Source organism: Amblyomma maculatum, unplaced genomic scaffold (assembly GCF_055883805.1).
Source record: "Amblyomma maculatum isolate TAMU_Amacu unplaced genomic scaffold, ASM5588380v1 scaffold_13, whole genome shotgun sequence".
Taxonomy (NCBI): Eukaryota; Metazoa; Arthropoda; class Arachnida; order Ixodida; family Ixodidae; genus Amblyomma; species Amblyomma maculatum.
In genome coordinates, this window is record NW_028146738.1 from 2558202 (window position 1) to 2630290 (window position 72089).

Here is a 72089-nt window from a genome sequence, read left to right on the forward strand (position 1 = left end):
TAATCGTGAACTAGAGCAGTCATGACAGCATCATTGTTAGCTCTGTTAAATAATAGGACACGTTTTTCAGTACAATATGGACGAAAAAGGTTAGCCATGGGCAATTTATACGGAAGTAATGCGTGGTCTGATATTCCTTACGGCGTTTGCTATGTTACTGCGTAGACAGTTTCCCTAACAAAGATAAGGTCTAAAATTGAACTCCTTTGTGAGCTCGAGTCGGCACATCAACAATCTGCGTAAGACTGAACGTAAACAAGTAGTCAGTTATCAGGTTTTTGTTGTTCCGGGTTTAAGAGATCTCCAGTTAACATCATGCAGATTAAAGTTCCCACCCATAATAATCGTCTCGCTAGAGATATACCTAAGCAAGTAGTCGAACAACAGGTCTTGGTACGAGGCATCGGCATTTGGAGGCTTTTAAATAACACAAACGAGCATACGGCCATCATTTAAATGGATCTTGCACCGTGCAGCCCCAACACCGGTCACTTGCGGCATGATGGAGTACGCTATTTCTTTTTTAAGGAGAGTTGCCACGGCGCCACTCCTAAATTGTCTATCCCGACGAACCATTGCATAGGCGGGTGGGACAATTTCGCAATCTGAGATCCCAGAATTCAACCACGTCTCAGTGACGGTAACGATGTCAGGCTCAAGAGCTAGAAATGTAGCCTCAAGTTCTGGCACTTTATTGACTAAACTACGGGCAATGAAGTTGCGAAATGTTAACGATTTTTGTCCTTGTGGTTCGGGGCTCAATGTCGCGGCGTTTAGGTTCTGTGTCTATTTTGAAAACGTTGTTTTGGTCATTATCCCAGATAAAGAGCTGTCCGTCGATCTGCACTTTATCGTAGGTTAGGAATTTGCGATTTCTTTACGGTCGCGATTTTAATTTGTTCGGTCCCAGAAGTTTTCTTCACATCGAGAGCAATACTTGAAAAAGCTTTACTGATACGAAAACCAAAAAGTTTCAGTTCGGAATATTGCTTAAAGATGCTGATCTTATCGCGGTAATCGATATGTTTCATGATTACAGGCCTGTATTTCGTGGGATCATAATTGTTTGGCTTTGAAAGTCGGTGCATCTTATCGATACACAGAATGTTAAGCCTTAGCAAACCCTCAAGTACGTTCTCTTTATTAGACTGGACGCAGCACACAATGATGCTGGATCGGTGGCTCTGTTTTCGAGCTCATCGATTTTATATTGTCATAGCTGCAAGGTTTTTCTCGAGCTAAGCTACTCTCTTTGTGCAAGCAAGCACTTTTGCAGGTTCTTATAAATTGCACTCAGTTTCGAATTAGTGAAACATTTCTCCGCCTTGATTTATTGTCATCCGATATAACCCTCAACTGATCAGCAAGCACCAGGTACAAATGGCTGGGGTTTGATTCGACATCGCCTATCGGTAACAGAAGAAATCGCAGTGAAAAGCGAATGTTTGGTTTGATTTATGTAGTTTAGCGTCCCAAAGCGACTTAGCGTCCCCGTAGTGGACGACTCCAAAAGTTTTGATCTACTGGGGATCTTTAACATGCACTGATATCGCACAGCACACGGGCTTCTTGCTTTTCGTCTCCGGCTAGAATTCGATACCGCATCCTTGGGTACAGTAGTCGAGCACTCCAACCATGCACACATGCACAGCACCACCACCGCGGGTGAAAAGTGAATGTGTAAATCTACATCCTTCAATGGTTGCAGGAACAGCAGCAATGTGAAACAAATATTGTTACTGTGAAATGATTTACCGTAGTTTTTCCTCACCTGTACGAGGAACCAGAAAACATTGGCGAAGATTGGCCCACAGCCGCGAAGATGGTAGGAGCCTCCATTTACACGGCCAAATGACGTTGTCCCTGGCGATCTGATTGCTGCTTCCGAGAGAGTACCGCCGACGGCCACAACACCGTAATAGCTCTGATCCAACCAACCTAGATGTGGTATCGTACTTTCGTTGATGCCCACATGCAGTTGAAGCCATTCCACCAGCCAATCAAGAACCAGTGTCAGGGGTGTGTTTTCCGACATAAACCCAATTGATTCCTGGGCGATTAACCAGAAAGGATTGGTGAAGAGCGTTTTGAGGCAGCTTCTCTGCTCAGTGCTGCGAAGATGGTCAGAGCGTTGATTTATACGATCAAATGTCGTTGTCCCTGTTGAACTGAGTGGTGCTGGTTCCGAGAGAGTACCGCCGACGGCCACAACACCGTAATAGCGCTGATCCAACCAACCTACATGTGGTATCGTACTTTCGTTGATGCCCACACGCAGTTGAAGCCATTCCACCAGCCAATCAAGAACCAGTGTCAGGGGTGTGTTTTCCGGCATAAACCCAATTGATTCCTGGGCGATTAACCAGAAAGGATTGGTGAAGTGCGTTTTGAGGCAGCTTCTCTGCTCAGTGCTGCGAAGATGGTCAGAGCGTTGATTTATACGATCAAATGTCGTTGTCCCTGTTGAACTGAGTGGTGCTGGTTCCGAGAGAGTACCGCCGACGGCCACAACACCGTAATAGCGCTGATCCAACCAACCTAGATGTGGTATCGCACTTTCGTTGATGCCCACACGCAGTTGAAGCCATTCCACCAGCCAATCAAGGACCAGTGTCAGGGGTGTGTTTTCCGGCATAAACCCAATTGATTCCTGGGAGATTAACCAGAAAGGATTGGTGAAGAGCGTTTTGAGGCAGCTTCTCTGCTCAGTGCTGCGAAGATGGTCAGAGCGTTGATTTATACGATCAAATGTCGTTGTCCCTGTTGAACTGAGTGGTGCTGGTTCCGAGAGAGTACCGCCGACGGCCACAACACCGTAATAGCGCTGATCCAACCAACCTAGATGTGGTATCGCACTTTCGTTGATACCCACACGCAGTTGAAGCCATTCCACCAGCCAATCAAGGACCAGTGTCAGGGGTGTGTTTTCCGGCATAAACCCAATTGATTCCTGGGAGATTAACCAGAAAGGATTGGTGAAGAGCGTTTTGAGGCAGCTTCTCTGCTCAGTGCTGCGAAGATGGTCAGAGCGTTGATTTATACGATCAAATGTCGTTGTCCCTGTTGAACTGAGTGGTGCTGGTTCCGAGAGAGTACCGCCGACGGCCACAACACCGTAATAGCGCTGATCCAACCAACCTAGATGTGGTATCGCACGTTCGTTGATGCCCACACGCAGTTGAAGCCATTCCACCAGCCAATCAAGGACCAGTGTCAGGGGTGTGTTTTCCGGCATAAACCCAATTGATTCCTGGGAGATTAACCAGAAAGGATTGGTGAAGTGCGTTTTGAGGCAGCTTCTCTGCTCAGTGCTGCAAAGATGGTCAGAGCGTTGATTTATACGATCAAATGTCGTTGTCCCTGTTGAACTGAGTGGTGCTGGTTCCGAGAGAGTACCGCCGACGGCCACAACACCGTAATAGCGCTGATCCAACCAACCTAGATGTGGTATCGCACTTTCGTTGATGCCCACATGCAGTTGAAGCCATTCCACCAGCCAATCAAGAACCAGTGTCAGGGGTGTGTTTTCCGGCATAAACCCAATTGATTCCTGGACGATTAACCAGAAAGGATTGGTGAAGTGCGTTTTGAGGCAGCTACCGTGTCCACTGCCTAGAAGACGGTCGCAGACTTCTTTTATGGTGCCAAATGTCGTTGTCTCTGGCGGCCTGGTTCTTGCTTCCGAGAGAGTGCCGCCGACGGCCACAACGCCGCAGTAGCGCTGATCCAAAAAAGCGAGATGTGTTGTCAGATTTACATTGACGCCCTCACGCAGCTGAAGCCAGTCTATCTGCTCACTGTGAACCAGTGTCGGCCTTGTCACTCTCACCAGCAACCCAATCGATCCCAGGACAAGGACCCAGAAACGGTTGGTGAAGAGCATCGTAGAGTAGTTGCCGTGTGCGCTGCCACGAAGACGTTCGGAGCCTTTATTTAGATGGCAAAATGTCGGTGTCGCTGGCGATCTGGTTCCTGGTTTTGAGGGAGTGCCGCCGACGGCCATACCATGAATAGTACGTAACGTTTTTCGCAAACTTGCAATAAAGCATACTACAGATATTCATGTATATTGTTTTCGGCCAGATACTGAAGAAGGCCTTTCAAATCTCTGAATGGTAGGGCCGGGAGCTTAGAGAAGATGAAGAAGTCAGGGCCCTGTCGGGCCGTGCCCACCGGCTTCTGCGACATGTCTGGCTTTTTTTTAAATTCTGTGTATATATATATATATATATATATATATATATATATATATATATATATATATATATATATATATATATATATATATATATATGAAGGAAAGAAGCCAACAGTCGGCGAGGCCAAGGAAAGCGTTGGGGATGGTAGTTTATGTCTTTTTTTTTTAATGTTTACTTGGATAATCACAGAAATTAGTAATGTAATCTGTTTAGGTGAAAGATAATTAGATACAAAGTAGAAGAAAAAACAACGTGCCGATGGTGGGATCCGAACCCACGACCTCCGAATAACGCGTCCGGTGCTCTTCCAACTGAGCTACATCGGCCGCTGTCCCCCCTGCTACTTTCTTAGGTATTTATGTTGTCTGTATACGAACCTTGAGAGTGTTCACCAGCGCCACCCTCAGCCATAGCGGCGGACGTGGGACGTCCTTTGTTACCGCCAGCGTCACGTTGAACGTGATCAAGAGCGAGGGCGAAAGCTGTGCTAGAACCGTCTTACGCTACCTATGGCTTCAAGACTGCCAGAACCGAGACCCCCGTAAGCTACACACAGATCAATCAAGGGAGGGTGCTCGTTATAATACATCAAGGGGAAATGAGGGTGCTCGTTATAATACATCAAGGGGAAATGAGGGTGCTCGTTATAATACATACAAGGGGAAATGAGGGTGCTCGTTATAATACATACATATATATATAAATATATACTCTGGTGGGGGTTTATTTATAGAAGAACTGAAGCATTCGTAGCAGCAGTCCCAGATCAGGAAGACCAGCCAGGCGTGCGCACAGGCGAAAGCCGCGCGGCTCGAGCACAAGCTGATCTTCTTTACAATGGCCTGCGGCTACAAGAGGAGCCAACCTGGCGACCTAAGGGGCGGAGGATACTACGAGGTCATAGTAAGGCTTGAGGGGCTGGACGAGGGCTGTCTCACGGCGTGGCGACGGAGGTCAAGAGATGGCGTGAGGGGCTGAATAACGTAATTAACAGGTGATATCCGCTTCAAGACGCGATATGAATCATGATTGTTTGCCAGAAGTTTTCTGGAGAGGCCCGGTGTACTGAGAGGTATCTATAACCAGACGAGAGAGCCAGGCGGGAAAGGTGGGACAGGTGGATCTTCTGCGCTGCGAGCTTGTTGGAGGCAATGGCTAACCGTCGTGAGGGAGCGTGTGATCTGGCGGCAATCTTCGGTGTATGTGGCACTTTGCGAAACGGTGGTACACTCAGATGTGTCAGGGTGGTACGGCAAGAAAGTATCGATTTGAAAGAAGTAATGGCGACCATATAGAAAGAAGAAAGGAGGGAATCCTGTAGTAGATTGTGTGGCAGTATATTACGCGAATATATTATAGGGAAGGGCGAGGTCCCAGTTCATGTGGTTCGAGCTGACGTACATAGACAGCATGTCACCCTGAGTGCGGTTAAAACGCTCAGTAAGCCCATTCGTTTGAGGGTGGTACACATTGCAAGTCCGATGAATTACATTGCATTCTCGGAGCAGAGCTTGAATGATGTCGGACAATAAGACGCGGCCTCGGCCCGCTGAGCAGCTCACGAGGGGCGCCATGTCTAAAGATGAACCTCTGCAGAAGAAAGGATGCCACATCCTGGGCCGTCGCAGCATGGAGAACGGTGGTTTCAGCATACGGGTTATGGTGATTTATGGCAACAATAATCCATCGTTTGCCAAATGCCATGTACGTGAGGGGCCTGTATAAATCAATGCCAACGCCGTCGAAAGGGTAAGGGGCACAAGGAAGTGACTGCAAATCTCCAGAAGTACGGTGGGTGGGCGTCTTGTGGCGTTGGAAGTCGAGTCACGAGCGCACGTACTTCAAAACGAAGTTGTAATTGCCACTACAGTAATATCAGAGGCGCAGGCACGTGTACGTCTTGAAAAAGCCTGCGTGACCGTATTACTTGTCAGTGAGCAAACATGAGAAATTGTAGGCCCGTAGGCGTCGTGGAATGATGAGGAGCCATTGCGGCCATCAGAATGGTAATTTCTGCGGTAGAGTAGGTTTTCAGGGATGTCAGAATGTGAAGCTTGACGTCGCAGTGCGCGTGATTGTGTAACTGCGGAGGGGTCGGAGAGAAAGTTGAGAAGGAGCCCTAATCCAAGGATCCTTGCGCTGCTCAGAGGGAATGTCCCTAATGGCGAGAGACGATGCAGGAGTTTCGACGTCGCAGAGGCTGGCTAGTTCTGCTGGTAGCCTCTGCTGGTAGCGGAAAGCGGGACAAGGCATGGGTGTCATGATGCTTACGGCCCGACCGGTTAAGGACGTGGATTTCAGATTCCTGGAGCCGCAGTGCCCCTCGTGCAAAGCGACCGGAAGGATCCTTTAGTGAAGAGAGCCAACAGAGAGCATAAAGGACGGCCATACACATAAAGGCGAAATTTGCTGACGGCCCACACTATGGCGAGGCATTCTTTTTCTGTTACGGAGTAGTTCTTCTCGGCATTGGTAAGTGTGCGGCTGGCATACTCAACGACATATTCGTCGAATCCAGCTTCGCGCTGGGCGAGCACTGCTCCGAGACCAGTACTAATGGCATCGTGCGCCCTTCCGTTGGAGCCGCGGGGTCGAAATTCCGCAAAATGGGAGAGGCCGTTAGCAGACGACACAAGGTGTTGTAAGCGTCATAACACGCAGGAAACCAAGCCGAGAAGGCGGTATCACTGCCAAGCAGCTGAGTGAAAGGGGCAGCAATGGATACAAAATTTGCGAATGAAGCTTCTAAAATAAGAGCAAAGCCCTAAGACACTACGTACTTCCTTGTTGGAGGAGGGCTTCTGATCCGCTGTCACGGCACGAAGTTTGGCTGGATCAGGGCGCACACCATTTTTCGAAACGACATGGCCTAAAATTGCGAGTTCACGGCCAGCAAAAGTGCATTTTTTAAAGTTCAGCTGCAGACCGGCGTTCGTGAGGCATATCAAAACGTGTTTTAGGCGACACAGATGCGTTTCGAAATCGGGTGAAAAGGTTACGATATCGCCCAAATAGCACAGGAATGTTTTCCACCTGAGGCCCCTTAAAACTGCGTTCATCATTCGCTCGAATGTGGCAGGAGCGTTGCATAGGCCGAAAGGCCTGACGGTGAACTCATAAAGGCCGCCTGGGGCCACAAATATGGTTCTGGCTCTATCTTCAGCTGCCATGGGGATCTCCCAATAACCAGAGCGCAAGTTGAGTGACGAAAAGAGCTCTGCACCTTGAAGGCAGTCCAGAACGTCGTCGTTGTAGGGCAGAGGGTAGACGTCTTTTCTCGTGATCTTGTTAATACGGCGGTAATCGACGCAAAACCTAACGAAGCCATCTTTCTTCTTCACAAGTACTACTGGGGATGTCCAGGGGCTATTGGAGGGCTGAATCACTTCATTTTGAAGCATTGTGTCCACCGTTCCTCAATAACTTGGCGTTCGGTGGCGGAAACGCGATATGGACGCAGAGGTGCATGGGCACCGGTGTCAATGTGGTGTTCGACAGTTGACGTGCGTGCCAAAACCGGTTGGTGGCAATCGAAAGAGGCACGTAACTGTTCAAGGAGCGCAAGAAGCTGTTTTCGCTGAGGTGAAGGGAGTGAGGGGTCGATAGAGCGAAGAAAGAGGTCTGGCGACAACGTAGCTGGCGCAGGAGCAGGTGGGCTGAGTGCGATTATTTCGAACGGAGGTGACTCTTCGGTGCTGTAGGTGTTGAAAACAGAACTGAAGAGCTGCACGATACCAATGCATTCACCGCGACGCAAAGAAAAAGGGCTTGAAAACGGTTTCAAGATACATAATGAGGTGAGGCCGGCGGATATGGTGAGCAGGGCATAAGGCAGAAGCGGAGAGTGGCGGCGAAGAAAAATATCAGATGGTGTTAAGACGACACTTGCATCGGGAACGAAGTCACAGGAGAGCGACACAATCACAGATGAGCACGCAGGAACTTCAGTACTGTCGGCGACAAGAAATTTGGCAGAAACAGAGGCATCGAAAAGCCGAGCGTCCGGCACGGGATCAGGCAGCACAGAGAGCGCTCGTTGAGCCCGGACACAATCTATGACAGCGTCGTGAAGAAATAGGAAGTCCCAAACCAAGGTAATCGCATGGGGACATGACGGCAAAACGATGAACTTGATTTTATACAAATTATCTTGGATTAGTACCCGAGCAGTGCACGCAGCTGACGGCTGAATGAGGTGGGCACTCGCAGTTCGAAACGACATGTCAGAAAAGGGCGTTTTCAAGTTTTTAAAGAGGGGCAAAGCGCTGCATCCTTCGCAGAGAGCGCGCACCGGTGCCCACAAGTGCCATCACAGAAACACCCTCTATAAAAACTTCAAATAATTAGCTGCAGATATTCGAGGCTTTTGAAGTTTCGACAACAGCGCAGTTCTCGCCTCAGGAACTACAGCACCTGGTTTTTCTCTTGGATTGCCTCGGAACGACGTCGCATCAGAGAAATGGAACGCCGACGCGGCGAAGGTGAACGGCGATCAAAGGCAAATTGCTCAGTAGACAGTGGATGGCTTTGGGGTGGCTCAACAGGAGAAGAGTACTGGCGTTGGTTCCAGAAGCTGGAATCGTCGGAAGGCGGGCGAGGGATGCTCATGTGCATGCGGCGACGGCAGTTCAAGAACCACATGACTTGGGAAGCCACAGAAGTAGCAGATCGGACGATAGTCAGTCGTGCGCCAGGGGTTTGTCGGCCGAGCAGGCGGTCGAATAAACGGCACAGGTTCTCGAGCAGGACCAGGAGGCGGCTGAACCTAGGCAGGTTCACTGTTTCGGCGTTCGAAAACACAGCGCTAATTCATAGCGCCACAGAATTTTATTTCTTTATTGCACGGGAGTACTTCAAGCCCGATTTAACCGCATCGCATATCATATACACTCTATCCAGAAGACAGATGAGAAAAGTTCTGATTGAGACGGTTATTTCCTGTACCGACATATTGGTGGCCATCCCTCCGCTTTCTAGACATTATTGTATTAAAGCGGGTGCAAATGATGTATATGCAATCAGACGCAATGACTTTTTTTTAATCTTCACACGTCAACCTTACCTGCCAAAACATGGCTTCGTGCAAAAGGGACTTTTGTGCCATTGTCAGTGTACTGTCGCCTTTGTCAGCAGCCACAAAATATAGATAATTGCTTTGTGTACTGTCGTGAAGCCGTGTTTTGCTTGGGGAAAGTCTTCAGCGGACTCTCAAAAAGGACATTGATATTACGGCCTATACTATGAAGGGTCATGCCCACAATAGAAGCTTCTGAGGGTCCATGTGATCTTTTTGTGCTCATGGGACTGTTTAGCCTGTGGAAGAGCCGCATGACCGCCACGCAGAGCCACTACGTTAATCTAAGTCTCTGTTAAGAGAGAGAGAGAATAGTGTGCTACGGTGTGGGGGGTATATGCTGCGCAAGATCGACTTCCTGCCTGGTTACCTTTACTTGATGTATGTATATTTCTACCAGAACTTCTACGTGTAGGCAGATTGACAGCTCGATGCTGGTGCGACTGTGTATGACAGGTTGCGGGATGTGCCAGAGCGCCCCAGACGTGATTTAAAGTACAGGCTTTAATTGCGCTCTTCTTCGTTTTAAAAATACTTCTACCCTTTGTAGCTAGGTGACGCTGCTCAGAGGATCCGACCACTGTGAAAACGGAATTACGCGACCGTAGGAGCACTAATCCGTCGAAGCTAGATGTGGTATCAAATTTTCATTGACGCCGTCGCTCAGTTGTAGTCAGTTTTACGGCGCATCACGAACCAGTGTCAGCCTTGTCTCCGCCGGCACCAACCCAAGTAGAACCTGCACGAGGAACAAAAAAGGGTTGGTGAACTGCACCTTGAAAGGAGCCGCCGAGTCCATTCTTGTCTGCAGTGTCGGCATACTCATTGTCTCTGCTTTAAATATGTAGGTGCGTGTGTGCATTTTGAACGCGATAGAGGTAAACGACTCGTTCTGCAGAAGAATCCGACGCCGGCGTTGTAGTCGGAGTTAGCGTTCTGAACGAAAAACCGCCAGAATTTTTCTGATAGATGACGATTGGCAGATAACTTGACCAGGCAATAATTGGTCTGTGAGTTGGGTGACGTGACGAGACCACAAAACGTGAGTGAGTTGGCAGGAGCATAGTCCTTCAATACAGCTTTGTGATCATGAAGCTTCTCCGTAACTCTGTGAGAGAGCTTGGTACCCTGCCAGAGCGGACGCACGGCGGCGCTGGCGTCGATCGAGGAGCATGTTTTCCGGACGGCGGAGCGGGCGGCCGTCTGCGTGGAAAGCGATGTGTTACCTGGTACGCTGCATGAGTTCTTGCTTAGCGACGGTTTTATTGGCGCACTGTCGAAGTGTGTGAATATGCTATTTTCGTAAAGCTATGACGTTCTGCGAACGGTCCTGCCAGAGTGTTGTATGATGGGCTAGCGCTATGGCTCTTGGAGCAACGACGATACGGTGTCGCTTCCTTATTTCATGCATGGCATGTAACTACGACAGATGTCAGTACGCTTCATCGGCCAAAAAGAAAGTTGAGAACCCTGATTTGACTTCCCAAACGTGTGTGTTTCTGAGAAATATTTAGCCACCATAGGCATCATGCGCCACGATATATTCGCAGCGAATGGCAAACATGTTTCTTTGAAACGCTGACACAACTTATGCCTGTAGCTGTTCTGAAAATGTTCGAAGGGCTCCCATAGTATTTAACGATGACAAAACCACGTCATCATCCATCTCCAAGTGACGCCATATTTCATTATTTCTAAAATGCCACGTACATTTTTCACGCGGGCAAAACTTCCTGGGAAGCTCTTGTTTATAATATTAAATGCCCGCTTAGCGGAGGCAAAACATTGCCAGCGTGTATTTATTTATTTAAATAAGCCCAGTGCCCAAAGGCATACCAGGACGGAGCGGGAGGAGATTATAAATTGCATAAAACAGCACCGCAAGAAAGAAACATTGCACTTGAAGCGGCATATAAAAACATTTCTTTTGGGGAAAATGGGAAACAGTAAAATCAGGTGCAAATAAAACTGACAAGAGAGATTGCATACGGCAGCGAGTAATGTCGACTACTTGGTGAAAAAAAATTACAGGGGTGTCTTCTTATGATCGGAAATTCAAAAGCATTGCGAATTCCGTGCTTAGTCCCCTTATGAATTCGTTCTGCATTTCATTGCTCTTGTGAAGTCTACAAATATACATTTACTTTACTTACTTGCTTACTTTACTAGCTACTATTTTGTTATTTTTTTTTGTTTTTAGAACTTCTGCCTCGCCGGGATGGTGCAGGAATTAAAATGCTAGACTACTGTGCCCAAGGATGTGGGTTCGAATCCCGGTCTCGGCGGCCGCTTTTCGGGGGAGACGGAAGATAAACGTTCGTGTGCTGTGCGATATCAGCGCATGTTAATGTACCCCAGGTGGTCGAATTTTCCGGAGCCCTCCACTACGGCGTCTTTCATAGCCTGAGTCGCTTCGGGACATTAAACTCCAAAGCCAAAAAAAATTTTAGTGACACCGTGTAGAGCATTTTCAATTGACGAATCACGGAATCATGGCATTAAAATGGTAAAATTACCGACGATAAAATGTAAAATAATAAACTGAAAAGAAGAACAATTGAAAATGTTCTCTGCAGGGCAATTAAGTATCGCGAGCGAAAATGCGCTGTTCTGCTCAGCGTCTGAATGGCGCGCACAGCGGGAAGAAACGCCACGTTTTTGCACGTTCGTGCGACACAGTCTAAAATACTTAGTTATGAATCATCCAGTTAAATCCCACGCAATTTAATCGTCAGCGTGCAGCAAGAGGGAGCGAGGTACTGCAAAACCTCTGTTGATCTCGGAAGCCAGGCTAGCAACAAGAGCAATACGAATCTATGCAGTGATATTTTCCAACACGGTCTTTCCTTGACCGTGCACTGCTTCGCAGTCATTCGTATGCTACCATACAAATCTCCAGGCAGGAGCTAGAGAATCAAGGGTAACGAGCCAGCGGCATGAGACTTGTCGGCAGCGCCTTCTTGTCAGCTGGAACTTCAGCTTAAAATGTATATACGATTACGCATGTCCAGCACATACAGGAGCTCAGGTTCAGGTTCGCATAAAGTAATAAAAACAGGACGAAACAGCAGTAGTGAGAGAGCAAGAAATTTGGGTGCAAACGCAATGTGCGCCGCCGGGACGGCCGGCCGCCCGTAGCTTTCCAAGTTAGGGAAGTTAGGGAGGAGAGGCAAAGAAGAACGTTTTATACATATTTTTACATGGTGGGATATTTGCAGGTCAAGAGAGGAAAACGGAGCTCTCTGTGGAGACAGTTTCCTCCGCTTAAATACGGTTGGTTATCCCCACTTCCCTAGCTGGGGAAACAAAGTTCAATTTGTGCAGTCCAATCACTGGGGCACAAGAAATCACTCGAGCTGCCACCCACTGCCGAGGGTGGTGCTCGAGCCTCCTTGCACATCTTCCGGCGGCGAGGGCAAACTTCTGCGATGTCGATGACGACCTTGTGCGGTCGATGGAGTTTCTGCACGAAGGTGGAACATCCCGCGAAGTCACCCGCTGGCGGCGGTCATTTCCCCCGCGTAACTTCAAGAAGGTCACCCGCCTTCTTCAAGAATTCGGCGAGCGGGGTCAACCGTCAAGGCTACTCGGTGGTGCGTCTCTGGCCCACTCGGCACAACGATAGGTTCCCTGCTGTCGCCGCCGTGGCGCCAAGGGGATTAAGGCCTGAAAGGCAGCTCGTTTCCATCCCGTAGGAGGGGAGGCGGGAAGGGTTGGCCGCCGCAGCCGGAAACAAAGCGTCACTCCGCTGCCTTTGGCACCATCGCTCGCCGACGTCCGCTAAGTGCGCCTCCCTTTTCAGCTGCTGAAGTCTGCGCGTACCTCAGCCGGAACTCCGGTCACAACAACGCTATCTGTGACCTTCAAGGTATTTGTCTAGGACTTCGTTAATGCGAGGCTTTCCTGCTGTGATAGGTAGTCTTTATGATACGGTGGTAGTTCAAGGCTGCGTGCTAATAAGCGTGTGTGAGATAACGGAAGAACAAATTAAGAAATTAGCAATTGAGCAGCGAGCAAAGTGAATGTAGGCAAATTAGTATCCGCAACGGTAGCCGCGGACGGGAGCCATTACCGTGGTTTCGTCATACTCCTAAAGGCGGAACGTAAGGGTCCACCTAATTTTTCTCTAGCATCCCGCGAAAGGTCTGCGGTCCAAAATTATCTTCTTTATCGCACATCAACCAAAGCCGTCGGCAGAGGTTTTGGTATGTACGCGAATACACGCAGAGTGCATGCTCTCTTATCAAAGATCTGGCGCTGTTTTTATTCACTGAAGCGAAATTAGCTGCCAAGAACACCCACGAGAATGTCGTATTCAGAATTTTCGGGAGTGTGTGACGCATAGATGCAGCAACCGCGGGAAAAATGCTCGGCAAGGTTAAGGAAAAGTAGAATCACTATATAAATAAACCTCGATGCAAACCGCGACTAAAGGCATTGCCGGCAGCACAAACGACGAAATAGGGACGCTTGTGTCGTTGTCTGGGCGAGACAGGCCGGGCCGGTATAAGCTTACGAGGTTCTGCCAGATCATTAAAGTTGTGAAAATGTTTTCTGTACGCACAGGCTGATTCAATAGATCGGAAGATATAGAATTCAGGACAAGCCGCTGTTGTGGAGGTTCGACGGTTTGGCACCGTGCAGTTTATTGGCACAGGAGTATTGCTGCCGTGTTTCTTCCTTCCTTCCTTCCTTTCTTCCTTCCTTCCTTCCTTCCTTCCTTCCTTCCTTCCTTCCTTCCTTCCTTCCTTCCTTCCTTCCTTCCTTCCTTCCTTCCTTCCTTCCTTCCTTCCTTCCTTCCTTCCTTCTTTCCTTCCTTCCTTCCTTCCTTCCTTCCTTCCTTCCTTCCTTCCTTCCTTCCTTCCTTCCTTCCTTCCTTCCTTCCTTCCTTCCTTCCTTCCTTCCTTCCTTCATTCATTCATTCATTCATTCATTCTCTCTCTCTTCCCCTCTCTCTCTTTTGTTCCTTTTTTCCCCGTTCTCTTCGTCTCTTTCATTCTCTGTTTCTTTATCGGCCTATCGCAGACTTTTCGCTATGGTCCCAATGATGGTGCGCATGTTTCGAATGTAGACGGGCTTGTTATTAGCCATGGGTGGTCTGTCTTTCGAGCGAAGGGTTAAAGATTCCCGATAACAGAATTTAGACGCTTAACGTGCTAGAACTACTTTCACTGCTTTCATCACACAACTCAGTACACGTTCGAAATGCTATTCGAAAAAGTAGAAAGGCTGCCGCACACATTGCTTTAAAAGGCCACGGGCCACGCAAATAACGTTTTGTGACAAGAAGGCTGGAATATTTAAATCCTAAGCCTCCTCATGGCTGGCTTTCCCTTTGCGCATAGATTCTTTTCTAGATTCTTTTCCGTTAAGGACACGCGGAAGGGCACTGGTATAATTTAATTACCAGTTGCTTTGGCACTGGATCGTTGCTGGGAGCAAGAAAAAATAAAGAGCAGAATGACTGCACAAGAAAAAGAAGGAGTGGGGAAAGAGGAGTCACTGATCATAGTGGAAAGAGGACAGAATTCTGGGCAATTTTGAGACAAAAGGGATGTTCAAGATTTCTTGCCTCCACTGCTTCTTCTGTTTTTATATTTTTTCATAGCGCTCGATTATAAGTGATTGTTCCTCTGGAGTTTTCCCTCTCGGGAGCAGACGAATGCGGCAAATTTGGCCGTGCTGCGTCCGCCTACTGCTAACGCAATTTGGAGCCTTTCGCCTGCCTCCTGCCACACTGCCTGCCCTTCCCGATGGAGTCTGGTGCGAGTCGGTGCGTGCTTTGATTATGCAGTGCATTCTCATTTGCGAACGGTTCTGCCGCCGTCGCACCAATCAATCTTCGGTTTGTGCCGCGCGCCCCCTCTCTGCGCGCGTTTCCTTTCGGCATGCCGAGTTCTGCGTTAGCGGATGGTGCGGCGGCACATTGGTGACCACGTTGCAGCGACCCTGGCGCTGTGGGCTCGATTCTTGAGCTCCTTTACTAGGAGGAGTAATTTTCTTTACACGATGGAGAGAAATAAATCACCGATACAATGCCGCCACCATTCGCAGTATGCCTATGGACTAAGACGTGTCGTCGACCCGAACTCATCATCTGAGATATCTGCCAGGTAGGGTATTGAGGAGAGCGGCGATATCTTTCGCGTTCCTAATTTAGCCCCATAGTAAAACGGATGCAATTGTCTACCGTCTATGATCACACCTTTAGTTGGTTAGCGCACTGATGAGAGTGGGCGTGCCCAAAATATGATTTGGGCCCGCAGCTGGGCCGGACTAGAGAATCAGCGAGCGTTCACCGGGCGATGTATGTTCTCAATTGAAAGCAACAACAACAACAATAAAAAAGGCGAATCCCATCGGCGCCCAATTGGTGCCCCAGGTACATTATTTTCTCCCTTTATATTGATGACCCTTTCCTTGAGATGTCAAGGGCTGATAGGTAGCAACAGCAAGCAATGTCATGCGAAAAGAGTTCTGGTGTTGAGAGTTGGGTCGACATTACTGCCCATGTTGTTTACCATCTCTAAACCTCAAAAATATTATCAGACCTTTGGGGAACTAGTAGCGACACAACCGAGTTCAGAAATGCTCCAGTGGAGTTTATATGCGCGAGCCAAAGATTCAGCGCATGTGTCGACAAAGTTAAGGGCCCTAGCTGGCTGACCTTCGCGGCGCTATGGAAAAGAAGAGAACAAATTGCGAGGGGATGCCTGACAAGGAGGCACATGCTGCTCGTTGGCTCATCGCCCGTCGCCACTGGCAATGGGAGGTAAGGACAAAATAGCCGCCTTATATAGTCCTCCGTACTTCAGTGCTTCTGAGTCTATGGATGGAAAAGTGGACTTCAGATAAAATTTCGTTTTCTAAGCATTTACGCAAAAGACAAATTATACAGCACAGAGTGCGTAAAGATCTATTGCCACTGCTATCATTTCTAAATGACACCTCTTTTCAACGCGGGACAGGGTTTGGCGGAGATGTCCTTCGTTCCAGCGAAGTGCACTTCGTAAAAATATCACTAAGTCTACCTATGTGGCAGGAAATTTGACCTTACGATCCTGTACTTTGTTGCTGTTTTCAGAACATATCATGTTTAAATATTGCGTGGATGATAAACATTAGCATTTATTGAGAGATTACATTATCCAAGAACAATGTTTGTTCGTGTTTGTGCGTCCTGCATATGTCTCAAAGAGTGAATTATCTTACATGGAATTCTTAGTGATTACGCGAAAGCTGCTGAGGAGTGGTTCTGTGCGAGTGAGGGTATGTGCTTTGCCAGTTTCCAAGTTCTATTTTGCTATAACAATGGCATGGTTGGGTACCAACGCAACCAAGGTGGCCATAGGTGATTTGGGATGGTTTTAATAAAATTCTATTGAGAGTTAAATGGTACGTTGCAATAAAAAAACGCTAATCTTGCTAGTATGCCAACACGTCTCGCAAGTCTGTTGGAAACGAAGTGGGCATGCGTATTCTATTTTAGGTACACGTAAAACACATCTGAATTCTCTGACAAGTCGCGCAATGCGGGATGCTCCGAGTTCGGCTAAATCCGGTGTTTTATCGAGCTCTGGCAGCGCCTTTTAATAATGAACTAATACCACCAAAACGTGCAATTCAACCCTCGGAACGCCTTGTAGTACCATTGAATTATCTGAAGTCGATCTGCATAGGGTTATCACCATTTCGTCGTCGTTTTATGAACATCGTGGGCAGTCGACAAAGTAAGACTCACATTATAAACTCTTGGTGCATTCTTTCACTTCTTTATCATTCCGACGAGTGCGGTACTTGTGCAAATAAAAAGTAGACGAAATAATTCTAGCGCGTTATTAAGCCATTTCTGCTACATTAAAAGCATTTTATTGTGTGCATAATGTGCACTGAGGGAGCTTTAGCACAGCTTGTAATTTTCCCCACTTTGGTGGTGCAGTGGTTAGGGCGCTCTACTCCTGTGACCAAGGATGCAGGATTGAATCCCAAACTCGGCGACCGCTTTTCGATGGAAGCGAAAAGCAAGGTGTCCTGTGCTGCGCGAGGTCAGTGCTCGTTAAAAACTCCCCGGTGGTCAATATTTCTATAGCCCTCCACTACGGCGTCTCTCGTAGCCTGAGTGGCTTTAGGACGTAAAACCTCACAAACCAAACCAACAAATTGTAATTTAATGCCTTTCTCTTTGCCCGCGATGGACTGCTAAGACCGCATGAACAGCTGCGGCGGCTTTTATTTTATGAAACAATTCCAAGAGGTACAAAGCCCTCCTTGCCAGGTGACCTCGCAGATGGCGCGCGTGATTTGAATGAAGCTAATGTTTTGAAAGTTAACTTTGCGGAGTCATGTGCGAACAGGTCTGCCTCACCGTGCCTGGAGGTGGCACAAAAACCGGTGATAACTGCCTGCTTCTGCATGTCCAGAGCAAATCTAAAGCAGTTAATATGGTTGCTTCACTTTTAATTGTTTTTCTAGCTCACACTGGCGCTCTCATTACTTCATTGACCATACTAGTGATTCTGTTCGAAATAACCTTTAGTTCAGTTGTATGCGATCGACACGTGGTACAAAGTGCGTGATGTTGAAGAGAAAAAGGAAATTTCACCAAATATAAACAGGCTCGGGTAGTAGCCTGTGAACTTAGCGAGCCACTGCTTCTGCACATGTTTATCAATTAGCGCTGGGGGACATCACTTACACTACATATCACGGAAGGTCGGTGCAGTCCCATGCAACTGCATATGTGCACGCTTTCCCACAATTTATGGGCTCGTATAGAGGCCGGGAAGGAAGGGTACTTGCTCTTAATTTCTGAGTATATGGGGCCTGCCACTCAATTTTCGCGAAAGTTCGTCGTCGTCTAGCTCGTCGTGTACGGGCAGTGCCAAAACTTTTTCGGCACACGAAAATGACACCGTAACCCATTGGTGTTTTCCGCAGCTGGAAGCGATGGTCCATGCTGTTGTTGCCTCGCCATGACAGTCTCGATTGTTCTGAACTCAGGAGATTTCAGAATTCACAAGTTTCACCTGAGTTTGCCTGGCAATCAAAATTATAACTGTAATGAACGGACGCCGAGTCGACAAACGTTTTATTGAAAGAATGCCGCTGCTGAAATAGCTGCGGCGAACGCTATCTGGCAATAACAAACACAGGCACAAAAGCTGGCGCATGCTCTCTTGAACACACCGATGACACAGCGCGTGATACATCGATGCCGTACGGTCGCACTGGACGACGTTGGTGAGTGGAACGCCGGAGCGGCTGCGACGTCTCTGGCTGAGAAGGTCCCTGAACGGGGCTTGACGTATCCGACAGAGCGAATGAGGGGTAAATCTCCTGGTCCGTGACCCGGGACTCAGAACGCCACGTTCAGATAACGTGGTTCCTGTGACATCGGTGCACTGCTCCGTCTGCAGTCCGCAGCTCGTACATGACGTGTCCTATCTGTCGCACAACGCTAGCCGGCCACCACTCAGGCCCTGGCCGGAAGGTACACTACTACAGAGGCATATGACTTCGGTTTCTACCCAGTTCGACAGGGCGTCTACCTCCCCCAAGAAAAACACACCCTGGGTCAGGCCTGCGAAATCTACGCGGATGGTACTCCACGGCCGTTCAGGTTTCGTCCAAAAATGCGTTGGCGTCTTTGGTTCACTCTACCTGTTTTCCTGGCTGGCGTGCAGTGCCTGACACACTCTACAATCTGTTCCTCCATCTGCGGCCACCACACGTACGACCTAGCGATTGCCTTCATGGCCGTAATTCCCCGATGATCAGCGTGCATAAGACTTAGAACCTTCGCCTGCAATGCCTCCGGAATTACTACCCGGCTTCCCCATAGTACGCAATCACTGTATAGGGACAACTCATTTTTTTCTTATCCAATACGCCGAATACTTCAAGGCTACCTGATCTCGCGGCCAGCCCTCAAGGATCCATTGCTACACCTGTGACAGCTGAGGATCACGCCGGGTGAAGGTTGCCACTTCCATTGCGCTCACAGGAGGGTACTCGACAGCTTTCAGCAGGAGTGTGTCGCCTGGCCCCTCTGTCTCTTGCTTGATTGGGGGCCCCGGTAATCTGCTTAGCAGTCTGCGTTTCCATGATCCTTGGTTTTCCTGTACTGAAGCACGTAATTGTAGGCTGACAGCATTAGCGTCCACCGTAACATGCGGGGAGAAATGACCTCCGGAATTTGCTTTTGACGCTGAAAAATTCCTAGCAGCGGCTTGTGATCCGTGAGAATACGAAACTTCCGCCCATAAAGGTTTTGGTGGAAATGTCGAACTCGAAAAACCATGGCAGGAGACTCACGGTCAATTTGAGCATAATTTCGCTCCGCCTTAGTGTTCTTGACGCATACGTCACATGCTGCTCATTTCTTTTGCTGTCGCGATGAGGCAAAACAACTCCCACACTCACAGGTGATGCGTCGCATGACAACACTAACGGGGAATTTGTCTTAAAATGCACCAGCAACGAGTTAGATGCTAACACTTCTTCAGGCTCTCAGCATTCAGTTCCAGGCTAAATTGCTATCCAACAAACGATACAGCTTTTCCGCCACCTCTGTCCTGCCCTTCAAAAAACGATTATAGAAATTCATCATACCAAAATGGCATGTAGTTCCTCTTTGTTCTTGGGAACCGGAGCCTGGTGGATGGCCTCCACCTTGACCTTCGATGGGTAGATGCCCTGATAGTGAATCCTATACCCCAGAAATTCAAGGCTCTCCTTGAAAAACTCGCACTTCCCCGCTGGAACTCTGAGCCCCGATTTGGACAGGCGGCTGAGGACTTCGACCAACGTTCTTTCATGTTCCTCAACTCGCTGGCGATCAGAATGTCGTTTAAATATGCAGCGACTGGCGGCATTCCGCCCAACACCGTGTCCATGGTTATTTGAAAAACCCCTGGGGCAACGGACACGCCGAACGGCAACCGACAATCTTTGTACAGTCCCTGCACGGTGTTAATTGTGAGCAACTGTGGGTCCATGAGCAACTCATGGACCCACAGTTGTTGATAAGCTTGTCTCATATCCAGCTTGGAGAAAAAACGCTGCCTTCCTAACCAAGCAAAAAGTTCTTGGCTTGTTCGAAGTTGATACGCATTACTTTTGACGGCCTGGTTCACAGTGCTTCTATAATCCCCGCATATTCTGAGAGAGCCGTTTTTTTCCGCACCAGGACGATTGGCGTTGCCCAGTCCGAATATTGTGTGGGTTGCAGAATTCTCAGTCCCACTAAGCGATTTAGCACTGTCCCGACTTCATTCCTCATGGCAAGGGTACGCTACGACATTTCAGGAACCTCGCTTGTGCGTCCTCCTTCATGCCTGGTGCGTGATATGCGTGGTATACGGCAGCGCCAGGCAGCGTCTCACTAAACACATCTGAAAACCTTTCCAAAATTGTCTGGTCTGAAGTGCGCGCTATGAAGACCAGTTATGCGGATTTCCAATGGCTGGAACCATTCCCAGCCCAGCAAAGTGTTTCCCTTATTCTTCACTACTAGAAGCGGCAACTGAAATTCTCTGCTTTTGAGCTCCAGGGGCATGGACGCTTTTCCCAGCACGTCGAGACCTTCCTTTGTCCAGGTCACGAGTTGCGTGCTGCAATTTTCCAGCTTGATGTATTTGGCCACTTGCAGCTTATGACTAGCAGCTTACCGGTATCGCTCAAGAGGAAAGTATACAACAGTTGCATCTTGCCTGTACTGACCTATGGGGCTGAAACGTGGAGACTAACTACTTAAGTTGAGGACAACCCAGAGGGTTATGGAACGAAAAATAGTAGGGGTAAGATTAAGAGAGAGGAAGCGTGCACAGTGGGTCAGAGAAATAACTCAAGTTACCGACATTCTAGTGGAAATTAAGAAGAAGAAATGGACATGGGCAGGCCATGTAGTGCAAAGAGAGGATAACCGATGGTCGCTGAGGGTAACAAACTGGATTCCAAGGGAAGGAAAGCGTAGCAGGGGGCTGCAGAAAGTTAGGTGGACGGATGAGATTAAGAAGTTCGCAGGGGTCAAGTGGATGCAACTGGCACAGAACAGGGTTAAGTGGAGAAATATGCGAGAGGCCTAAGCCCTGCAGTGGGTATAGTCCGGCTGATGATGATGATGATGAGCGTTTGAAAATTTTTGACACTTATAATCGATCTGGCAGCTCCAGAATCTACTTCCATAGGCACGATTTCCTTCCCAATTTCAAAAGAGATGACGTATTTTGGCGTCCCCCTTTTTTGGCGTTTCATTTTTAACGTTCGATTTTTTATTTGGCTGATGCTGAACAACTAGTCGTATTCGCTCCTCACCGACTCTTCTATATCTTCCAGCTGCAACTGGACTTCTGCTTGCTTTTTTTGGCATACTTTTTCTAAGGGTCCCTTTCCACCGCAGCTGAAGCACACAAAATCTTTGTATCAGCAACGCCATCCTGCATAAGCTCCACCGCACTGAAAACAACTGCGCTGCCTTTTTGGTTGCCTGTCACTGGCTACCTCTTCTACTTCCGCCGCCAACATCTGCTGGAATTCCGGCTCCTGTGCATTGCTCCTCATTACGTTTTGCTGCTTGGCAACCGTTTCCGCCGTTAGTGCTAGCTCGTATGCCATTTCGAACGTCAGATCCTTTTTTGCTAACAAAATTTGTTGAATCACATTGTCAGCAATTTCAAAAACCAAACGGACGCGCAACATTTCCTCCAATGAAAATTTTGTGCCGCCAAATCCGCAGTTCTCGGATAACTTGCGCAAAACAGTGACTTAGTCAGCAATGTCCTCTCTTTTTGTTGGTCTCTCTTCGAAAAGACGTACCGTGCGTATAGTTGAGACGGCTTCGGGTTGATATGCTGCTTCTCTGTGTCGACGATGACTTGGTAATCACGTTGGGTGGTCGCGAAGGCTTGACGAGGGTTGCTGTAAGAGAGTACGTCTCTGGTCCACAGCAACTGAGCAACACAGCTCGCTTGTCCTCATCCGTTGTGACCTTGTTAGCTCGTTATTCTAACCACGACAACTTTTCACTGAGGTCGAACTCCTGAATGCGACTCCCGAAGGCCATGCTGCCAACCAACCGGCGTTTGCACAGGTCAGACCGTGCTTCGTCACCACTGTAATGAACGGACGCCGAGTCGAGTTGCACAGAATCAACATCTGTTTTATTGGAAGAATGCCGCTGCCTCAATAGCTACTGCGAACGCATTTGGTGATAACAAACACAGGCACAAAACCTGGCGCATGCTCTCTTTATTGGATTGGGAAACATGTATTGTCAGCAATCAGCGATTTGTGGGCATTAGACTTAGTTGGCTTCAAGTCCGTTGCTCTCGGCGACCTTATGAGCCTCTGCACTCAGTATCCCGAGCTTGCGTCAACGGGTCTGAGCGGGCCAGTATAGCCTCCCACCGCTCTAGAGAAGGGACTGGTAGTAGGTCCACCGGTGGCGGCGCTTTTTTGCAGCTCCATAATATATGATCGTACCCGGAAGCATAACGATGACACAGCACGTGACCCCGCAGGGGACATCTGTTAAAGCAGATGTTTGCGTGTACTGTGCGACACCACGGACCCCGAGCACCCACGCTTAGCCGTGCGTGGCATCGCCGTGTCTGGGGAAAAGGGGATCCTGGTGGTTGAGCCGATGCCGAGTGTTTGGACCTTTAAGGCCCCTCGGCGCAGGCAACACACCACTTTGGCCCACGCTTCCCACAGACGGCACCACCGGGCTGACCCACCCGGGGGAAATCGGCAGTCGCCTTTTCCTGTCCTCCCCTCCATCTTTCACTTTCCTATCCCCTCTCTTACAACTTTCCTGTCTTCTCTTACCTTCTTCGTTTCTTCCTACTTCCAGGCGGCGAGGGTTAACCTTGTGTGGCTAACCACCCTGAGTTATGCCATATTTGGTTATAGTCTGGGTGTACGGCTGGCATGGGCAGGACTGCTTTGCGAGTTCCTGTCCCGTCCCCTCGTTGGGCTCCATGGTGGGTGGCCGCCACCCCGGCTGAACAAAAACTTACTGTATGGCTTCTTCTTTGCTCTCCAATGATCGTTCCCGAAAAAAGAGACGGACGGATGAAACTGCAAACTTCTTTCTAAAGAATGCAAACAGATTCCCACGCTTCCACGTGGTGCACAGTGAAGACCCTCAAAAAACAGCTAGGCAAATATCTCCTTTTGTCGTGACCAAGACATTGACTCAAGCAATAGGCCAAGGATACAATGTCAAAAAACTTCCAAATGGCGACCTTCTCTTGGAAATTATGTACCATCATCAGAATGAAAAACTCCCAACAGTAACCAGCTTTGGGGAATGCCCAGTTAATGTCACCAAACACCGCTCTCTAAACATGGTGAGGGGAGTCATTTCAGATGAAGACCTAAAGTACCTAAGTGAAGAAGAACACCTTGAAGGACTAAGATTACAAAATGTTATCAATGTGTTCAGAATTAAAATCAGACGGGATAACAAAGAGATACCGACCAGGCACTTAGTCCTTACCTTCGAATCGAGCACACTGCCCGAGGCTGTGGAGGTAGGGTACACGAAGATATAACTGAAACCGTACATACCTAACCCGCGCCGCTGTTTCAAATGCCAAAGGTATGGCCACGGCTCACAGACTTGCCGAGGCCAACTTACATGTGCGAAGTGTGCCTCCCACGAGCATCCCGCTGAGAACTGTGAATCCGAAATGCATCTTTGCATCAACTGTGAGGGCAGCCACGCTGCTTACTCACGAAGCTGTCCAACATGGAAACAAGAGAAAGATATCATCACACTAAATGTCAAAGAAAACCTCACTTACAGGGAAGCACGTAAGAAACTCACGTCCACTCACACCCCAACTTATTCTGTTGTGACGCAAAAGGGGGCGGCGTCACAGCAGTCCTTGGAACCTGCCCAGGTGACACACGGTGCACCCAAGGCAGGGACCTCTACGTCCCCGGTGGAAGTAGCTGGGGCTGCTCCACCACCCCCAAAGCAGGCTGCGCGGGCCTCTAGGTCAGCTGGCCCCAAGGTCTCTCCAGTAACGGCGAGATCTACCACAAATGTGTCTGTGCAGTCTGCACAATCGTCCAGCACGTCCGAGGACGCAATGGACACAACAAACGACGACCGTCCGGGGCCGTCAACATCTGACAGGCGACGGAGCTCCTTGGAGCGAACTAGAAAAGAAAAGGCCCGAATCACCGGGCCAGAAAAAACTTAGTCTCTTTACCTTCCTCATATAAAATGGCGTTCTTAGTCCATTGGAACTGTAGAGGACTTTTAAGAAACTACAATGACGTAACAGACCTTTTAAATTCACTGTCCCCTGTGGTCCTATGCTTACAAGAGACCAATCTGGGACCTCAACAAAAAAAAAATCTTAAAAAAGCACAAATTGTTTCGATGTGACAGAGAGCAAGCAGGTCGCCTCTCCGGAGGCGTTGCTATTGTTGTGCAGAGCAGTATTGCAACGCGAGAAGTCCATCTCAAAACTAATTTCGAAGCTGTTGCAGTTACTGTTGTTCATTATAAAACAATCACAATATGTTCTGTCTACCTTCAACCTCATGTCATTGTTACCCTTCACGATTTAGAGGAACTTTTACAACAATTACCTGAACCATATATTTTAGTTGGAGATTTTAATGCACACTCCTCCTTTTGGGGGAGTGAGCAAACAGGCAGTAGAGGACGTATTTTAGAAGATTTTTTGCTGTGCAACAACGTCTGCCTCCTGAATACAGGTAAACAAACATATTGCTCCCCAAGCTCAGGAAAAATGAGCTGCTTAGATCTATCATTTTGTTCACCATCAATTTTCACCGATTTTAAATGGGACGTTCTCGACAACCCATATGGAAGTGATCATTTGCCTGTCATAATAAGTCTAACATCCTCACCATCCATCACTCTAACCAAACCACGGCGATGGAAACTTCACTTGGTAGATTGGACACTTTTCCAGTCCAAAGCTGACCTCATAAAAGTATTTTCAGAAAATCTCAGCATAGATGAGCTGAATGAAGAGATTACAGCTTGTATTATTGCTGCAGCACACCTAGCTATTCCACAGTCCTCGGGAACTGTACAGCAAAACCATAAAGTGTGGTATACACAAGAGTGCAAAGAGGCAAAAAGAAAACAGAATAAAGCTTGGGGAATATTCCGGAGATATCCCACACATGAGCACCTTATAACTTTTAAAAAGGCCAGGGCTAAAGCACGGTGCATTCGCCGCGAAGCTGAAAAAGCCTCATGGCAAAATTATGTGTCATCAATAAATAGCTCAACCACATCTAAAAAAAATGTGGGAGCAGGTTAATAAACTAGACGGCAAATACTATCCTTTCACGATTCCACTTTTAACAACTCCTGGTACACAAACGAGTGTAGAAGAACAAGCAAACATATTGGGGGAACATTTCGCTACAATCTCTAGTTCGGCACACTATACACATTCCTTTATAAAGTATAATACAGCAGCTGAAAAACAAAGACTCCCAATAGCTGGAGGCACAAATGAACCGTTTAACTGTTTAATTACACTTGAAGAAATAACTAGAGTATTAAATGCCGACAAACAAACTGCACCAGGACCAGATGAAATACATTATGAAATGCTTGCTCATTTGACTCCACTGTCAGTACATGCATTATTGAATTTTTTTAATAAAATATGGATATCTGGAACAATACCAGAAGCCTGGAAGACAGCCGTTATAGTACCTCTCTTAAAGCCTGGGAAGCCCCCGGACTCCCCAGGCAGTTATAGGCCAATAGCCCTGACGAGCTGCCTTGCAAAAGCTTTTGAAAGCATTGTAAATACAAGGCTCATGTTTGTTCTTGAATCCCGGAAACTTCTTGATACCCATCAGTGCGGCTACAAAAAAACATGTTCAACTACTGACCACCTTGTCCGACTGGAAAATACTATCCGAGAAGCCTTTATCCATAAACAGCATTGCCTTGCCGTATTTTTTGACCTCGAAAAAGCCTATGACACCACGTGGAAGTTTGGGATCCTGCGTGATTTGGGAGAGCTTGGCATTCGCGGCAGGATGCTAAAATGTATAAGCGACTTTCTCTCTCAACGCTCATTTAAAGTACGTCTCGGTTCCACCCTTTCTAAAATCTTCATACAAGAAAATGGTGTGCCTCAAGGATGTATTTTAAGTACTACTCTGTTTATAGTAAAAATTAACAGTATAGCAAAAATAATCCCAAAATCCGTTATGTACTCTGTCTACGTAGACGACCTTCAGATTGCATGTACATCCTCCAATGTGTCAACATGCGAGAGGCAAATACAGCTCACAGTAAATAGACTGGCAACGTGGGCAGATAGGAATGGCTTCAGGTTTTCTACTCAAAAGTCGGTAGTTGTTTTGTTCTCTCTCAGAAGAGGACTGCACATTGATCCCACCATCCACCTTAATGATGTTAAGCTACCTGTAAAGCACGAACATAAATTTCTAGGGCTAACTTTTGACAGAAAGCTTTCATTTCTTCCCCACATAAACAACCTAAAAAAGAAAGCTTCGAAATCTCTTAATATATTGAAAGTCCTTTCATATAAACACTGGGGATCTGACAGAACATGTCTTTTAAAAATTTACCGCTCTGTGGTTCGCTCATGTTTAGATTATGGCTGCATAATATATGGATCTGCAAGGCCGTCATATTTAAAACGACTGGACTCCGTACACAATTCAGGCTTGCGTATTTCAACCGGTGCATACAGGACATCCCCCATAAACAGCTTATATGTAGAAACCAATGAACCATCTCTTACAAGCCGAAGAAACATGCTCACATGCTCATACATTTTAAAGATCCGTTCACTGCCAAACCATATCTGTTACCCAATAGTTACAAAGTGCCAGTCTCGAACACTGTTCATAAACAAACCTCAAAAAATAAAACCACTTCTGCTCCGCTTTGAAGAAAAATGTCAAGTTTTAGACTTAATAGACTCATTACCTAATATTACCCGAAAACCTGATCCACTTTCACCATGGTACTGCCTGCCGTCTGTATGTGACTGCACATTAAACCAATTCCAGAAAAACCAAACACCACATGAATACATATTGCAGGAATATTTAGCCCTAAGTGAAAAGTACAGAGAATATGTGGCATTCTATACAGATGGTTCAAAATCTGCACAATACGTCGGAAGCGCAGTGGTCCAAAACAATTGGAATAGAACAGTAGGGCTTCCACAGTGTGCATCCATTTTCACTGCCGAGTGTTATGCAGTCCTCATGGCCCTAGAAAAAATTAAAATTGAAAACATAGATAATAGTGTCATTTACACTGATTCTTTGAGCGTACTAACAGCATATAAACATAAAAATGCAGGCAAATCGCTTATTGGTGACATCATGCACAGCATAAAAACAGCCACAACCCAGGGACATACTGTAAAGCTTTGTTGGGTTCCGAGTCACATAGGAATTGATGGAAATGAAAGCGCTGATATACGCGCTGCACAAGCTCGACATATAGAAATGAAGAAAGTGCACGTTCCCTACAAAGAAGCAGTCAAGTTAATGCAGTCTAAGCTAAGAGATAGATGGCAGTCTAAATGGAATAATGACGAAAATAATAAGCTACACCTAGTAAAACCTGTCATATCTGAATGGAAGTCATGCACACACCAAGAACGATTCACTGAAGTCATTTTATGTCGCCTCCGTATTGGACATACACACCTTACACATGGTTATATTCTTAGAAAAGAGGAAATACCAACATGCGACCTTTGAGGAGAAACTATCACAATTAATCACATTTTATATTCCTGTACAAAGCTAGAAGAACTAAGAAAGAAGCATTTTCCAATATTTTATTCAGAATATATTCCTCTTCACCCTAGCTTACTCATAGGAGAAAATGCTCTTGTTAATATATCATGCGTTTTTATGTTCTTAAAAGATGCCAACCTTCTTAACAAATTATGAGTTTTAATTACCATATTACCATCTGCTGCATGGACAGCAGATCTCATCATGTGTTTGGCGCATGATAGCCTTAGATGCTTATGCGCCATAAAACACAACACACAACAACAGCGCGTGATTACAGTCTATCACAATAACATATGCCTCGGGCGTGGCCTGCAAATGTTATTCGCTTAAATGCTATGTTTTGGCAACGCCCAACGTGTTTGTAGGCTTCAGCCAAGCCATTCTCCCGGATTCGAATAATCTTGACCGCGGAAACTAAAAGGATCCAGGGACAACATCCAAAATGCATCTAAGCACCATTCAGTAAGACGCATGAAGTGTCGGCTGAAGCTGGTTTGTTACTAGGGATTGAGATGTTATTACAGCACTCTTCACCATTTTAGTTTCAGTGCCTGGGCATAGCCATCTAAGTTTGATGAGCCAAACTGAGAAAGTCCGCCGGCTCCTCTTGAGGCCATCTTGGGCTGTGCTGTGCGTGTTGATGCTGCGATGCAACAGTGTAAAAGTGCTGTTTCGCGATTCTCGCTAAAGCTATCCGACATCTTGGTTCTTTTTTGTGCTTTGTGTGAGGGTGCCAGCAAACCGTATACCATCCGTTTTGCATGGCGGCTGCTATTGGAAACAGCACTATAGCGGCCGAGGCGACTGCGAAGGACTGCGCTCCGCTTCCGCAGGCCGAACTCGTCAGAGTTAACTATGAGGATGTATATCTGTTGTATCTTTCACGATACATCTAGTTTCAATTATACTTTATAATCGCAATAACAAACACACAGCGAAGGAACCGTACGGGCAGCTACCGAATCCGGAATACATGCAGATACTATACGACAAATGCTTTCTAGTCATTGCCGCATTGCTTTAACGTGAAATTCAACCCATTTCAATATACGATCGAGCTGTCCTCCTTCAACAATGTATACTTTCAAGTTAAACTACGGTTCAAGAACAGCACATAAAAGAAGTAGTGTCTAAAGTAACATCCGTCGACGTTTTTATGTAGCCCTGGTGTTCGTCCTGCGGCGCAACAACATCGTATATGCCCTTCCCGTACGTCGTATCAGCATCGTTTGCACGACGTATTGCTGAGCAAAACGTCGAAAAACGTGCGCTTTCACCTGCACCATGTACGAAGACGACAAATTCGCAGCGCATACAGCAGCGCTTACGAAGGCGGCGTGGCGGACGACGGTACTCTGGCCGAGCGCTACTCCCTAGTCATCGCTAGGCCTAATTTGTTTCGCGTCGAAGGAACGTCCGACGGCGCTTTGTAATTGCTCAGCGCTAGAGTAAATGGTCTCTCGTGGAACTGCCTTACAGCCGACCCCATTGTACCAGTAAAAAAAAGATCTGCCAGCGGAGCCAGCGTGCAGACGACGAGCCGCGCGCCATCTTTATTTCAGCTATCAATAACAGGGCATGGGTCAAAAATCCACAAGAAAGATTTTGTTTGGCTTTTGGCTTATTTGTTAGTGAAAAACCGATTTTAGCATGCTCCTCATGCTCTGCAAGAACAGATCCACCGTATCATTGGCGAGTAGGAATTTCGGAAGGCACGGCCTGCCCGGCGTGCGTGTTTACTACGGAGGAGGAAGTAAAATTGGACTATCATTGATACTAAGTCCACCTGGTGCACACAAAACGTTCATAGGCGAATTAAATCAGGATACACTGGAAAGCGGTGAAGCAGAAACAGCCGCACTCGGGCTGTCATTGCATGCTTCCCGCATACGCTCTCGGCAATCATCTTGCAATTTCTTTGATTGTTTGGGCTGTCCGCGATCCCGCATTGCTGTCCCGGTGACATTATCACTAAAAGGGGAGCTAATAGAGGTATTTAGGGCTATCAAACGACAATATACTGCTGTGAAAGGCGCAGATCTGCTATACATCAAGCGTGCGAATGCACTGCCCCCTCGATACTGGCAACAATGGACCGGCGCAAGGAATCTGTTTAGAGAGTATTTTCCTCCTCCCCTGTTTGCTCTCGGTAAAACGATCTATAAGCTGTATTGAAATGTATGCCGCTCAGCGAAAAGCAGTCTGCACTTTACCGCTGAAGTTTGCGAGACGTAAGCCACACTTTAAGACGATGACGAAGCGACGCTCAATTCTCCAACAGTAAGATCTTACAGCTGTCAGTGCGAGCGTATCAGAGGCGATAAAGCTGAGTTCCGAGAAATATTGCAGTCACCGCCTGATTAATCTGCCTCCCTGCAACACCAATAGATGGCGCTAGAGTTTTATTATCAAGGAAGCTAAAGGAATTGTTTCGTGTCGCCACTGAGACGACGAAATCGGCATCATTGTAAAAGCTTTTGACAAGTACGTAATGAATGCGGAGACACTATTAAACGATTCTGGCGATTTAACTCCTCTCTGCGCAGGTTTAACGCAAACGCGTGGTTTATCGCCCGTGTATGTGCATATTGTGGAAGAAGGTAGGTCGAGACGGCCAGGATATGGATGCCGAGTCTGGCGTTTATTCTGATGGAGAATCGTGGCGGGTGCCACAGGTGCCGCCGCAGCATGATGATGATGCTATGTACACGTGAAAGAATATCTATGGAAGGCTCGCACAATTTCCCGGGGGGTCGGAAGCGGCCAGCCCGGCTGCTCCTAAGCAACCGATGCACCGCGGCGCACAAATGGCTTCAAAGGAACACATGAGCAATTTCAGTACCACGGTGACGTCGGTTGGCTAGAGGATCAACAGGTGTGACTTTGTAGTTCACTGGGGAAGTTTGGTTGACGGTTTTGTAGAGACCAAGGTAGCGGTGGTGAATTTTGTCACTAAAGCCAGGAGTGCGGAGTGGTGTGCAAACGAGTACTTCGTCACCAGGACGGAAAGAGACCACGCGATGAGTACAATCGTAGCGACTCTTGCGATCTTTCTGGCAGGCTTCAGTGTTGAGGCGAGCAAGGTGACGGCATCTGGCCACATGGGATACGAACTGGGCAGGTACTGATGGGGAGGAACAGTCGGGCGTAGAGAAGAATGAACTGTCGAGAATTATGGTGAGAGGGCGGCCATAAACGAGGGAAAACTTAAAGTAACCGGTAGTCCGCTGTATAGTGCTGCATTTTAGGCGAATGTGACGAACGGTAAAATGTTGTCCCAATTTTGATGATCCAGTGTGACGTACATGGAGATCATGTCCGATAAGCTGCGATGAAATTGTTCAGTCAGACCGTTAGTCTGGGGATGGTAGCTTGAAGTTGTCTTATGGAGGGTGCATGATGCATGGAGAACTTCGGCAACGACTGTCGATAAGAAGATTGTCCCGCGGTCAATAAGGAGCACCTGGGGAGCGCCATGCCGCGATACAATATATCGCGAAAAGAAATTTGCAAACTCTTGAGCCGAGCCAGTGGGCCCGGGTGCCGCCTCCGCGTAGCGCGTAGCTTGATCTACAGCCGTGATGATCCAATGGTTGCCCCGATCGGAGAGAGGAAAGGGACCACATAAGTCGATGCCGACCACTTCAAATGGCGTGGCGGGACAGAGCGTGAATAAAACCGTATTATTTCCGTTAAATCATTTCCAGTGTCGAAACCAGAGCCAGACTCGCTCCCGTATAACTTGCTCCGCTTACTCATTGTTCCCTTGCAGGTGTGGTATCGATTCGATGCCTTTTGAAGGGAGGGGGCAATGCCATACTGCTGTCACTCTTCTGCATCAACCATGTGGCCAAACCAAATCTTGGTGCGAGGCTGAGCGCCGTATTCGTCTTTGCGAGCTGCGCTTCATGAAGGAAAAGCTGTCCTGTTATGTTTCTATCTATGTTTGTCAGTGAAAATATATTCTTCTTGCCGGGCATGTCCCGGCTTCGCAATGCTCTCTGGCGTTTGAGAAACAACAACCTTAAGGCCCTGACCGGAAGCGACCCAGTGAGGTCGTGCCACAAGAACGACGTCAAAATCCTCGTGTGGCAGCATCCAACAAAGCCACCCAGCAGCCGCTGTCAATTTGTACTCAATTTTGGTTATCGTCCGCAGTTTGTTTTTTCTGAGGAATTTTTAAGCCTCTAATACACGCAAATATATGGAACCGGTTTCGATCTCCGAGCTTTCGTTCTACTCCACTTGGAATGGTATTATTTCTGAGAAACGTAGCGTACGTGGCGGCCTACCACAAGTGGAACAAGAGCGAGAGAAACAAGATAGATATACTCATCCGCAGAGCCTACAAGACGGCACTGGGACTGTTCGAAACAACGAGCACCAAACGCCTCCTGCAGCTAGGGGTGCACAACACGCTGGAGGAGATAGCGGAGGTCCAACGTGCCGCACAACTCGAAAGACTGTCCACGACCAAGGCCGGCCGGAAAATCCTGGACAACCTGGGAATCGGATATCAAGGCAGGAAGCAGACACAGCTCTCCGTCCCCGATGAGATCAGGCGCAACATCAGAGTGGACTCGGTACCGAAGAACATGCACCCGGAGTATAACAAAGGGAGGAGAGCAGCGAGAGCCAAAGCGCTGATAGACCAGCACGCGGCCGACACACACGCACGCTACGTTGACGCGGCTGAGTATGCCAAGATACACGGGTTCACGACGGTCGTCGTCGACGCGACCGGCACCGTTCGCACGACCGCCAGCACGAGATGCACCAAGGCAGAGCAAGCGGAGGAGATGGCCATCGCCCTGGCCATCGCCGACCGCGACTGCCACACAGTGCTATGCGACTCGAGGCAGGCGCTGAGAAATTACGCCAAAGGCAGGATAGCGAAAGAAGCTGTGCGCATACTGCAGGCAACCAAAAACGATGATGGCAGCAGACAAGTGAGAATCAAGTGGTTCCCGGCGCACGCGGGCGAGGCGTCAGACCGCAACGCCAACCACAATGAGACGGCACACGCCGAGACGCGCGCGCTAACGGACCGCGCCTCGGTCGACTGGCCGCTGTGGTTCAGCACCAAAGACCGAATGACGGACTACAACGAAATATCCAAGGTGTTCCGCCTAGCTCGCAGAACTCTTCCACCCCCTTGCTCGGGGCTCAGTCGAGAGCAAGCCGTTTTATTCAGACAGCTACAGACGGGCTCACTCCCCAGTCCGTCGCTGATGCATAGAATGTATCCCGAGAGGCACCCGACAGACAAATGCAGTCTGCCGAACGGAGATGACCGGCTTCGCCCACATGCTGTGGAATTGTACCAAGTACCAGGAAGAAGCTAAGTCTGGGAGGATCCCGCCGCGACTGGAAGCAGCCGCAGGGAGCGACAATCAAGAGGAGCAATTCTGGGCCGTGCAGCAGGTCATCAAGCCGCTGGCCCGGCAGGGAACCAGCGAGCCGGCCACGGCGAGCGGGGACCCAGGCCGCGCGGCCAGTGCCCAGAGGACGACGTAGGCCCCGTCTGGAGCGCGCGCGCGCGAGCGCGCGCTCTACTGCAGGCCCCGAATAAACGTTTTACCAATCCAATCCAATCTGAGAAACAACGTGCAAGATGCAGCTGTCTGTCATGAGCCATGGCTCATATAGCGCATATTGTTGAAACCTGCCTGGTAGCTCACAAAGGGTCGTCTGCAACTGATGTTTTTCTTCATTCAAAATTGGCGTTGCATGTGATAAAATTGTGATATTTGACACGGATGGTGTACTTATCTGGTAGGATTAAGATGCGATTTAGTGGTGTCTCTCACGTGAGGCGTAATAGGGAAACAGAAGGACCTTTTTGTGGTCATTCTTCCTTGTTTGATATATAGCAACGCCAGCCGTGTCTTTATTCTAAAGTACAAATCACCTTAGTAGCATATTGGATAGGATTGGTGGGTAATCGGTAAATGCACCTATAACATAAAGAAAATGGTTCCCCGGACATTCGTAGGTGGTTCAGCAACGATAATGGTCTTACTTACTTGAATAAATTGCTATAGTGTACGTATTCACAGACACACACACACACACACGCACACGCACGCACGCACGGCCCCGCCGTGGTGGTGCAATGGTTAGGGCGCTCGACTCCTGTGCCCAAGGATGTGGGATCGAATCCCGGTCATGGCAGCCGCTTGTGCTGTGTGCTGTGCGATATCAGTGCAAGAACCCCTGGCGGTCGACGCATCCTGAGCCCTTCAGTATGGCGTCTCTCAAAAACTGAGTCGCTTTGGGAAGGTAAATCCCACTAACTAAACCAAATTAATGCACAAACACGCAGCTTCGGCGCGGTGGAGCACTGTTTAGGGCGCTCGACAGCTGTACATATGAATGCGGGATCGTATCCCGGCAACGCCGGCTGCTTCACCATGGAGGAAAGAAGAAAGGCACCCGTTTGTTGTGCCAGCTCAGTTCACGTTAAAAGCTCCGGGTGGTCTAAATTTCCTTTTTGATTCCTTTTATTTTTTCAGAGTCGTGCCAATCCTCCAAAGCACGAGTGTGAGTCGCACCTACGCAGAGTAATCAGAGAGATACAGAGTCGAAGAGGGAGACCATCGCAAAGAAGCCTGGGTGTACGATAAGTCATCAAAGGAGGCTTGTAGAATTTATGAAATTATGCATAGCATTCTGCTCACTTGTGGAGTGAAGTAGTTTAGTGTGAGTGGACGACGACTGAACGAGAGCCTTGGTGAAGATTGTTATAATTTGAAAAAAAAGAACGGCGAATTTTTTTATGTTCATTGCAGGAAGCACAAATCCACGTGGACACCTATCAATGAAGAGCGCGCGGTCATAGGCAATATAATTTGTTAATCAACCCGCTGAATCATTTAGCCACATATGATTGATAGCCTGACTGACACGTGCAGACCTGAATAGTATATCGCGCTGTCTTGCAAAGAACTACAATATCCGCGGGATCATTAGACGAGGTTGACGACTGGGCAAGTTGGTAAGGGTTCATACTTAACCAGCCAAAGGACAAGCCTTGTCTTGTCCTCTTCTTTCCTGTGTCTCGTCCTTTGGCTGGTTAAGTATGAATCATTAGACGTTCTGGCTGTACGCCTGCGCTGTATGGCAGCCTACTTATAGTAGCTACTGCATCGCGGCTCGCAATAAACTGCTGGAGGTTAGCGCTCTGTGTGTTCCTTCTTTCTGAATCTTCGCTGGTGTTGCTCAGTTTCTATGCTTTTTACTTTGTTTCACGTGATAATTTAATCAGGTGCAGTTTAATTTGAAGTTTGTAAACTATATGCAACACCTCTAAGGAGGAGCATGAAGTCAATTTTCAGCAAGGACACATTAAGACAAGGCACCCCTATCAAACCACTTGGGAGTCCATTCCCAAATTGAGCGCCATTCCGGCTCGATTCCAGTCTTGTCTATGCATTTTCTTTCTGCTGATATGAGATTTTGATAACACATTTGGTTTACAATGATGGTTTCTCGTTCAAGTTGTCTGTCGGCTATGCAGACTAACAAGGAAGGAATGTCTTAACATTCACGCACACATTGCGCAGCAGTAGCGTGGCGTGACATTGTCCATAGGGTCACGAAGAGTCGGACACGACTGAACGACTGAACTGAAGGTATAGTACAATGTATTTGCATTTTACGACAGACGAATAGATGTCCAAATGTTTCTGCAACATCCCTTAGCCTGATTGTTGGCCAAAATAAAATACGCAAAAGGCCGGGAGACTTTCAACAGCCCTGAGATGATTTCCTTGGAATAGGATGCTGTTTTTTGAACATTGTAAATGTTTCATTTTAAGTTTCACGTCTGCTTTCTGCAGACATTTACTGAATTTGAGGGATCGAACTATGCCGTAACTCACGGATCGATACCATGTTGAATTTTGCACAGTAGGGTAGACGATGAAATAAAGCAGGAAAATATTTGCGTATTGTTAAATAACATCATTCCGAAGCAGCTTTATAGCGTAAAGTGTTTTAACGTTTTCCCTTTGTGAATGGAGATGAGGACATATAGCTATTAAGAAAAGCTGTACAGCTTTCAGAGAAATTTTAAGGCGATAATTTTTAATGGCTCATGCTCGCTGATCGTGTCCGCCCGTCCGTAACGCTTTCGTTACGTGAGAGGCGTTAGCTGGCATCTGACATGGCTGCGCACTAATGGCACGTAGGGCTTCCTGACATTACGTTTGTCATGAGCTGCCAATTCGGGCCTCTTCTTACATATGAGAGGGTGATATCAGAATCAAGCTGCCGAGACCCTTGCATTCATCTTACTCCTAGGCCACGCAAGCACGATCATACGGCTCCGTTAAAGCAGGGATTTCTATGTTGGCTGGTAGCTAACGCTATCGCGTGATTGTGAAGGTGGGAGTGAAAACAGAGAAAGAGGTGTTGTAGTGGAGGGCTTAAGGCTACCGCGCAACAGCTGCTTTCGCCTGATCGCAATTTAGTGATCCAAAGTGCCCCCTAGAATATTAAAATTTGGATGAAATTCTCTTCGAATACTAACTTTGTGTGAAACCTGCACATCTTTCTTTTCTGTCGAAACACTGCTCTTGGGCGGACTCTAACCAGCAGCCACTCGCTTAATACAGATCTGCTTCACGTAAGGAGGTTCCCTTTGAGAATACGGGACTAAAAACGTTTGTACGGAAATTTATCGATAAATTTGCCCTCGACTTATCATTAGATTGACGTTCTGGTTAACTCAAACGGTAAGCCAACTGTCCTAGACAGAAGGTGGCCCGGGGCTAGAACCGTGTACAAGGGTGAATGTTCTTGAAACACGAAGTTTCTGACCCACGTAAAGCTCTCCTTTGCCGTCGTATGAGCGCCCTAGGAGTGACGGCAAGGAGCAATTACTCCCTTTAATTCAGCCATGCTTCTCTGCTATTGCATTCTATTATTATTTAATTTTGCCATCATAAACGCAGGATGAGATTGTTAAAATGGCTTTTTATACGCAGCACCGCCTTTGCATTTACAAACTTTGGGTGCCTGCCTTCACCATATCGTTGAACCAAATATTCGCATGCCTCGTAGTGCCAATGCTGTCACTTTTAACGCAAAAAAGGTTCAATTTCTTTCTGAAAAACAATTAACCCTGATCGGCGTTATGGATGATAGTGTCGTCAGCGATTCGACTTGAAAATGATTTGCGAATGGCAAAAAAAAAAAAAAAGTTACTACTTTGATTGTGCTAAAGATGACAGTCCCCCGATGCACTATTGCATAAGCGCACTTGTTCCTTTTATTACATTCACGTTCTTGCCAAATGAGAAAGTGTAAGGAGGCGCCCTGTGCCGCTGACGGCTTTTACGCTGCGCCCCCCATTGACAGAGAAGAGAACACTTATCCAAGTAACGAGTGAAGTGTGGGGCCAACTCATGAAGATAAACGGCAAAACTTAGCGGCTAGAGTGCGGAAGTTTATCACTGAGCTCGAAAGCGGCGGCGTTTATGCGAAACTGGGCAGTACCGAATATCTACGGCCTTTATTAAAAGTCGATTGAAGATGGCACCGGCAAGCGCCCCCGCCTCCCTCGAAAAAGAGTCGCTTCTCTTGATCAATGCAGCAATCATCTGCTGCGCGCTCTTACGTGCGCAAGCGCCATTATCGCCTTCGCTCGCTGCCTAATTGAGCGAAATTTCTCGTTCGAAAAAGCTCCCGACAGGCTGACGTGGACGAAAGAGAGAGACAGCGAGAGAGAAAAAACAGAGCATCTGCCACGCTCTAGCATTATAGTGGGAACGCTTTCGAAGTGCGATCGGAAAGGCTGCCAAACTAACGACCAGATATTCGAAAGGGAGAAGGGAAAAAGAAAAGAGCTTGAGCAAAGCACTAGCGAAAAAGAAATAAATGGAGAAAAATACGGCAAAATACGCAGAGGGAGAAATGAAGGCTGGAAGAATCAGGGCACTCAAACAAGTTCGATTGGAGCTACTTTTTCCGCGGAAAAAGTATACTCTCGACTGCGTCGCGCCGAATCGAAATCATTTAGTGCCTGCGACAAAATCAAGGAGAAGCCGGAAGAAAACGGAATCTGGCTGCAAAAAGTTTCGGCACCCATCCGTTGCAGACTGCAGGAATTGGAAGCGACGTTGCACTGGAGACAAATGAGCCACAGTCGTTAGCGATGAAACTCTGAGTCGTCTAAATAGGGATGCGCGGCGGACAGGACGCACTCGAGAGCTCACTTCACCACCGCGAGCCTCGAAGTGACAAATGAGCTGCAAATTCGAAACTCGACGACTGGTACAAGTTTTCTGGTTCTGCCTGCTGGAGCCGATGTGAATGCCGTGACGTTAGAAGCCGTCAGCAGGAAACTGCGAGCTAGCATATAGAGAAAATCGCACGCAGAGCGCCTTGGGATCTTTTTGTGCCGGGTCACGATCGACCATGGCCAAATTCGTCAGCAGTTTACAGACTTCAAGCTTTTGTTAGAGTAAAAAGCAATGTCACAGACTATACGTTGATCACGATTTTAGTAACGGCTCATTCAGCTATTCTTTATAGGCAAGCTGTTTCTTGCATCAGAGTGCCTTAGATACCCGAGTCGTCGAATGAAATCTCTTGTCTCGATATAGGCACTGATATCACGGTCCGCGCTAACTTATAGTGCGAGGGCAAGCGCATGAACACTGAAATAATGACTTTGATGCAACTGTCAGTAAGTACAAGACGGGAGTGCCTGATGTGCGGTGCACTTCCCAGTGTTGCAAGTCATGAACAGGGCTAAAAGTTTGACACCTGAAGCGTACTTTTTCATTACGTTGATTGCGAGCATTGCGTACCTGGCACAAGGGTGTATAAGGCTTTGTGGGACGGAAAAACAACGTTTAAAAGTGAACTTTTCTTTATGCGTGCCAACATTATTGTTGTAAGAGTTTCTGGTCGTTATTATCGGCAATATTTCATTCGAAGAATTTCCCGTTTTTGAGGAAATTTTAGCAGCAAAGTTTGGCGAAAACAAATCTTTGTCGTTTATCAGGAGCTGTTAAGAACCAAAATTTTCTTGCTCTTTTTTTCATTAAAATTTCTCAGTTTTCAACCTGCCCCAGGAAAAAAACGCCTAATAATAGAGATATTTTGGCTGTAATAAAGATGATTCTCGGTCATCGCAGAGGATATCACTGATCACTATTCAATTCCTACGCTTCTCTTCCCCCGCTGGTGTAATTTTTTGCTTTCTTCGCAAAATTCAGGTATATAGTGGGCGATCTTGCAAATTCAAGCTAATTTTCCGCAATGTGCAGAGATAGGGGTGGAGGTTATTCCACTATTGAGCCGAATTGGTTAGAGCGAATAATTGACCTTCGGTTCTCGGTGTTAACCTTCAGACTACAATCGCAATCTTGAATGCTGTTGGGATTAGCAACTAATCCACTTTACGGGCTTGTCTGATTGTGGCTGTTTCTTCGTCTCGTTTCCCTTATGCCTTGTTCTAAAGCCTCCGCTCAGTCGCAATGCGCACTTCAATGAATTGTCCATGCAGGCAAATAAAATAGGAGCGGGGAGGGAGGAAAGGGAGCCTGGAAGAGGAAATGTTTCCTTCTATTTAGAACTTAGTTGCATTTTTTCACGCATATACCTGCGTTCATGTTGTAGGAAAAAATAGAAAAAAAAAAACACTGCCCGCCAATGACAAAACCCGCCACCCCTACTAGTCGCACATTGAAGTCTCCCAGTTTAAATAAAACACGGTGGTGTTCTCTGCTGCACCATTATTATGAGTACGTTATAGCTTGAGTGCGGCCCCTGTCTTTCTGCGTGCCATCTATGAGAAAGGTAATGAGAACATTTTTTTATGAAAGCGGCTGTTTTGTTGTTCGGCTACTGTTCTACGATGATGACTTGCCTTCTCAAATATACGAAGCATCTAGACCTAGTATTTAGTCTGCAGTTGCTCTACACTCACCGAAGTGTTTTTTTTTCTATCGTATTTTTGGCCTTGGCTGAAATAATTAACTCTAGGGCTACCTTAGCAATGATCTATATATCATATTTTGCGCAGGTGCACATGTAACTGTGTAGGGTTAATTTTGCTTATCCGGTATCGGCGGTGTCTGACCATGCGGCGCTATTTTCAGTAATAAGTAGGTGTTTTTGTTTTCCTCCAATGAGCCATGGAAATATCTAAACGCGGCGGCAGAGCCCATAAATTCGAAGGTGCCCCTTTCTTAGGAATTTGGGTTTGACACGAAGAGCTACGGCAAAAGTGCAGGTCTTGAACGGGCACTCAGTAAGTATTCCAGAACAACCATGTCGCAAACTAGCCGCAGACAGATCCGTTGTTACTGCTATTCTTCAACGAAGAAGTTGGGGAACATATTTGTGCGGATAAAAGTCCTTTTCCGACAGAGTGACACGTAACTGGAGATGGGAGGCAAGAGAAAATACTTGGGCTTTCGAGAGACACATACTCCTTCAGAAACTTTGCTGCCGAGGAGCGACTCAGCCGCCCTGATGAGGTGGGTTGGCGAGAAGAGTCGGCGCAGCCAGCAGAAGCAGCCGGGCGCGGAAAATAGGCTAGCCCATTTGATCCAGCTGAGGACGTGATGTCATTCTGTCTCGTGAAGCGCAAAAAAAGTACGAGTCACCTCTAGAAGCAAGGACAGAGGGCACCTAGAGAGCGCGACGAGGGGTAGGAAACCTCGCTTAGGTTAAGGTGGGTTACTAAGGGAGGCGGGTGGTTGGCAGGAGACGAATGAGCCTTATGGGGGATTCAAATCCCTCAGGACCGCCGTTTCCCGCACGACAACCGAATATGACAGCGCCGAAGTGGCAGCCACGTGGACCGAAAAAGAAAGAAAATAATGTCTGGGAAGCCGTGAGTAAAAAACGAACATAAAGGGATGTAAAGCGAAGTAAGGGCGACCACTCCCTTTCAATCTGCGAGCCGCTACATGCCGGCGCCCGAGTCACGCCATCGCTCTCTTGGCGCAGAAAACGAGAAGGAGAATAAACCAGCCGGGCATGGTCTCGGACGCTGCCGCTTAGTGCGAGCAGATAGATGAAACGAAGAAACGGCAGACGGGAAGTCGCAAGGAAGACAAAAGAACCCAGAATTCACGTTCTGCGCTCTCTAGTTGAGGGCAGCAGGGAAGCCCGATAGTCACTTCTTCAGTTCCTTCCTGCCAGCGTCGTAAAGCGATGCCGCCTGCTGCCGCACCCTCCTCCTACCAACGGCGGATGAGCAGTGCAAGGCCTTTTGAGAGAGAGTAGGACGTAACATCTATCCCTGCGGCGGGAGAGGACGGGCAGCGCAAAGGGAAGCGAGAGGACGAGTAAGCGGACATTTCATCGCGTGCCCCCGGACGCAATCTAAACAATCAGCCAATGTCCGCCTGACCCTCCGTCCGTCCGCTTTGGCCGGTCGCATCTGCGAGCCGACTCGCTTTCCTTTCTGGCCGGCTAGAGAGCCATACGTGCTGGGAAGTCCCGAATTCGGAGCCGCACGACGCCCTGGAGACGCTGGAAAGGAGCCCGAACAAAGAGCGTAGATGGTGGTATTACGGCGGGCGGACGGAGGGCCATCTGCCATAGCGTATGGCTGAGCACAGATTAAAAAGCTGTTGCAGCCAATTGGGGAAGCAATTTTCTGCCCGGGGATCACGACGCATCCTTTCTCTGTATCAGTTCTCTCTGTGTGTCTATTTTTGTGTATGTACATGACTAGTTTGGTGAAAGTATTTGGATGAGGCAAAAGGACCACATCTATCCCGGCGAGCCAATTTATCCTCTAAAATATTGTCTCAGCTCTGAGTGCAATCAACATTCCAAAGGAAAGAAACTGTCCGAAAGAAGCCATTAAGGTTACATATTTTTTATACGCATCTTTTACGAAATATGTGTAAATAGCAGTAGACAGTCGGAATGACATTACTGGACAAAAAACTTGCATTGCAGGTTTTGTGTGGACCATGCAATCTCACGTTTTCGATCGCAAGCGGCATTCGGCTAATAACAACGAAAATGAAGTTTTATTAGAGAAGACATTCAATTACAAGCTTTTACTAAGGTAGAGTTATTACGTAGCTTGAGTAATAATGCAGTAAATATCCATTAAAGTAAGCCGCCGATGCGCAGCCACATGGCTCCGAAAGCATGCTTTTCGGTTTTCATATAAACTTGACAGTTAAAGAGAAATTTGTCCCTTTCCGGGGTTAGAACCCGTGAACCCGGGCAGTCGTTTCCAAAATAGTTGATATGGACGGTTGGCATATTAAATAGTAGGGCAAGCGCGAATTGATCTGTGACTCAAAGCGGCAACTGTTCTCACTCCTATTGCGCCCGACGTAAGGACATCGTTTAAAAGAGGAATTCTAAATGTTCGTTCTGCATAATCTTGCGCCCGGTGGCGTAGGCAGGGAAGGCTTCTAAACATTATCCGTGGAAGCGTTGTATTGTACGCATTTAGGTTTTTGTGTTGTGCGTGTTCAGAAAGCGTTACCACTGTTCTCTTAAAACAAACTCGGCAGATTCGACCACGTTGATCGACTTGCTTGTGATTCTGGAAGAATTGGAAAGAAGAATCGGGCATTATTATGATAAATCCAAGAGTCATGATGATAAGTTTTGTTCTGTTTTGCTTATACGGTTCAACTTCCCAATGCGACGGAGGCTATGATGGACGCTGTAGTGGAGGGAGAAGCGGCAGCCGCCACCGGGATTTGATCGCGCGTCCTTGGGTTCAGCACTCGGAAGCCCTAGCCACTGAGCTACCACGGCGGATCCGCATGATGAGGAGATAGATCTGTTTATTGATAGGAAATGCAGAAAGGTTGAACATAATGATTAAAATCTGGCCTGCTACTCTGCACTGGGAAAGGGGACAAGAGAGAGGATCATAATAGATGCATAATCGGAAATACGACATCGACTCTAGTGGCATGATGAGAAATACGACACTAGAGTCGATATCAGTTATAGGAAGCTTTGCCCAGTATAAAATGCTGCTTATTGGTCTGGTATTGTTCATTGTATAATGCCTCAAATCTTGGTATTTTTATTATCTCTATCAATAAAAACCAGCTGAAAATTATGAAATTAAACAAATAATTTTCTTTATTTCTACAGTTTCTGCATATGTTGGTTTATTGGAAATTTTGCGTTGGCGAAATACCTCCTCGTGAGTTTTTATTTATGCTGGAAAACTGAGTGAATTCATCTATTAAAGCGCATTACAATTTGCACAAATGATCAGCGAGATTCCTGCGGCTTATACACCAGTTTTACTTTGCGACAGCCTGCTACATAATAATCGTGTACACATGTTAAATGATGTTATCGGCTGTGTAAAGAAACGACAGAGTCATCAGTACTCGTTTGTGAATAATGTATTGCTAAGCGGTGGGCTTGTGGTAGAGCATCCACCTCGTATTCGGGAGGTACCAGGTTTGATACCTGGTGCTGCCGGGTACCCACCGGTTCACAATGGATACAAGATTTCCCCCTACCTGGTGTGAGCTTTTTCTGGGATGAAATGCTTGGGAAAAGGGTCATGGAACAAAACGTTGCGCCGAATGGCCACATGATGGGATTCCGCTGCACGGGGTGCACTTATGGCTGTCCGATGGCGGAACGAATCATTGGTCCATCGGCGCAACGTATATCACCTGTCATCTACCACCCGCCAGCGGCAAGCTGGGAATTTTTTAGACTGCAAGTTTTCGCGAATTATTAACGTCTGAACACGCTTCTATAAAAAACCCATTGTCACGTTCGATAATTCTGCTCATTACAGCATCTACAGGCCAGCCGCAGTAAAATCTCATTATCTTTTGCACTAATTCCCTATTGTAGAAGAATTTCTTGCTTTTCTGTTTCACAAGATATACTATATCCTTTCCTTAAAAAGCGGCTGGTAACCACCCCTACATGTGTTTCAGGGCGCATTGTGCACATTTACAAAGTAGGTGTTTCTTCATGTGATGTTTTCATTCAATTGTCTCAATCACCTAACTGAGGGAGAACCGCCTCCTCAGTCAAGTAGCTGAATTATTACTAACTTTGATTATTTTAGTGCTGCTGTATGCAATCTCTGGTTACAAATATTTTTTCACTGCTCATTTTATTCGTTTACAAGTGGCGTAACTTCTCTGCTCAGAGCGTTCTTATCTTACTCGTTTTATATACTCTTTCGCCATATCAACCCTGATTATAATTTTCTTACTACACCGCATGCTACTTGCATGTTCACTGAATCTCTTCTGTAATTTCTTTGCCCACAGAAGGTGCCGAAATGAATTAATGCACGAAAGAAAAAAAAATAAATAAATAAACAAACAAACAAACTAATAAATAAGTAAATTATAGGGAACACTTAAGCTCTGCCTTCAAGAGTAGGACGCGATAGCGTAGGCTATCAGCCCATATATAAAGCCCCGCTCTAACAAAAGTCATATGAACGTGTCTGCGTGGCCTAGAGGTAAGGCGAATGCAAGGCTCCTGGCAGGCTGATTCTGATGCTAGTCTCCCATACTCCTATATGAAAGGTGAGGCCCTAGTTGGCAGCTCTTGCCAAACGTAACGTCGGGCAGCCATACGTCCAGTAAGTGCGCGGCCATTTCAGCTGCCATGTACTGCCTGTCAGCGCCATGCTCGTGGTTGTTTGCTCACAATGCGACCGCCGACACCTGATTTTCTAGTGAACGGGGCCTTTAACAATGCCGCGTTTATTGATAAATGGGATGCAAGGGTCTCGGGTGTGTTCGGTTTTCATTTCGCCCCTCCATATCAAAAGAGCTGCCTAGTTGACAGCCGCTCCCACGTCGACCATGCTATCTGCTCTGGTGACGCCACACATCTCGCCGACTCATCAGAGACCGGCCAAGTCACTTCTTGCCTGCTCCTGCTTTTGCTAGGCTTCGAGGCTTCACATGGTTGACGCCGATGCCGGTGGAAAATATTTTCTGACATGAGGGTACAAATGCTTGCGCGTTAAAGACAAATTGGTCTTCAGAAATACCGGCCCCACTTAGACAGCCAAGGCGTAGCACAACAGGCATTAAACACACTAATGACCCCACCCTTGGAATGCGCATCAGTCGTCTGAAATATTCTGCCACCCTTACTTATTAGAAACCTTTCAAGCAGCTCTTTTCTTGCATTCCGGACGTTGCAGTATAGAGTGATGTACACGTCGCACTTTTAGCTAAATTTGTTTCTTTTTTTTGTTTTGTTATGGCCGTTTCGGCCGGCACGTGCTCTGTAATACTGCACAGTTCAAATTTTGTGTGTATGTCTATTTTTTCCTTATCCTGCAAGTGCGTACTAATACCGCTCTCTTTTTTATCAACTTGTGCCTGGAGTCTTAGCCTGCTTATACCTTTTATCACCCTTTTGTGTTTCTTTGGTCCGATAGGTTGTTTCCTGTAATGAATATGCCACCCCGCGCCCCCTTCCTCCCTGTGTAATGCCCACAAGAGCCTTCAGGGTATTTGAAATGATAGAAAGAATAAATTTAAGTCGGGCACTGTCCTTATTGCGTACTTAACTGTTTAAGATTGGTTGGTTTGTGGCGTTTAACGTCCCAAAGCAACTGAGGCTATGAGAGACGCCGTAGTAGAGGACTCCGGAAATTTCGACGAACTGGGGTTCTTCAACGTGCAATGACGTCGCACTGCACACGGACGCCACTCCGTTTCGCCTCCATCGAAAAGCGGCCGCCGAAGCCGGGATTCGATCCCGCTTCCTTGGGCAGAGTAGTCGAGCGCGGTAAACACTGCGCCGCCCCGGCAGGGCAACTCTTTAAGATTAATGTCGCGCCCGACAACAAGGGCTACAGTTCATCCTCAGCGATAGAGTCTGGGCCTCTTATCACAAAGGCACGGCGTTTCATGTAATGCGTTTTATTTTTTCACTTTCGTTCATTCATAGCGCATGAATGCGGTGACGATGTATCACACATCACCAGAAAAACTAACTCATGGTTAAAACAGCACTGGGGGCTCTTCCACCGTTAATATTGAGAGTGTGTTATAGAATACCAGTGCAGCTGATTTAGCAGTAGTCAGGAATCATATAAAATAGATGAAATAGACGAGCTGCACTGCAGTTACACAGTGACCTGAGAGGTGTGAGCTAATATTGATATTGTGAAAGAAGGCCAGGTCCAGACGGCAAGGTCGTGAAGGCAAGGCAAGGTATGCCGTGTCAGCGTTTAATCTGATGGAGAAAACCCAAGCGCGCGCCGGAGCCGGCGCCGCGGGACGATGATGATGGTATGTACAAGAGGAAGAAGATCCGTGAAGGGCTCACACAATCTGCCCGGGGGGTCGGAAGCGGCCAGCCTGGCCGCTCCTAACCAACCGATGTACCGCGGCGCACAAACGGCTTCAAGCGAGATACATGAACAATTTCAGTTCCACGGTGGCGTCGGTCAGCTGCGGGATCAACAGGTGTGACTTGGTAGTTTACTGGGGAAGTTTGGTTGATTACCTTGTAGGGACCAAAATAGCGGTGCTGAAATTTATCACTAAGGCCAGGGGTGCGCAGTGGTGTATAGAGCAGTACTTCGTCACCAGGACAAAAAGAGACCACGTGATGCTTCGAATCGTAGCGACTCTTGCGGTCTTATTGGCACGCTTGACGGCATCTGGCCACACGGGATAAGAACTGGGCAGGTAATGATGAGGAGTAGTCGGGCGTAGAGAAGAAGGAAGTGTCGAGGATTCTAGTGGGAGGACGGCCGAAAACGAGGAAAAATGGGGAGTAAACGGTTGTCCGCTGTACTGCAGTATTAGAGGCGATTGTGACAAATGGTAGAACAGTATCCCAATTTCGATGATTCGGTGTGATGTACATGGATAGCATATCCGATAGGGTGCGGTGAAATCGCTCAGTCAGACCGTTAGTCTGGGGATGGCAGCTTGAGGTTGTCTTATGGAGGGTGGATGACGCACGAAGAACTTCGGATACGACTATCAATAAGAAGGCCGTCCCGCGGTCACTTAGAAGAACCCGAGGAGCGCCATGACGCAATACAATTGACCACAAAAAGAAATTAGCTACCTCTTCACCGGAACCAGTCGGTACAGGGGCCGTCTCAGCATAGCGTGTAAGGTGGTCGACAGCTGTTATAATCCAATGGTTACCCCCATTGGACAGAGGTAGGGGACCATATAAGTCGATGCCGACTACGTCGAATGGTGTGGCGGGACAGGGAAGGGGCTGTAGGAGACCAGCGGGGGAAGAAGTCGGCCGCTTGCGACGTTGGCACAGGTGGCAGGAAGCAACGTATTTAGATGCGGTGGTAGATAGGCCAGGCCAAAAGAATCGTCTTTTCACGCGGTCGTATGTTTTGTTAAAACCAAGGTGACCTGCAGTAGCGTCATCGTGGAAAGCCGCTAGTATACGTGTGCGAAGCACACGCGGCACGACTGGGATCCAGCGAGTTCCATCAGGGCAATACACGAAGCGGAGTAGGATGCCATCTTCGAGCTTGAAACTGCGAAGTTGTCGGCGAAGCCGAGCATTGGGTGGGTCCGAAGCGCCATAAGGCGGTCGATGATGGGCAAACAGTAGGCATCAGCTAATTGCTGTGAGCGGAGAGCGTGCTTGTTCTCAGAGTCCTCAAAAGAAACTGCAGCAATATGCGTCGGTGGAAGCGATGATCGGCTGTGGTCAGAGGTGGAAATGCATTGTGAAGAAAAACAGCAGACTGATTCCGAAACCGGGCAGCGAGAAAGAGCGTCGGCGTCTTGGTGTTGGCGGCCCGATTTATAACCGACGTCGAAATGGTATTCTTGCAGGCGTAGAATCCAACGGCCAAGTCGGCCTGTCAAATGTTTGAGCGAAGACAACCAGCAAAGAGCATGGTGATCGGACACAACTGTGAAATTCCGACCGTATAGGTAAGGGCGAAACTTTTGAACAGCCCAGACGACGGCGAGACATTCCTGCTCGGTAATGGTGTAGTGTTTCTCAGCTGGAGTGATGGTCCGACTGGCGAAGTCAATCACTTTCTCACGTGAAGTTGCATCGCGCTGCAGAAGTACAGTGCCAAGACCGTGACCACTGGCATCAGTGTGCAGGATGGTAGGAGCGCTGTCACTGAAGTGGCCAAGAACTGGATCTGATGTGAGGGCGTGCTTTAGGTCGGTAAAAGCAGTGTTGCACTGTTGAGTCCACACGAAAGGGCTGCGCGCTTTAAGTAGTTCATGAAGTGGCGCAGCAATAGTTGCAAAACGTCTTATAAATCGCCGGAAATAGGACGCCAGGCCGAGGAAACTGCGCAGGTCTGTAGTCCATTACGGACGTGGAAAGTTCAAGACCGCGGTTATTTATTCAGGATCTGGGCGAATGCCGTCATGGCTAACCAGATGTCCTAATATCTTAATTTCCTTCTCTGCAAAGTGGCACTTCTTGGTGTTGAGCTGAAGGCCCGCTGAAGCAAGACACGTGAGGACTTCATTCAGGCGCGTGAGATGGTCGGTAAAAGTTGAAAATATAACAATGTCATCCAAGTAACATGGACAGGTTCTCCATTTGAGGCCACGAAGAACAGTATCGATCATTCTTTCAAATGTTGCGGGTGCGTTACAAAGGCCGAAGGGCATAACATTAAACTCGTAAAGTCCGTCGGGAGTTGCGAAACCGGTTTTTTTCTTTGTCGTCCTCGTGCATAGGTATTTGCCAATAACCTGAGCGGAGGTCCAAGGTCGAGAAATATTCGGCACCTTGGAGAGAGTCAAGGGCGTCATCAATACGCGGCATCGGGTAGACGTCTTTGCGGGTAAATTTGTGGAGTGCGCGATAATCAACACAAGATGGTACAACGTAAAATCGTAGCCAAGGCAAGGTATGCCGTGTCAGCGTTTAATCTGATGGAGAAAACCCAAGCGCGCGCCGGAGCCGGCGCCGCGGGACGATGATGATGGTATGTACAAGAGGAAGAAGAAGATCATGGTATGTACAAATGAAAGAAGATCCGTGGAGGGCTCACAATATATATATATATATATATATATATGCACGTTACGGTAATTACCTTGACTAGATCTCTAAATTGCGCGCCGGGCCTATAGCTTTCCTCTAAGCCGCTCACAGAAGCACAACACAACAGAGGCTTTCCGCACTTCCCGGTAATATGAAATGAACGGTGCAGTCAGGTTCCATATGGGGGCCTATTTGCCGCGCTAAGCATTAGGTACGGACTTTTGTGCGCATGAAAATATTAAATTTCACATGTGCGACCTCGAACTATGCATATTTTATTGGCAGAGAAGAACCTGTGCGGCACCAAAAATTTTCCGTGTACTCTGATGATATTTTACTGCTGAGACAGAGAAAAAAGTTTGACTTATTCGGTTTGGCTTGTTAAGGCATAGTCATAAATATGAGAGAAGTTTCTAGCTTTGAGAGAAGTTTTAAAGCTTTCTGGGCAAGTGTTGTAACAATTGTGTATTTGCGAACTTTCATTCGTGACCCTGCTGAAATGAAACAATGCTCATGGTGTTGCTTGCTTTGTTACGTCGCAGCTGCTCACTAACGGCCACAGCTGACGTTACTCACAATCGATAGCGCAGGCTGGAGGAGTTCACGACAAAAAGTAAACAAACAAACAAATAAACATGAATCTTGTGGCAGAAGCCGCATGTAGTTCCCTGCCTAGTCCCCCCCCCCCCTCCTTTTTTTGAAGTTGGCCTGCAGCCGTAGAGTGTCACCATCCTTAAGGCAAAGCGTTACTTTCCCAGAAAACATACCTCATAGTAACCTAGAAGGAGTGAATACGTGAGTGAAGGTTCGCAAGTTAATTTCTTGCGTCGAAACTGCTTGCTTTCGTGGGTATCTATAAAGCCCAGGCTACACCGCCATTCAGTTAGTGATAACTAAGTCCTCATCAAGGCAGGCGTCGCAAATTTCAATCGTGCGGCAAGAACGTTTTTAAAGTCACTTTCTTAACAAAAAAAAAATCTTTCTTTTTGGGTTGACGAACTTTGGCCTTTCAAGAAAGGCCTATAGGAACGATATAAATGGGAACAAAGAAGTTAAGAGAGATGGGTTTCATTGATTCCGCCGGAAGTGAGATCAGTGCTTGTACCTACAAAACATCATAACTCGCCAGATCCGGTGTAAAAGGTGGAACTGCATATTTGACAAATGGTATGGGTACAAAAAAATCGCAACGATATAGGGCCTCTAACAGTCCATTCTGAAAAACTGTCATGTCCTTCTGAGAACACTGAAAGCGATTTGTGAGCATTGATATCTATGTGGAACAGGTCGGCGCTTTGCCGGTCACTTTTTCTGCCGCCGCGATTACCGAGCTAGCTACCCGGACGCTAGCCAATCAAGGCATACGGCCTTACACTCAAACGCGCACTGGACACTCTGGGAAACTAGCCCGCGTTTCATGCACTCATTGCCCAGACTACACCGGTAATGCAGGGGCAGTTATTGATAATACATTGTCAAATTACATGGAAATAAAAAGAGGGTTTGCAATGTATACTGGCGCATTTTCTGCTTCACGTGCAATTCAATAAACTCGCTAATGTTGATAAAACTCACTAATGATAACCTCTCTATTGTGTAGCGCAAGCGACAAAGCGCCTTAGATTACCTTAATATTAATTGACTGAAAGTTGTTAGTGCCCTTTTGTGTATTGAAAAAAAAATGTTTGATACTTGCGTATTGTAAAGAGGGGAATTACTACACCAGGCGCTAGTAGAGGCAGCGCAAAACGTGGTGGCTTTGTTTTTTCGATACCTGAACTAAGATTAATGATTTGATGCCAGCTACTAAGCTTCGTCCCTGTTTTCTCTGTCTGGTGAATCGTCAGAGCGATAAGAAGCAAACTGCGGATTTCCGAGTTGCGCGACCAAGAAAGCGCTGGAGATAGCCAGGCAGGGCGGTGCCACCAAACGTTATCTGTACCGCAGAACAGTTGAGATTAGAAAAGTGAAGTGCAAGGATTGTTCAATGTCTCTGTAAGCTTAGGGGTGCGCTCCTTTCAGCCAGTAATAAAAGTCACTAAAGGTCATACATTTTAACAATCCCGCCAGGAAAACAGGCCAGAGCTTCAAGTTCGCGCGGCTGCCGCCGCGCAGTGCATGTCGCTGCGAAATAAAAATTACCTCGAGATTGATTCCGTATGGACAGTTGAACTGATCAATTCGAGCGCAGGAATCATTTTACAAATCAGACCTTGCAGCATACAGGTAAAGTAGCCCAGCAGCGTCAGTATGTTCGTCCACTATCTCGCCGCGCATGTTACTTCTCTCTTAAATAAAAACGAAAATACTCATTTTGAGTTAGAGATTTCGCTATTAGCGGTTGACAATTGACGCTAGCCGGTGATGTCCAGAAAAGCTCTTTTCGGTTGGACCCCCAGTCGGCTCCAAGGGCTCGTCTTTGCGTACTGCAAAGGAAACAAATAACTGGTCGATTTGACATAGACGAACCAAAGACGAACAGCAAATTAATCAGAAAATGTTGTGCACAAGGCATGATATAATAAATTCCAGGGGTGAATGGAAGTCTGCTTCGGCGCAAAATTGCGAAAGCATTCCGAGTTCTGTCACGCAGCTTGGTGGTATCCCCCGACACTACGCCAGCGGACCTCAACAGCACTCATTTAGATGGCGTATATGTATGGCCTATTTACCTAGAATAAATGCAGGGCGCATATCAAGCATTCACTGCATGTTCACTGTAGAACACGAGAGTGTGTTGCATTTGGAACGTGATGAAGACGACCATGTTTACAGCACTGTGCGAGATTGTGTTGCTGTTTTAAACGAGGCGTGATCAGCTGTAGCGATAGTAGAGTCCACTCCTGACTGGGCTAGGGAAGTTGATCTGCTTGTTCTGGCGCGGGTTTGAAACACTCGCGGCAATGTTTTTTTTTTACTTTATTTATAGCTCACGCGGACACGCTCTGTCCGCTGCTCCTGCTCCTAAATCTTGGTCACGCCACTCGTGCGAAAAGAAAGGCTTTCACGTGAAAAATCCCGCGTATACAGGCTACGCACAAAACCTCGCTATAGATCTGGATATTGTAGCGGATCACAGAACAAAGCACAGCAAAACTCTGCATAGTTACAGTGTTCCTCATCCGCACATGTTCAAAAGGATTGCAAAAGCGTTCACGGAGGTACCTTCATGTGAACTCGATGCAATCCCGAGTACTGCACTAAATTTGTAATGCGTCTATTGCCCAGTGCACTGTCGTTAGGGGTTCGTACAAAACGACATTTTTAATTTCTTAAAATCGTAATTATTACCTATATATGTTCCGCTCAAACTAGCTTCTTCGAATTTATTGAACACAATGTTAAGCCGGCCATAGGGTTTTCTTGGCAGGAAATACTGGAGTGGGTTGCCATTACCTTCTCCGGTGAATCACATTTTGTCAGAACTCTCTGCCGTGACCTGTCTATCTTGGGTGGCCCTACACAGCAGAGCTCACGACTTCATCGAGTTTCGCAAGCCCCTCCGCCACGACAAGGCAGTGTGTGATGTTAAGAAGATAGTGAGCGACCGGAAAGCGTGGCGTGACATGGTCCATAGGGTCACGAAGAGTCGGACACGACTGAACGCCTGAACTGAATGTTAAGCCGAAAGCGAAAGATCTTGTAATATTTTAGTACTAAATTTTTTATATCATCACGAATAATAAAGAACGCGCAATTATTCAAAAAATTTTGTCGTGCTCTGTACTACTCTATTATAAAATTTGTCTATATATCGGTGGGCGGCACCATAAACTGGCACTAGATGCGTCACTAGATGCTGTCCTTCCAGTGAAAAATTTAGACCAAGGCTCTTGCAAATGAACCCGTGTCAATCCTGCGATCCTAATCAGCACATCTATCGCTCGATGCCCTCCTGTTCTAAGATGCAAGGTCATTTATCGCCACTGTCTTTGTCGTAGGCGTCGGAGGAAGCGAAAGAGGCTAGCGACTATTGTCTTCGCAGGACTCATTCGATTTCAGCGTGTTTCACTCCCCGTCTCCTGTAGCGTACCGTTTTCGTACATCCTTGCAAGCCGCGTCCGTCCTCGCAGCAAAGCCTTCGAGCGGTGCGCCCTCCAGCTCAGATGCCAGCCGCCAAAGAGCTCTGGACCATGGCCGGGCTCGATCTGAGACCAGCGTGGTCTGAAGGAAAAGAAGTGATCCAGGAATCTCTACGCTCCCTGGAACTAATCAATGCGATACCGACGCTCTCGCGCAGTAATTCGCTGCCATCGATTGGCTCTCCCATAGCAAAAAAAAAAAGCGTTCTTTTAGTTTGCTTCGAACACAATCAACGGGTAGGGGGAAAATTCCTCGATGGCGGCTTCCGACACGAAGGAACAATAAAAAAAAAAGACAAGAAGATACAAAAATTCAGGGCGAATAGCGGAAACAAAAGGCCGACGACGGGGACGTCGTCGCCTATTAGGCTAATGCAGGACCACTTCAAGTGGGTTGGTAGGGGGCACTATGAGGAGCGAGGCCCGATTTGGACAAATGCAAACTGACATCGTGTATATACGCCACGTCGTCGACGTCATTCCTCCGGACGAAGAACGCACCAATTACGCTTTCAGAAGAAAGAAAAGCGGACAAGCGGCTCTTTTCTCTCCGTGAGAGGTGGCCTGTTTCACTAGGAGGAAAGATAAAAACAAAAATCGGCTGTTGCTTTCGTGCGCATTGCCTGAAATCGCGATAAAAAAATTAGATGGTGCACGACGTACGAAAAGCGACTGTGTGAGTTCCTTCGTGAAAGAGAAATGGGAGAACTAGGGCAGTTCCATGAGAGCTAATGAGAAAGTCGTTTAACATGCAAAGAGCGGAATAAGGAGTCCATGACCCTAAAAAAGAGAAAGGTTACACGCATCAAGAAAAAAACAACAGAGTTTCGCTAGAAGTTCGAGCTTAGCAGCGGAAGAAGTCAGGTTGCTTGAAAAAGGAAGGCCTTTAGGGTTCCAAAGTTTAAATGAAAACAAGAAAGAATTTGTTCTGTACTTTTAAACCGTCCTGCCAAGAAGCAGCTGGTTTTCAAGGCATGTTGTTGGGGAAAGGTCGGAGTAGCATCATCAGTTAACTGCTCATGAGAAACGCATGACTTCTATCAAATGTTAGGGATGTTTTATTACATGTTCTGCCTCTCTCTCTCTCTCTCTGTGCATTCAGGCACACACTCGCCCACGCTTGACCGTGTGGAGGAAGGTGGGATCTTCCTAGAAGTTATATTTGCTTGTATATAGGCAGAATATTTCCAGTTATCTATTGACCGGTGGGACAATGCTCTGAAATTTCTCAACGTCTCTTTCTACCTTATTGAGGTCGCCAGGAATTCATTCATCAACCGCGAGCCCCACACAACTAACTGGCCCACCTTCAAACAGCAATTCCGACAGTACTTCGCCGACCCGGCAATTCGGACTGAGATCGCGAAGACCAAGCTCGCTTCACGCCTTCAAGGTCCTGATGAGTCATATGCGTCTTACATAGAGGCCATACTTGCACTCTGCCGGCGTATTAGTCCCACCATGGCGGAACCTGAACGAGTACACCACGACCTGAAAGGAATCAATTCTATGGCGTATAACATCCTAGTTGCTCAGAATCCTTCAACTATTGACTCCATTATTAAGACCTGCCAACGCATCGACCAGCTGCAGTCCTCCCGATCGCAACCCGCCAACGCTACTGGCCCAACCTATGCTGATCTCGATCTGCCGGCACTTATTCGAGCCATTCGGCATTATTCGACGCAGTATACTGTACTAATGGGCGATTTCAATGCCAAGGTAGGGAAAAAAGAGGCAGGAGACAAGGTAGTAGGTGACTATGGCATTGGTTCTAGGAATAGCAGGGGGGAGTTACTAGTTGAGTTTGCAGAGCGCAATAACTTACGACTCATGAATACATGAATACCTTCTTCAGCAAACGGAAGAACCGGAAATGGACCTGGAAAAGTCCTAACGGAGAGACTAAAAATGAAATCGACTTCATAATGTGTTCAACCCCCGCCATTATGCAAGATGTAGAGGTAATCGGGAAAGTGCGATGCAGTGACCACAGGATGGTGAGGTCCCGAATTAGCCTAAATCTGAAGAAGAAACGCAACAGATTAGTAAGAAAGAAACCCATCAACGAATTAGCGGTGAGGGGGAGGGCAGAAGAGTTCAGGATCTCGCTACAGAATAGGTTTTCAGCTCTAACTGAGGATGGCGACATTACCCAAGAGGCAAGGAACAATAATTTCAGAGATATCATTACTGAGTGCGCGGTATAAGTAGGCGGTAGGATAGTTAGAGAGGGTACCGGTAAGCTGTCTAAGGAGACGAAAGATTTGATTAAGAAACGCCAGAGTATGAAAGCTTCCTATCCAACAGACCAGATCGAATTGGCCGAGATATCAAAGCTAATCAATAAGCTCAAGGTGGCCGATATTAGGAAGTATAACATGGAGAAAATTGAGCATGCTGTAAAGAACGGGGGAAGCCTTAAAGCGGTAAAGAAGAAATTGGGCATAGGCAAAACCCAGATGTATGCGATAAGGGCAACGTCATCACTAATATGGAAAAGATAGTCAAAGTAGCCGAGGAGTTCTATACAGATCTCTACAGTAGCCAAAGTAGTCAGGACCGTAATGAGATTGGCGGTAGGGAAAAACAGTCAGACGTTCCACCAGTGACGAAGGACGAGGTCAAGAAAGCACTAGAAACTATGAAAAGGGGGAAATCAGCTGGAGAGGATCAGATAACTACAGATTTGCTGAAGGACGGGGGGGATATCGTGCTAGAAAACCTGGCCACCCTGTATACGCAGTGCCTGGTGTCATCGACGGTACCGGAACCATGGAAGAATGCAAACATTATCCTCATTCACAAGAAAGGGGACTCTAAGGACCTTAAAAATTACAGACCAATCAGCTTACTGTCTGTTACGTATAAGGTATTTATTAAGGTAATCGCTAATAGAATCGGGACAACCTTAGACTGCAATCAAGCAAAGGATCAAGCAGGGTTTCGGAAACGGTACTCTACTATCGATCATATCCATACCATCCATCAGGTGATAGAAAAATGCTCGGAATATAACCAGCCCTTATACATAGCATTCATTGATTACGAAAAAGCATTTGACTCAGTTGGAACCTCGGCGGTGATGCAGGCATTGCGAAATCAGGGGGTAGACGAGCCATACGTGAAAGTGCTGGAAGATATATATAGCGGCTGCACAGCAACCATAGTTCTGCATAAAGAAAGTAACAAAATTCCCATAAAGAGAGGTGTTAGGCAAGGAGACACAATCTCCCCAGTACTATTCACAGCTTGTTTAGAGGAAGTATTCAGAGACTTGGAATGGGAGCAGTTAGGGATAAAGGTAGATGGAGAATACCTCAGTAATCTGCGATTTGCTGATGACATTGCCTTGCTAAGCCACTCGGGTAATGAACTGCAAATAATGATTGATGACCTAGACAGGAAAAGTAGAAAGGTAGGCTTGAAAATCAATATGCAGAAGACTAAGGTAATGTTCAACAGCCTCGGGAAGGAACAGCAGTTTACATTAGGTAGCGAAATACTGGAAGTAGTAGGCGAATATGTCTACTTAGGAAAGGTAGTAACCGCAGACCCGGACCACGAAAAGGAAATAACAAGAAGAATACGATTGGGATGTAGCGCATTTGGCAAGCACTCGCAGATTATGACTAACAGCTTACCGGTATCGCTCAAGAGGAAAGTATCCAACAGTTGCATCTTACCTGTACTCACCTATGGGGCTGAAACGTGGAAGCTAACCAAGAGAGTTCTACTTAAGTTGAGGACAACCCAGAGGGCTATGGAACGAAAAATGGTAGGGGTAACATTAAGAGATAGAAAGCGTGCAGAGTGGGTCAGAGAAATAACTCAAGTTACCGACATTCTAGTAGAAATTAAGAAGAAGAAATGGACATGGGCAGGACATGTAGTGCGAAGAGAGGATAACCGATGGTCGCTGAGGGTAACAAACTGGATTCCAAGGGAAGGAAAGCGTAGCAGGGGGCGGCAGAAAGTTAGGTGGGCGGATGAGATTAAGAAGTTCGCAGGGGTCAAGTGGATGCAGCTAGCACAGAACCGGGTTAAGTGGAGAAATATGGGAGAGGCCTTCGCCCTGCAGTGGGTATAATCAGGCTGATGATGATGATGATGATGATGATGATGATGATGATTCGAGCCATCATCCGCGAGGAGCTCCAGGCACTCAAGCCTGTCTGTCGACACGGGTGCGATCATTCTTCCGTAACTTCTAATGACGCCGGTCTCCGCAGCATCATCAAAGAAGAGCTGGCAACAATCACCCAACCTATGGCATCTGACCCTCCGGCACCCCGCCCAGTACCGACTTACGCGCACGTCGCAGTATCCCCCCCTCCTTTGGTTCCCCCGCCCCGACCGGCACCAACCTACAATCACGTCAATGCAATAGCGCCGACTCAACCTGCACCACCCTATTACGCACCTTGGCACCCCTCCCGACCAATTTGATATTACTATGGTATTAGACGACATATATCCCGCTTCTGTCGTCGTTGCCTCCAGAATGAGCGCCGTGGTTACGATACCTTCGAAAGTGACATGCCTTCAACGTCATATTATCAACGCCGGTTTATTCCAAGCCCACCTCGAAGATCATCCCCACCTCCAGAATCCTCGTCTGAGCCTCGTGGAACCCATGCATCCCGACGTCGGTCCCTATCCCCATACCGCCACTCAGTTTCCCCTCTCCGACCCGCAACCACTCTCCCTGTCCGCCATCCGGAAAACTAAGCGTTGCAGTTTCCGGAGGTGAAACTGCAGTCTGCGAATTAACCAAAACTCCTCCAGATCGCCCGTATAATGTGATTTCTGTTTTCGCTGAAGGATTACCGGTCGAAGAATTGATTGATACAGGGGCTGCAATTTCTGTCATTCACGCTGATTTGTGCTACCGTTTGCGAAAAGTGACGACACCATATGATGGGCCTGAACTCCGTGGAGCCAATGACGTCCCTTTGCGCCCTTTAGCAAAGTGCACCGTACGAGTTGTTATTGACGGCGTCCGCCATCTTGTGCAGTTTGCTGTGCTCTCACCATGTGGGCATCTGATGATTTCTGGATGGGATTTTTTATCAACCGCTTCGGCGTTAATTTCTTGTGGCGACCGTGTTATCCATATGACAGACAGTGATTTTTCATCTGAAGTTTCTGAACGACATCATCCCCTCGTTGCCGCCGCTTATACTGTTCTGCCTCCTCAGTGCGAAAAACTGCTTACCGTTGTTTCTGACCACATCACTGACGGGGACGTACTCATAGCACCATCATATAGTCATCTTGCACGTTGCATTGCCTTCCCGTCAAGTCTTGTCCGGTTCCACAACGGCTCAGCGACAGTAGCGGCCACTAACACTTCACGTGAATCCCTCGTGCCCCCAAAAGGAACTTCTCTGCATTGCATGGTGGATGTTCAACCTTTTTCCCTGATTGTGCTCACCGCCCCTCCGCCTCAGCAACGTGTTTCGCCAGACGCTTCTCTTTCTGTTCTAGCAAAGACTATTAATCCTAACCTCACGCCGAACCAACGCCAAGAACTGCTGACATTGCTTCGACAACACCAAGCCATTTTTGATGCCACTTCCCCACCACTGGGACGGGCTAGTGTTGAGCACCATCGCATCATTACTGAATGTAACTCTATCGTTCGCCGACGGTCTTATCGGGTTTCCCTCTCTGAACGAAAAGTAATTGAAGAAAATGTAAATGACATGCTCCATCGCAATATTATTCGTCCCTCGACAATCCCATGGTCCTCCCCAGCCAGTTCAGTCGTTCAGTCGTGTCCGACTCTTCGTGACCCTATGGACCATGTCACGCCACGCTTTCCGGTCTCTCACTATCTTCCTAGCATCTCATAACGTCATCTGCAGTGCGTCGAGGATGCCATCTAACAATCGCGTTCGCTGCCTACCCCTTCTCCGGCGACCCTCAACCTTTCAAAACATCAAATCTTTCTCCAGCGACTCCTAGTGTTAGTTAATAAAAAGGACGGCTTGGTACGCTTTTGTGTTGATTACCGCGCACTCAACAAAATTACCCGCAAAGATGTATACCCAATGCCAAGAATTGATGACGCTCTTGACTCTCTCCAAGGCGCCGAATATTTTTCGACTTTGGACCTTCGCTCAGGTTATTGGCAAATACCTATGCACGAGGGCGATAAAGAAAAAACCGCTTTCGCAACTCCCGATGGCCTTTACGAATTTAATGTTATGCCTTTCGGACTTTGTAACGCACCAGCGACATTTGAAAGGATGATCTATACTGTGCTTCGTGGCCTAAAATGGAGAACCTGTTTATGTTACTTGGATGACATTGTCATCTTTTCGTCAACTTTTAACAACCATCTCATGCGCCTGAATGAGGTCCTCACGTGTCTCGCTTCAGCGGGCCTTCAGCTCAACACCAAGAAGTGTCACTTTGCACAGAAGGAAATTAAAATATTGGGACATCTAGTCAGCCATGACGGCATTCGTCCAGACCCCGAAAAAATCATCGCGGTCTTGAACTTTGCTCGTCCACAACGGACTACAGAATTGCGCAGTTTTCTCGGCCTGGTGTCTTATTTCCGGCGTTTTATAAAGCATTTTGCAAGTATTGCTGTTCCACTTCATCAACTACTTAAAGCACGCAGCCCTTTCGTCTGGACTGAACAGTGCGAAGCTGCTTTTAATAACCTGAAGCACGCCCTCACATCAGACCCTGTTCTTGGCCACTTCAGTGACAGCGCTCCAACCATACTGCACACTGATGCCAGTGGTCTCGGTCTTGGCGCTGTACTTCTGCAGCTCGATGCAACTTCGCGTGAGAAAGTGATTGCCTTCGCCAGTCGGACTATAACTCCAGCTGAGAAAAACTACACCACTACCGAGAAGGAGTGCCTTGCCGTCGTCTGGGTGTCCAAAAGTTTCGCCCTTACCTATACGGTCGGCACTTCACAGTTGTGACCGATCACCATGCTCTTTGCTGGTTGTCTTCGCTCAAACATTTGACAGGCCGACTTGGCCGTTGGATTCTACGCCTGCAAGAATACAATTTCGACGTCACTTATAAATCGGGTCGCCAACACTAAGACGCCGACGCTCTTTCTCGCTGTCCACTTTCGGAATCGGCTTGCTGTTTTTCTTCCCAATGCTTTTCCTCCTATGACCACAGCCGACCATCTCTTTCCCCGACGTATATCTCAACAGTTTCATTTGACGACTCTGAGAACAAACACGCTCTCCGCTCACAGCAATTAGCCGACGCCTACTGCCGTCCCATCATCGACCGCCTTATGGCGCTTCGGACCCACCCAATGCTCGGCTTCGCCGACAACTTCGCAATTTCAAGCTCGAAGATGGCATCCTACTCCGCTTCGTGTATTGCCCTGATGGAACTCGCTGGATCCCAGTCGGGCCGCGTGTGCTTCGCCCATGTATACTGGCGGCTCTCCACGATGACGCTATTGCAGGTCACCTTGGTGTTGACAAAACCTACGACCACGTGAAAAAACGATTCTTTTGGCCTGGCCTATCTACCAACGTTGCCAAATACGTCGCATCCTGCCCTCTGTGCCAACGTCGCAAACGGCCCACTTCTTCACCCGCTGGCCTTCTACAACCTGTTCCCTGTCCCGCCACGCCATTCGACGTAGTCGCATCGACTTATATGGTCCCCTACCTCTCTCTGATGGGGGTAACCATTGGATTATAACAGCTGTCGACCACCTTACACGCTACGCTGAGACAGCACCTGTACCGACCGGTTCCGCTCAAGAAGTAGCAAATTTCTTTTTGCGATCAATTGTATTGCGTCATGGCGCTCCTCGGGTGCTCCTAAGTGACCGCGGGACAGTCGTTGCCGAAGTTCTTTACGCGTCATCCACCCTTCATAAGACAACCTCAAGCTACCATCCCCAGACTAACGGGCTGACTGAGCGATTTCACCGCACCTTATCCGATATGATCTCCATGTACATCACACCGGATCATCGAAATTGGGGCACTATTCTACCATTCGTCACTTTCGCCTATAACGCAGCAGTACAGCGGACTACCGGTTATTCTCCATTTTTCCTCGTTTATGGCCGTCCTCCCACTACAATTCTCGACGCTTTCTTCTTCTCTACGCCCGACTACTCCACATCAGTACCTACCCAGTTCTTATCTCGTGTGGCCAGATGTCGTCATCTTGCCCGCCTCAACACAGCAGCGTGCCAGGAAGACCGCAAGAGTCCCTACGATTCTACGCATCGCGTGGTCTCTTATCGTCCCGGTGACGAAGTACTGCTTTATACACCACTGCGCACCCATTGCCTTAGTGACAAATTCCACCACCGCTACCTTCGTCCCTATGAGATCATCAGCCAAACTTCTCCAGTTAACAACAAAGTCACGTCTGTTGATCCCCCAGCCGATCGACGCCACCGTGGAACTGAAATGTTCATATTTCTCGCTTGAAACCATTTGAGCGCCGCGGTACATCGGTTAGTTAGGAGCGGCCAGGCTGGCCGCTTCCGACCCCCCGGGCAGATTGTGTGAGCCTTCTGTGGACCTTCTTTCATTTGTACATGCCATCATCTTCTTTCATTTGTACATACGATCATCATCGCCCCGCGGCGCCGGAGCCGGCGCGTGCCTGGGTTCGTGATCGTATTAAAACGCTAGACAAGACTTCGCTGTCCTTGCCGTCACGACCTCGCCGTCTCGACCTAGCCTTATTTTACAATATGTCTAACCTTTGAAAGCTGCCACATTATAACATTTAACAATTATATATTGTGTCTTGATTAGCCAAGGGCCAATGGAGAACACCAAATTTCTTTCTTTTGAAGCCTTGCTGCTGCTTTGGCGGGCGAAACCTTTTTGGCCCACGCCTCCCGACATTTCTTTTCTGTTCTGATACGCTCCGCTGATTTTGGGCTATGAGTATATGTGATCAATTTTGTACCATTAAAGTTTAGCACTCTACCTATTTGAGCCGTCACTAAGCACAATCCTACAACCCGCCTAAATCAAATTGGTACGCAAAACTAGTAAGGTTAACGGTTAACAAACGGTAACCCTAAGCCTCGTTTCGCCATGTGCTCTGTATTCCTTATCTAAAAAATACCAATAGGCGGTAGAGGTTCTAGCAAAAGTAAGATTACCTCTGTGAGAGACTCGAAATGATATTCCAGTGTGTGATTTTGTTTTCCACAGAGTAGTTCTGGTGGCGGTGCGATTTTGTTTTGCAAGGCGATTTCTGAGTCCTTCTCCAGAGATTGGCAAAGCCATAATTAAGTTCCATGAGACCCACGTAACAAAGATAATGGTGCGCATTCTGGATGAAAGAAAAGAAAAGACGAGGCAAGCGAGAGATCAAGCGACCAAGAAAGCTATGAAGCAACGATGAAAGACAAGTTCCGTGTCTAGACGGACCAATGCTGCCAATTCAAAAAAACAAAAACAATAGAACCTGCACCAGGACATTCCAAAACCCCACTAAAAGTCTCTAACTTAAATATATGCGTAAAAAAGTAAATTTAAGCATTTTATTAGGTCATTTTGTCTTGAAACGATATGACGAGTATTGTAAGTGTATTTTAAAGCACTTTTTTTCTCTTCTGACAGCAAAATTAGGACTACAAATAATTTCTTTCTCTGGAATATCCTGCCTGTCTTCTGATGTTTTAAATTAAGGTTGCAAAAGCACTTTTTTCTTTCCTGGCTGCAAACGGCGGTCTTCAGGCGCGTTCACTCTCAGTAAGACGTCCTGTCTTCCGTCTTGGTTTGCTGAGCACTTTTCTGGGGATTGTCCTCTCGTACCGCCGGTCCTGGGCAGGATTACTGAGCTGCTGCAAGTGTACACATTCTCACCGTCTCCGAGATTGCATTTGGGAGTGGTTTGTAGTGTCAGCAGCAATTACTCTGCCTTCGAAGCCCAGCTCGAATAATTAAAATGGGATCCGCCATTTCTGTTCCCATTCTTTTCTCAGTTTACACTGGATAATACCTATGTGACTGAACATGCGCTGAATCTGCCTTCTTTTCCACAGTAGCACCAGCAGATCAGCATCAGCAATCGGGCCAGCTGAAAGAAGGAGTTTTTGTAGGAAGCATCCATGTACTTGTTCCGTTCATCTCAGAATGCAGATCTGTTCCCATGGCTGTTTCAGCTGAAGAGAGTGGGCTTCTTCCACTGCAACTGACTGGAAACATTCTAGTCTCCTTCAAGATTCCCCTGAGAGCCACCGATGTCACTTTCACTACACCAACAACACTTAGAACTTCCAGAACGCGGTCTCGAAACTTTTGGCCTTCCAGTTATTCTTTCCCAAACTTCAGCACCTACATGGCAGGTCCCAGTACGCCGCACCACGTGCCCGGTAACAGTCGGCTCAGTGATTGCAATAAAAACGGCACATAAATCAATTAAAGGCTTATTGGGCGTGTTCGAGTATTCACCGCCTTGAAATCTCAGTCACGTCATGCTTGCAGGGACGTTTTATGGCAGAAATGAATAAAAAAATTTGAAAGAATGCACACTATTGTAAACGAAAGTTGTAGGACATCGAAAACCACCACTATAAATACCAAACACGACCTCAAAACCGCTACAAATTCCATCTCTCGCACTACAACAATACTGCCCGGTAAACATTCCAAAACACGCTAAATGTCGTGGTAAAACTGCTGACTCGGCAACAGTGGTAAACGCACAACCGCTTTATACAAAAACAAGAGCAAAAGATGCGCATTAACATGACGTCATAAAACTGAAGTATTGAATAAAGGCACTTTCAATACCAGTTTGGATATAGAATTCTATATTGTTTGGAACAGTCGTCAACAGAGTAGAAATCATAAACAAACTTGCACGAAGGTAAGGAACCGAAATGTTAACAACAATGAAACCAAATCAGCACAACACTGTCGTCAGAACTGATTTTTAGGAAAAATTCCGGAGCTTTTGTCCCGGTCCTGGCGTCGATGTAGCTGTAACTGGAGTTTTAACTGTTTCAGGATATTTCTTCAGTTCATCTGGAGACCAAGTAGCTTAGGTTTTCATCTAAAAGCACTTGCTGCTGAGCTAGGAGGTTTTGGTTCATAATTAAAATAGTTTAAGGCGCAAAAAACAGACAAACACAAAGGTAAGAGACGGGACGAAGCGCCAACTCCCAACTGATTTTATTGCATGCAAGAAAACGTACTTAAATAGTTTTGTAGTCACATGCGTAGGGGTCACCTAAAGCTCAGGAACGACCTGATAAGGCTCGCTCCAGGAATATCTTTTCACAGTTACATAAAACAATTGATGTGTCGCTTACGCACATGTCGCCTTTCTTTTTGATATAAAACGCTTCTATCAACTCCCTGGCATTCTTATCTTTGCTTTTGCCCAGAATGCGCACATCAGTGAAGCATGGCTCACAATTGCGGGACGGGTATTCATTAATGTGCTTAGTTATATGGGTGCCTTCCTTGTTCTGTTGTATGCTTCTCTCGTGTTCCCTCGTCCGCTCATTCAGGCACCTGCCTGTCTGACCTATGCGGCCACTCCTACATATTTACTTTTTCACCTAAGACGGGATATGATACTGTATTTTGCTTAAAGTTCCGAGAGCACGACCAAGGTCAATAAGGAACTGTCAATATGGGGTTTCCGTGAAAGCTTTTCATGACACGCTGCGCCGAATGGTGGTGGCAGGAGCACGCGCAGCAATCGGAGAACACGCGCGGTCGCCACCACGGAGGAACAGGGGAACAGAGCTGGGGGGCTGAGAGGGGGGCGGAGCTGGTTACGAGGCACGACGCCGATGCGAAACGCAGGAGCGGGCACCAAAGAGCTGCGCCCTAAAAAAACAACAACTACAATGTATTCGCACAAGGTGTTGCATATCTTAGTGGTAGAGGTGTGTCTAAGCCGCACTTCACACTACAATGAGAATGTTCGGTGAGTTTTGTTCGCAGCGGTGAGGCTAACAGATTCATCAGCACACATGACTGCACAGACAATCTACGTACTTTTATCTCGAGATGTTATCGCTTAGCTTCTTGAAAGGTCCTTCGACAAACTCATGCAGCGAATCCAGCTGATACCTCTTCAAAAGGAGGCGATGTATCTTTCGATAAGACGAGCCAAGACAGCGCGTCCAGTCTCTCGTGTGCCTTTTCACTCCTTCTTTAATTGCTTTCTTTTCAGTCTTCTGTTTGAGAAAACTACCTGAAACATAGGACATTGTGTGTAGGCTCTGTTGCTTCTTATATATTTCGAATAGGGCGAAGAAAGGGGATGTGGCAGGTTCCATATACTAGGGTTGCAAACGCCCAACAGTCATAGGTAGTGGCAAATGTCAACACCGGGTTTGATGGCCTGTTTTGGTAACTGTTCAGTCAAAATCTGTCCGACAACAGAAATAACTTTCGAAGCTCAGAGAGTGAAACTCATTTTGATTACTTGGTGCAGATAATGCTACAAGGGGGAACAGCGCAAGGTACATATGGACAAAAAGGGGAGGACGAGACACACACAGCGCTGACAACGTTGTTACAGTGTGAACAAGACGTCCTCCCTTGCGAAAATTCCAAAGTTCTTAGGAATTTTGCAAGCACTCTGAGCCCATTGATTGTCACTCATGAACTTCCTACTAATGGCTTCATACGGTTTTTAGAATTGGGAATTTATTTTAACCCCAGTCACGTGTGCTGCGCCTTTGAGCCTCGAGCCAACAAATCACTTCTTTCTTTTGACTCAGCACACTCAAAGTTAGTTAAGCGCAGTATCATCAATTCATGTTTTGACAATTCATTCAAAAAATCCTGCAACCACAAACTGGAAAACAGCTTTCTAACTCAGACGCGCCGATTACTGCAGGCTGGATACCCGCTAACCCTGATATCCTCAATGGCTGAGACCTTGTTGAAAGCAAAAGAAAAAAGAATCAGAGATAAGGGCAAGATCGCGGTCATCCCCTACGTACATGGGATTTCCCGCAACTTAAGAAAAATAGGAAAAAGAATAGGAGTAGACGTTTTATTTTCAGCTCCGGATCGCTTGTCAAGCCTCTGCAAGCGCGTTAGTGAGATGGGTCGTAAGCACGCAGGATGCACCGTTAATCATCGCGACCAGTTCGTTTCCGGTGCTCAGGGCGTTTATATTCCATCCCCTTGTCTTGCGGCCATGCATACGTAGGCCAAACCGGCAGATGCCTCAACAAGAGATTGTCTGAGCACAATTACAATGTATCGCAACGTATCTCGGGCTATCAGGGCATTCATTGCCGAGATTGCAAATGCACCCCTCAGTTGGGCAACACGAGCGTGATAAGCAGGTGCGGTGACAAGACCACGCGAGAGATTATTGAAGCCTTAAACATTGCGCATCTTAAAGAGCATTGTGTCAGCACCCCTCCATAGCCCTAATAGATAAAGAATTGCAGTTCTTATCGGGAGCTGAATGCTCTATGTTTTCCTGTATGTTTTCCGCTAGCGATGACTGTTTCTAACTAGGTTGCTGTTGTATCCCTTGATGCTACTGTATATTTAGCGACATTCCTGAAATAAACCTTCAGTTGTAAGTCAGGGCTGCTTGTGTCTCGTCCTCCCCTTTTTGTCCATGTGTACCTTGCGCTGTTCCCCCTTGCAATGAACCAACTAGCCCGCAACGTTTTCTTCATGCAGATAACGCTGTAAAATATAATATTCTTGGGATTTAGAATTCACTTTTATTTTCAACACTATCGTCGCACTTTGTCAGAGAAATATGTAACCTGCGAGGCGTGAAAGTAAAAGACAGAAGTCCTTCACCCACATTTCTTCAGTCGGTGAAACTCAGCAGTCATTCCCCGTGTATACTGTGTGATACATCGGTGCGACGTCAATGCTCAAGGCAATTAAGTTTTAAAACTTCCGCATTAGGATGAAATTTTGTTCATTGTAGACAGCCCTCGAATAGTGCACAAAAAGGGGCATCTGAGCTCTTCATTACGGGCAGACAGCAGCGAAACCAACCCATGAAGCCTGTGTTTGGGGGGCCATTCAGCTAATTGTATAAACTAAATTTTATTTTGTCCCACTTGAAGCTAACTGCGGCGTTCTGGGCGCAGGAAAGCTGCCTAGGACGCGTATACATCGTGGAAAGAATTATGACTCAGGTGGCAATGTTGGCATAAACAGCCCTCAGTTCTTCTGCCGACATATTCCTTCATACCCTTCTACATACGCGGGCAGTCTGCTAAAAAAAAAATGGAACATAAAGGTTAACAAACGTATATGTTTCAATAGCATCCTTCTTGCGGCCGTGGATGATGGTTGATTGCGAACCTCAATGAAATAAAAGAACAGATTGCAAAACGCTCACAGAAGTAACGAAAACGATCCTTTACACTAAGTGAGACGGATATCGCGAAAGGAGTGGCCATAGGATTGAGCTGGAGGGTAGACATCGCATAAAAATATCGAAGCTTCTTCAAGGAGCGATCGCGCGGCTGCCCGAAAACAAATTTTGAGCATGTAGACAAATGCGAAAGTAAACGGGCAAAACAACCAACAGTCGGGCTTTCGGCATTCATTTTGAGGAACGATCTTAAAGAAGCGGCAAGATTTAGCTTAACTCTTTGTCCACCATGCAAAAAATGGGCATTTTTTTGTACATTTTATTAAATTTTTATCATTAAAAACTATTTTGAGTTCAATGAGTTTTGAGTTCAGTTGAGTTCAAGTGGATGCAGCTAGCACAGAACCGGGTTAAGTGGAGAAATATGGGAGAGGCCTGCGCCCTGCAGTGGGTATAGTCGGGCTGATGATGATGATGATGAGTTCAATACAACACCAACCAGAATGAAGGTAAAACTAAAACAAAGCATATATTCGGTAACATCCACTTCGGGGAGAAATATTAGGCACCAATGCCAAGTTTATTTTCAAATTTGATACTTGTGTAAAAAAAAGTAAATATATATGTCATTGAATATGCCAAACGAAAACAAAAGATTCTCGAAATTAAAAAATTAGGCAATTTTCCTCGTAGCACTGCATAAAAACCCTCAAATTTCTTTGTTTTGATATAAAAATCACTCGAACTAAAGAAATGGCTTGGCAGGCGACAGAATATCGCTGACTGTTGAGCGTGTTGGTCGCAACAACTTTTCCTCCAAATAATTTAATTTGAATGTACGAGCACATCTATCCACGTAAATGTTTTTCTTTAATAACGCACAATTCACAAATGTGGGATTGCAGTCCAGGAGGATAATTATAGAATAGAAAAATTTAGTGATGATTACCAACCTAGGAAGAAATACGAATATCATAACCAAATATTAAGTAAAATACCTTTTTGCTTTCAGCGCAGAATAGATGACGTGCAAAACGACGGCCACGCCACTGATTGCGGAGGATGTGTACAGCGGGGAGCAGAGCCGGCCGCGTTTTCTGCAAGCCGCGTGTTCTTACGCAGTCGTTGCCTCATGAATCAGTTTTTCTTATGGCGTATGCTTCGTTGCATAAACAGCATCCGCTACCAGTGCACTCTGAGACAAACTTCTGGGAATCTGCAGAAAGTGTTTATTCTTAGGCAAATGTTCAACCGCTGAAAAAAAAAAAAAAAAAACTCGCGGGAGAGTGTATTTACTCATCCTAGCAAGCAACACAACAGACAGCGCACTGTTGAGCTGATTTTCGAAAAATGAAGTGGGCTGGCATAGATAGAATGCAAAGTCCTGGTTACAAAAAAGCCACTCTTACTGAAAACAGAGCTGTTATAAGGTAGTAAAGAGGAAGAACAGGAATACAGGTATCGCCGCCATAGCCGAAACGGCCGAAGCTCGCAACTACAAATCACGTGAAGCACAAGGGATCCCGGAGGCTGACAAATGCGAATTATGTTGACCGCTTGAATGCTGTAGTTGGTTTTGCCTCGAATATGATAAGATGCTTTTATCACACGTAAAGGACGGCGAAAGGACGAAAAGACAACGTAAATGTTTCCAGGCAATTCTTTCATAAACCTTTATTCATCAAACAAATATAAAAATACACTCATTTCGTCCGCTTGTCGGTAGATGCCGCTACTCTCTCAGCTAACACATATACAGTAACTCTAAGCTAACACGGCGCTACAGGCGTCCACTTCAGTTTCGCTATAAGTATGCAAAAAACTGCCCGTGAAACTTTGGAGGCATTTTTTATCAGAAAAGCGGGTCAAGATTGTGTTAGTGATACCTCAGTTGCTCTGTACAATGGAGAGATGGAATTTATTTCGCGCCACGTGTGACGACTTTCTGCATGCTGTACTCAGATTACTTGCTAGGCTGTGCGCGCTCAGGCCTGTGAGTATATATGTATGCGTATTTTAGGCTTCAATAAATCAGTTGTGAGTAGCGCTTGTGGTGTACGTGTCTTCTTACTGTGTGTTCCTGTCCTTTTGCGCTAAACAAGATCAATTTTAAGACTTCAGTTTCGGTTATGTTCCGGCTCAGGCACTTAGTGCGTGCTCGGATAGTTTGATTTGGGCCTGCGGCACCTCAAGTACGAGCTCCGAGCAGCAGATGCGCCTACCCTAAGTGCGGATCGAATGAAGATCATGACTCGGCACGCACCTGTGAAGTATTTTCCGCTTCCCGTGTGCCAACAATCACAGAGTCTCCTCTTGCGTCATAGTGTGCGTCATCCTACTCTACTACATAGTAGGAGAAAACAGTTTGAATTCCATCGGCGGGAACAAAAAAAACCTCAACTTGTTATAGCAATATCTCCGCAATAATTCAATTTTTTGCTGCCGGATATGCGGCGACAGTGTCACCAAATGCCATTTATTAGATTTTGATAGCATATTTGGTTGTCTTTAGTGTCCCTTTAATGAGCCGCTTGATATTCTTATCTTATCTTACTTTTCAATACTTAAAGGGACAGCGGTTTTCACATGCGTCAATACTATAGATTTCTGAAGTAGATTATTAGTTGATCTTGTCTATGAAGTTATTAGTTTTTGATTATGCATAAAACACCTGCGCAACCGCCGACCTAAAGCGCGCAACTGAAATTTACCGCTGCCCGCACGACTGTTACAGAGGAGGAAAACGGAAAGAGAAACTTCGCTTCTCCGTCCGTCTTGACGTCACATAGAGGAGCCAACGGAGGGAGCTTTCGGCGTGTGCTGTTCCTGGTCTTGCATGCGTTGCGGACGAACAAAGCACAACTTAGTGTTGTGCACCTGATACAACACAGTCCTGCATATGTTCTGATGCACGGACAGCTGTGGACGCGACGATATTGTCTTCCATCATTGTCAAAAGCTCGCGGCGCAATGCGGCGCTGCTGAGAAGAGAACGAAATTCTAGCCGACAAAGGAAACATTCTTCTCAAAGCATTTTTGTCGTTAATGTGACTACATGCAGTTTGTTCCCAATGCAATGTCTATAGGTCTTTGTCAAAAAGGCGTGGCCGAACCATGAAGCGGTTACTTCTATTCCCTCGCACAAAAGTCGTGCCAGTCACTATTTCGTAGAACCACGTTCATTAAATGATGAAAAGGGAGCTAAGGCTGATATTTCGTAGTTCCATTAGTTTCTGACTTTTCAGGTCTCACTTGTATGCGAACCTTTGCGTTTAGCGTTGATTTCGATCTGTTCACGGAGTGGAATCTCTCGATGGGACGGGCAGAAAGCATCGGCGCATGGTTGTATTCGCGTGTCTTGTTTTTCTTTTCTTTTTTCTTTTTTTTTGCGCAAAGGTCCGCACAGCAGCTTCTGTGCTAAACATCGAATAACTTATTAGCAGCACGCGCTGATGATCTTTGAGACCGAGCCGATGATTAAGAAGAGCCCATTGTTGTGTCGCAGCTAGGTTGTGAAGGCTTTTCGAGATCCTTTCCAGCAAGGCACTTTCCTAATATGTTCGTAGAATCCCTATGGGAGCGTTATTAGAAGACCAGGCGTGTACCGGTCAGCTGAGTATGGGCGCATTCAGGTATGGAATACACAGAGCGAGGTTTCCTTTGATGTATCCAGGCAAGCAATTTTTGAAGTTGTTCATATATGCCCTTGTGATCTTGCACCCTTTGGTGCCTCGTCATTTTGCATAGTCCTGTCCTGTTTGAGGATGCAAATTAGAAATGCAAATGACGAGGATCATGTAGAAAGCACATTTAAGAACACGGTTTTCTCATAAAGGTATTGGTGCGGCGGGGCTGCAGCTTGGTTTTCAATATTCATCAGGCGTCAATTCACTAAACATATATTGTGAGCGTACGACAAAAGGGAAAGGTTATCTACGTCTGCAAAATGTCCTATGAACCAAGCAGCCTTCTGCGCGTGTTTTACTTGGTCTCTAGCACAATGGCTCCGTCAGTGCCTCACATGCCTCCCAGAGCTCGGCAACCGCGCTTCGCTTATTGTATGGTGGCGGCTGTGTACTGCTTCACACTTTCTATAAAATTCTTTGTTTTCCCTAGGTACGGCGTCTAGCACTCACAGCAGAATTTGGTAAACCACGCCTTGGGCCCTTTTTTCACAGCAATGACCGTTTGTGCAGGTGGTGGAAGGGGGGAAGAGGGGTAGTCGGCTAGTGCATTGCTCACTTCCCTTTCTTCCCAGGAATATGCGCACCGAGGTTTCGCTAAGGGCAGTTTAGTTTCTGCTATGAATGACACACCCTACTTTTCAAAATGCCTTACTCTAACTAAAGCAAGTTTTCATGCAAAACCTATGCTCCCTACAACATGAGTGTGCATAGTTTGTGGACGCATCTAGTACGGACACATTCGGTGAAAATCTCGATGGTCATTTGAGTGGAAATGGCGTGCCATAATGACCTTCATAAAGCCACAAAGTGCGGCGATCAGCACGCAGTGCAGCGAAAGAGCCGCATCGGCCGCCTCTCCGGTCCTCAAAATGTCGTCACGCGACGTCTTGGCCAATCACAGGCGGCGGCGGCACCCGCGGTCAGTCCCGTCACGCGGGCTGCGCATTTCTGCCGAAATAAGGCTATTTCTGCTTTTTTTTTTTTT